The sequence below is a fragment of the Castanea sativa genome, chromosome 1 (assembly GCF_040712315.1).
Source record: "Castanea sativa cultivar Marrone di Chiusa Pesio chromosome 1, ASM4071231v1".
Lineage (NCBI taxonomy): Eukaryota > Viridiplantae > Streptophyta > Magnoliopsida > Fagales > Fagaceae > Castanea > Castanea sativa.
The window spans coordinates 53629073-53679869 of NC_134013.1; the positions used below are offsets into that span (position 1 = coordinate 53629073).

Here is a 50797-nt window from a genome sequence, read left to right on the forward strand (position 1 = left end):
CACTGATACTCAGCCAATGGGGGTTATTCATTGGTATTCAAATACCCAAACTAATGGGGGATATTCATTGGTACTCTGATACCTAGCCAATGTGGGTTATTCATTGGCACTCTGATGCCTAGTCATAGGGATATAGCATGACCATAGTCATAAGATTGTTAAAAATATGAATTACGTTTGAATATTTGACTATTTTGAGTCCTTAAAACTACATATGTGATTTTGGAAATGTTTGAGTATTTGAACTATTTTGAGTCACTAAAACTGCTTATATATTTTTGCAACCTATTGTAAGTTATAACTTTTGATATATGGAAAACTGACTATTTTCTAAACCATCTATGATATATTTGTATGATTAAAGTATGTGATCTATATGCAACTTATTATTTTGAGACAATGAAACTCCTTTATTTATTTTGAAAACACATAGTATATTATAACTTTTGAAAACACATATTACATCTTATACTTTACAGATCTATTATGTGATAGAACTTATTATGACTTTGGTTGAGTTGTCAACTCACCCCCTTTTTCCCATCCAGTTTTAGATTGTGAAGAATAGCAAGTTTTGGGAGTTTTGCTATTGTGTTGTGAGCATGAAAGAAGCTTAGCAAGTTTGGGATTAGATGGTCTTGTAATGGTCTTATATCTTTTGGTCAATTGGCATTATGTACATGAGGTTTGAATTTTGATCCTTTTGAATTATTGGAGATCTATTCATAAAGAAATTGTTGAGGTATTATTTATTTATTTAATATAATTTTTTAGGATAAAATTTAGTTGCTAAGAAGGCCTTGCACACTTATAGAGTGCTTACTTTATAAGCGTGTGACGGTTGTTATGTGTCTATCTTTATAGTTGGGTTTGGGGTGTGACAGTAATCATTCAAACAGTCACTCTAAACAATGAGCTGGTATCTTATGCGTCAGGCGCATGGGACTAGTCTCTCATTGCCCATAAGAGGCAGGTCTCATGCAACAAATCTCTCTCAATCTCTGTCTATATCTCTTTCTTTCAATTTATTATAAAAATATATTTGTACTATATATTTTTTTACTTTGTAAATTAAAGTCTTAAATTTATGAAATTATTTTAATTTAAAGCTTCTGTAACTTGTTCATTCCTGTAATTTAAGAAGTAACAGAATTGATTAAAGCGGAAAATCATTATTTAAACTTTGCATTTCACCTAGAGATTGTTTATAAATAAATTTGGTAACCATTAAACAACTAGTTCTTTTTTATAATGGACTACTCACTCTCAACCTAAAATCCATCAAGTAGTCTTATCATGTAATTAACGTAATTTCAATAAATATATAAGAGCATTGTCTTATGGCAATAAGCAGCCAAAAACAAAAGTTGGATGCCTCAATTAGAAACCCTTTTATTATGTACTAACCTTTGCCAATAATCTCAGTGGGAGATGCACTAAACCTCGTAACCCTCACTAAGGATCCCATTGAATCAGCCACCAGAAAATGAATGTGCGGCTGACGTGGATGCACCTATATCTCCACAAAAAAAGTTAAGGATGGCGATCATGTGAATGGTTGCATTGGCAGTTTAATCTAATAATCACCTTCATCTCACTGGATCTCACTTTGATTTGGCAAGTTGCATAATTGAGTTATTAAGGGCTCGTTTGGCTTAGGGTTCACTCAGTTTTCATAACTCAAACTCAAAACTCATAACTCATAACCTAAACTCCACTATCACTCAAAAAATCCAACACTTTTGTTTGGTCAAAAAACTCAATCATGTATCTCAGTTTTTAACTTCACTTTTTGCCAAAATGATGGACCCACCCACTGATACTACACAGAAGAATACGGTTACTAACTGCGTCCCTTTTCTTTTCTGCTCTTCAAACCCAACAACACCAAAACCCAGCTCCATCACCACCAACGGCAAACCCAGAAATCCACAACCACAACCACCACCACCATCACCAATAGCCCTCAACACAACCACAACCTCCACCAAAAAATCCGAATGAATCAAAAATCCAAACCCACCAATAGTCCTCTCAACCAAAACCACAACCTCCACCATAGCCCAAGCCTCAAACCACCACAACCACAACAAAAAACCCAAACCCAAATCCTTAGATCGAAGATCCAAACTCAGCCATCTTTGTCAACACCGCATGAAGGGGGAAAAAAAAAGCAGCTAAGAGAAGAAACAAGAGTGAAGAAGAAAGAAAGAAAAGAAAAGAGAGAAGAAACTAAGAGCAAAAACCCAACTTGAAGAAGAAAAGAAACAAAAGAGAAAAAAGGAAAGAAAAAGAAAGAAGTAAAAGAAAAGAAGAAGAAGAAAGCATCAGGTCTTATCACGTTGGGAGATAGAAAGCATCAGGTCTAGAATCCCCTGTTGCCGGCGAAGCTTCCGATCTCAAGGTTTGCGTGTCTCACTATCCGGCCTGGGCTTAGTCCAACATTGTTTCTCGAATCCCGTATCGCCGGCAAAGCTTCTAATCTCTGGTCTTGCTCTCTCTTTCTGATGCCACAAAAAAGAGAAGGAGAGCTCTAGGTCAGTGAGAAGAAAAGGCTCTGGGTAAAAGAAAAAAAGAAAAGAAAAAGGAGAATAGACAAAGAGAAGAACGGGTTGCTTGATGGGACAAGTCATACAGGTGGGTACCATTCTTTGCTTAATTTACAAAAATGCCACTGAAACTCAATTCTCAAAAATTGAAAACACCCATTTATTATTAATTTCACGTTCGCACCTCTTTTTCTCTCTCTTCTCCGTGTACAACGAACTCAGTAACTTCTCCTCTCCTCATCTTCTTTTTCCTTAGATGCACACAAACATACCCATGCACAAACACATCCACACAGAAAAATCAACGCACAGATACACAAACACGTCCACACACAAACAAACCCACACGGACAAACCAACAAAGAGACAGATCGCTGCTTGATCGGTGCTTGACTGGAACGATCGATGCTTGAGGGTCTTGTTTGATCGGTGCTCATGGGTCTTGCTTGATTGGTGCTTGACCGAGTTTGATCGGAGCTCGTGGGTTTTGCTGGTCTTGTTTGATCGGTGCTCGTGGGTCTTGCTTGATCAGAGCTCGTGGGTCTTGCTTGATCGGTGCTTGACCGAGTTTGGAAAGCTTACCCACCAAGATTTTTCAGCCTACCCAATGCTCGTGGGTCTAAAATCTTACCCACCATCTTCTCATTAAAAAAAAAAAAAAAAAAGCTTACCCACCAAGAGTTTTCTCTCTTTAGTTTCTTGTTTCAGCATTAGCAAAAGAAGAAGAGAGACGAAGACGTTGAAGAAGAAAAAATGGAGAAGAAGAAAGAAGGAGAAGGAAAATAAAAAAAGAAAGAAAGTGAAAATGAAAAAGAAAGAGATAGAGATCAGATATACTCTGGCGTGTGTGTTAAAGTTGGTGGGCCATGGGTAGTTGTGAATAATAAAAAATTGTGAGAAAAATATCATTTAAAGAAAAGAAGGTGTAAAATAGACAAACTGATGTGGATGTTTTGTAAAAATAAGTGTGTAAAATAGAAAAAGTAGGTTTTTTTTATGCAAAATAGAAGGAAAATTTGCATCCACTGATGTGGATGCTCTAAATGACTTGCTTTTATAAAATTGAACACAACTAGTTTTAGCCTAGGCTGCACAACCATTTTCTTTATCTATTCATAATAAAAAAGAAGAAGAAGAAGAAAATGTGAACACCTTGAACTAAAAGAGACTAGGGGGACAAAAGGCAGAAATCATATAAAAAGGTCCAAAATTTATACTACATTTCAAATTAGATTACAAATTTATAAATTTTGTGAATTAAATGGTAGAGACAAATTTATAAATTTATGAAAATGTTTCAAATTGATACCCATGTCTATCTCTGTTATTTTGAAAGTAATGGAATATAGAAAAACAAGAAATCACTGATTATGCTTTGTGTTTAACCTAGAACTTCTTCATAAATAAATTTGGTATACATTGAGCAAAAATGGTAGAGACAAAAAGTTTTGTTTAGAGTGCAAAAATGATTGCCAGAAAATCAAAACTTGTTACTTATGTAAAACAAAAACAAAAACAAAAATTATCCATGGTTTCCTTTTTTTTGTTCCTTTTGTTTTTTGTTTCGCTCTATTACAGTATTACTACTCAGAATAAGGAAAATGAATAATAGAGATAGATATAAGCTTCAAATTAAAATGGTTTCATACATTTTGGACTTTCGTTGACAAAGTTAAAAACCCAAGATCTAATATGAAGCAAAGTATAATAATCCTTTCCATATAATTTCTCCAAAAAGAAAAAAAAAATCATGCAAAGAAGGTGGCCATACATAATGAACCATCCTCCAGTCAATTTATGGTGTTCTGAAGCCCACTTTGTCATAGGATGAAAAACATATATTGATCAAGAGTCTTATAACTTAACTAGTACATTATGGTATTTCTAATAAAAACATTCAAGTTAAAATCCCCGTTACCTTATTGTTATAAATACTGAATTATATATTAAAAAAAAAAGAGCGCATATTGTAATCACAATATTGATGAGTCTCATAGTCTTTTATGAAAAATGCTTTTTAATCCTACCCTCTTTACTTTTCATGGTATTTTTTTTAGTTGAATTTCAGGTTAAAGTAATTACAGAAAAAACATTTTCACAACAAAGTCTAAATAACAAATTGCTACTATTTTTCATCTACTATCTAGTAGACTTGGTAAAAGGGCCCCAACTTAATTATTTCCTGAATTAGAGTTCGACATCCGCTGCTCATAATTGACATACTTTTTTCTAATATTTTTTTTTATCTAACATTAACAGTTTGCCACATAAACTTTATTATTAAATTATTGCGATAATACTGTGCCCATAAATTTATTCTTTCACGTTAACATTGTTAGCCCAAAAATAAGGCAGCTGATGCTGGAATTTAAAGTTTAATCTGGATCGGGGAATTGTGCAAGACCTTGTCAATATTTTCTCCAACCCATGTTTCATACTCTTGCTTTTTCCAGGAAATGCTTCGAATTGGTGCAATGTGTAAGTTTCCATCAATGAACATTGTCAAATGGGAAGGGATAAGTTGGTGACACCCACTTAGATTAGGCCCTCGTGGATGGATTATGACACGGATCGCTTGAAAGGTTCCTCGCCTTGTCATGACTCATGACAACTAGCTATATTTAAAATTAAAAAAACACAGACAAAACGTTCCTAGTAAAATTAGTACCCGAAAGCAATGTTATTTGTCTTAAAAAAAAGAAAAGAAAGAAGTTCAAAGAAATATTGTGATTTGTGAGCTTTACCATCGTGAGAAACAGTAGCGGAGTCAGAATTTGAGGTCGGGGGGCAAGATTAAAAACATAAGATTAAAAGCAAAATTTATCAAAGATATCTTAAGTTCAAATACCACTATTCTCATTGTAAATTATGAATTATACCAAACAATAGTTTATAAATAGGACCCACACTGAGCATTTTGTTTTTTGTTTTTTTTTTTTGGTTCATAAAAATATTAAGACTTTATGTAATGAAAATAAAAAATAAAAACACTGCTAGTTTAATAAAACTTGGATATAATGCTAATAACATCTTCAACCGACTAAGCTCTCAACTGATGGAATCTTGGCCATAGATGACTTTGGCTAAAACCAAGGGAATTACCTTTGAATATGAAGCTAATACATAAGATTTAGAGGGTTAGAGCATATCTTGCAGGCTAACAAGATATCCTCTAACTTCACTTTACATTCAATGCTTTGAATAACTAGGGATGCCAACTTGAGAGCACCCCTGTTACACGGCTTTGAAACAGATTGTTTGTCAACTTCTAAAACTATGCAGCAATAGCAAAGTCTCAGGAACTAATGGATTAGTCAACAAGAGTCCCTCATATAATTGAATTCTAATTATTAATTATTGCTAAAGATCAAAGTTCCGTGAGTCATAATATTTTATCAAAAAAGAAAACACTCTTATGAGTCCGTTATTATCTGCTAGTTCTTCTCAACTTGTCTCTTACAAAAGGAGGGCAAACTTATCCAAAAATATGTTAAGGGGGGGCAAGCTAGACGTTAGACTCTTACATTAAAGGAGTTTTTGGGGAGGTCAGGGGGGGGGGGGGGGGGGGGGGCACTTGCCCCCCCTCGTCCCCCCTGGCTCCGCCCCTGGTGAGAAATAATTAAGATTATTTCAAGAGTGATGCATTATACAAAAAGTTGAAGTTCAACTAAACTAGAATGACAGAATATATAAACGATGTGAAACTTTTTTTTTTTTTTTGAGAAGAGGTAAACATATTAATAAGCTCCCATTTTTTGATCTATAGTGACTAGGTGCGAACGTTTTAATAGATTTTTGTAATTTATTTATTTTATGGATAGAAAACGATAGAAAACGAAGAATCACTTTCCTAATTGTTTTTTTTTTGAGAAGAACTTTCCTAATTGTTAAGTCTTACATGGTCTGACAATTGCAATTAGTGGGTGACGAGGCACCAGGGCAATGCTGCAAAAATACGGGACATAGAATCACCAATTTGGATTGTATATTTATTGTTTGAATCAGCATTCAGCAGCCCCCAGATTCACGATCCAAATCTAACGCAACCTCGAATTAGTCATTATATATGTATTTTATAAAACAACAAGCATTTCCATTGATTTTATTGAAACAACAAGCATCATCATCACGTTTGTCCGATGACTTGATTATACACGTTTGTCCCTCCAACATGTTTTATTAATATGTCTTTAAGCAAATACTAGATGAATATGACAACTGTTTATATGATGACTTGATTGCACACGTTTATGGCTTGAAAGTGTTGATGATAATTTGAAATTAATATTGATGATCAATGTAAATAACATCAAAGTTAATGGATGATGTAAAAATATTGGTCTATGAAATATTTTTAGAAACTTTTTATAGGTATATTAAAAATCAATTGTTTTTTTTTTTACAAATTTTTTTTATTTCACAAGAAAGTGGTATAAAAAATTTTCTCAAATAGGTTATTAATAAATGCCTTAAAGACACTCATTAATAGGACTAATGTAAAAATTTAAAAATTTTGTGTTTTAAATTATGCATAAAAAATGAATTTATAAATCAAATAAAAAATAATATTTGATTGACATAAAATTTAGATGTGTATAATTATTAGATGGTGTAATATTATTTAAGAGTTGAGATTTGATACAATAGCAAGCTATTTATTGCATCATGCAATCCTCTCACATCATTTTTAATTTTTAAAATTTTTTAACCTTTTTAATTTTTTTTGTCCAATAGTTTTATTTTTGTTTTTTTTATCCAATAGTTAATATCGAAAGTTAAGTTTTTATCTTTTAATTTGAAATGTTGAAAATGTACTACATGATGTAATAGGGCTATTACACTTGACCTCAATTTATAGTTTAAACTTGAAAGTTATACAATGTTCATATGCAACTATAACCCAAAGCAAGACGCGCGAAAGAGGAAAAGAAAAAACCTCAACTGTACGGTTGTTTCACAGGCATCAGGGTGCCGTAAGCCTTCACAATCCAATTATTAATAGAATAACATATTAATAAAGTAGGACTACTAATATAGCAATATAGCATAACATTTTACGCAAATATATGAAAATTTTTAAGAATACATGAAATGACGAGGTGGTATATCCTGCACCCGGCATATATGTCGGGTGTCTCACATAGTGGTGTGTGGGGCCCGCCCCTGTGTCTCACACCCGGCATATATGCCGGGTGCAAGATATAATTTTCGTGAAATGACACCATTGGTGTTCTTGAAAAAGACACAATTGATAAAAAAAAGAAAGATAAACAGTCCATTACAATATGACGTAGAATATAATTATAGCAAAATTTGTACTAATTTATACAGCACATTTCTCAAAAAATTACTCAAAATTTATTAAAATTTAGAAATATTAAATGTTTTTTTCCTCAAATTGAAGTGGATATAACAACATCATTGTCAATATCAAAATGGTCTTCAAGTGTTATCATTTAAACAGTCACTCTCAACAATGAGCTGGTATTTTATGCGTATGAGACCAGCCTCTCATAAGTAAGTCCCACACTGCCATAAGAGGCAGGGCTCATGCAACAAATCTCTCTCAATCTCTGTCTAAATCTCTTTCTTTCAATTTATTATTTATTATAAAAATATATTTGTACTATGTATTTTGTAGCAAGGACCACAACCACCAGCTAGTACAAATATAATTTTAAAAAAATTAAATATTCTGAGCCCTCAAAATACGCTTACACGTGGGATAGCGGTTCCTTTCCTTGTTACGTATAAATTCAAACAGAGCTGATGCTTGCTAACAATCAATCCCTCTCGTCTCGTCACTTTTCTTTTTCTTGTCTCTTCTTTTCTTTCATGTTTTCTTCCATATAAAAGAAAGAAAGGAAAAAATAATTTAGAACCTCAGAATCTCCGTGAAAAACTGAGTGGGCTATATTACTTCCCTTCCAAAATCCAAAGCGATTAAAAAGCCGTTTTCAAAAAATCGTTATCCAAACCCGTTTTCCTCGTGAATCCTATTCCCAAGCGGTTAAGTCTGGTTACATTTTTTTTTTTTCTATAACGAAGTTTCTGGTGACAGTGTTGGAATTGGTAGGCTCCTATTTAATAGTTGAAGTAGTTGTTAGTTTGTACAACAATTATATATATGAATGCAACAATATTCTTCGCCGTCGACGTTCTCCTTCTGATTTAGAATCGGAGAGATAGAAACAAAGTAAATCAATAATAATGGCTGTGAGGAAAGGGGAGGAGCGACATGTAGTTGAGGACATGAATGGGCGTGAAAATGAAGAAGAATACGAATTTGAGGAGGTGAGGGAGCGGATTAAATCGTCAGTTGCAAGCCGATTCAATCTGATATCGAACGAGTTAGGTCTCGCCTCCACTATCCGCAAGTTCAGTCGCGATTCTCTCTTACTCGGCATCAAAGACCTCTCCACTGGCCGCGTCATCCACCCCGATAACCGGTATGTATGTATGTATCTTATATCGTATCATATCATATACATGGATTGATCGTATAAATTGAAATCACTATAGCTAGTTTTTGTCGTTTAGAGCATGGTTATGTCTGTATTTCGGAGCAAAATTTGTCGTTTTGATGCTCTACCGGTGTGGACGTGGCAGTAAATAAGTGGACCAAAATATTTTTGTAGGGTTAATTAGCTTGTTTTATTATTAATGTTAATAATTTGGATTTGAATTTAGATTGGTCTCGTAATGATGGTGAAAAATATTGGATGACGATAAGCTTTATTTTGATGAACGGATGGCGATAAGTTGAAAAGGCTAGATAAGCTTCAATTAATTTATCGGCTAATATATGATGGCGATGCTGTGCCACATCAAATCAAAGACACTAACAAGGTCAAAGTGATAGGATAAGAATCCAATTACACACTGCTTTCCAAGTTATACAATTTTTTTTTTTTTTTTTTTGCGGTTAATTTTAATGTTCATAAAAATAGAATATAGATAGGGCTGAAAATACAGACTTAGGACAAATCTTGTTAATATTTACTTATTTAGTAAATGATTTCAACTTAAGTTTGAGCTTAATAAGTTTAAGTTTGGTTATTTACGCCCTGTTTATTTTGGGAATACCTTTTTTTTTTTTTTTATTATAGAAAATGAGTCATTTTTCAAAAAGTGTTTTCTATAAAATTATCTCATTTTCCAACAAGTGTTTTCTATAAAATTATCTCATTTTCCTATGTTTGATAGTAATTTTAAATAAATTGAAAAACAATCTTTTAACTTCCCTTATTAGCTTACGGTGAAATATAATTTTTTTTTTTAATTAGTGGAAAACAATTTCTACAAGTAAGCTATACTTTTTATGTTTTTCCTTTGACTCATTTTTTCTAATGCTACCAAACATTAAAAAACACAAAAAATTATCTTTAGACAATGTTTTTCATCGAAACAAACAAAGCGTTAAACGAGTCAAATTTAAATATAATAACATAGTTAATAAAGTTCAATTTTAGTGTGTATAATACTAAATATATATATATATATATATATATATATAACTTTATCAATTCAAAGTTAGTGAATCTACTTTTTTAAGGTTTATAATTTTAACTATAATTTAGTTATTAAGTATTAACATATATTTATGAGGGGATAAAGAATTTTATTGTTAATCTATTTTAACTATACCAAATATCTTATTTGAGAATAAAAGACTTTAATAGTCCTCATAAAAATAAAAATAAAAAGATTTTAACAGTTGAATCAACTAGAATCCATTGGTGAGATTTAGATTTGAATTTAAATTCCTTATTTTACATTAAAAAAAACTTTATTAATTAAACTAGTTAAAATTAACAGCATTAAAATCTTTTTAGCAAAACAAGGAAGCCTCCGAATCTATTGAGCCAACGTATACTACTGACACAAAGGCACAAGATATAAGAATAATATTTGAGGAAAAATATATATCACCACGCACTCTTGGTATTTTGGTGTGGTGGTCACTCCACAAGTATAAATGTTTGTGGAGCGTGGGGGCCAAGGGTCGAAGTTCAAGTTTTCGAGAGGAAATTTCACACACATATATACTTAGATTAGATTTGAGTAGAATTTCTATCTTGTATCAAAAAAGGAAAAATATATAAATTAAATAAAATGAACCTATTTGATGTAATTATTTATAGTATTAAAAGAAGATAAAAACATTACATCATGACTCAAAGCTGACTCAATGAAAATAGAATTTTCCTAATTATTTATAGTATCAAATCAGGAAGCAATATATATATATACGGTCTCTCCCTCATTTAGAAGGAATTTATACTAAAATATAAAAATGAATGCTAAAATAGTACTGTTCATTTAATTTTTTCTTATTTGGATGAAACAAATATAAGACAAAGAATGGATCAGACTTCTATAAGTATTACGTCTCAAGCTTATTTTAAAAGAAATAGTCTAACCTCTAACTAGTTGAAAGACTGGTCAAAAAATAAAATAAAAACCTAGTTTAAACGCTTGAATAGATATATATTCTTACTCCCTCTTACCACAACAGAAATATTCTGATCTTTAAGATAAGTTAGACGCTGATCTTTATCACTATTATCTTTTTTCCCTAAGAAATTTTCAAATTCTTAACTCTTATTTAGAGAGTTTTTTTTTTTTTTTTTGGGTTATGTTATTCTAATTAAATATATCTGGGTCAATTGGCCATTATAAATCCCATCTGGCCACTGGTCCACTGTACCCACAGTTTTTTTTTTTTTTTTTTTTTCCAAGTAAATTGAGACAATACACCATTGTGGAGAAACGGGGTAAAATATAGACTTTAATTCTTACCCCTAAATTTCCTGTATAGCGTTTATCAAAGTCTTAAATTGCAACATTTCCTTCATGTTTCTCTAGGGCCATGATAACAAAAAATTTCACACTCAAGCTAGTCAAAGTAAATATGTTTTCTCTAGTAATGTCACTATCAATAATGCTAAGTTCATCAAAAAAAAAAGAAGAATTTATGCTTACAAAGTTACAAGGAAAAGGGATGGCTTCTTTAATGGTAACCTTTTAAATTTTGGCATTTTTAAAAAGAGATTAAATCCTATAAGGATGTATAAAACTCAATTTTTACATCTTCCAATCTCAACATGTATATCATCATATCATACATTAAAGAATAAATACAACCACACTCAATTAATTCTAATACTCATATGAAAATCTAACCCAACATGAAGTTTATTGAGATACTATTAGGTGTGATAAGATGTATTGAGTTTTAAATAAAAAATTGATGTGGCAATCTCGTATTGGATGGTATAAAATATGAGTCCCCTACCAAAATCTTTTTAAAAAGGGGTTATTTCCCCTCGTGCTTAATTAATAGTTGAACTCATAGTAGCTGAGTGTTGCAGGGTATAAACTAATTGACTACTACATATTTGTTTAGAGATAGAAAGAAATAAGAATGAAATTAATTTGGAAGGCAAATGTATGTGTGCATGCAGGTGGTATCGTGCATGGACGAAGTTCATATTAATGTGGGCGTTGTACTCCTCCTTCTTCACACCCTTGGAATTCGGCTTCTTCCGGGGATTGCCTGGCAAACTCTATGTGGTGGACATTATTGGCCAGATTGTTTTCCTTATTGACATTCTTTTGCATTTCTTTTTGGCATACAGAGACAGCCAGACGTACCGAATGATCTATAAGCGTACTCCCATTGCACTCAGGTTAGTTTTCATTCAATTTCTACGTATGCATGAGGCCAAGATTGGACCTAAGTATATAACATATGTTATACTTTTACAATATTCATCTGGGGTATGATAAAATTCTAGTCCATGCAAACAATTTAATGACTCATTACCATCTACTGGAATCCAAAGAATTTTAGTACTAAGTAAATGCTTTATTATAGATTTATCATTTTTAGCTGATTTATTTGTATAGTTGGTTCACTTAATGGGAGATTTTTTTTATTTTTTATTTTACAATTGGTCCTAAGACACACCTTCTACTTCGTTCTTACAAGGGAATGAACTGTGATTTGTGTTATGCGGAACAAAACTAACAACGGATTTGGGCCTGTGGACCTGCAATAAACTAAACACACCAACTAATATCATAACAATTTGAATTAGATCTCACTCGCCACTTAATGGGAATGCTTTTGATCTAATTTGTTGTATGGTGGTTTGCTGAATGTGAAGTTTGCTATGACTAGGGTCTTTTCCATGCAAAAAGAGAATCTTTTGGTACAATCGAAGCAAAACTGATGTGAATTGTTCAATTAATTTAGAGGAAATCCAAAGATGTCTTAGACGGAACTATATGCTGGTCATGTTTAAAATTACTGATACGGTATACATTTTGTTTGGTTTTTCAAATTCTCGATTGCAGGTACTTGAAATCTAATTTTATCATTGATCTTCTTGCTTGTATGCCTTGGGATTTTATCTACAAGGTATCACTTCTTTTAAGTATACATCGCTTAACAGTAGTTTTTCTTGCTTTTAATATCTTGAAGGAATACAATAGATCGTTTTGTTTTCTATTTTCTCAAGTTACCTTTTATTTTATTTCACTTTCTCATCTTCTACTTTAAATTGTATTTAGGATTTGTATTTTGGAAGGACCACTGGAGAATTTAGAGTATTCTCAAAATCCTTTAAGCATGTAGATCGTAATATTTGTGAGCATTTGTATGTGATGTGTCCATTCTGTTAATGACGATAGCACTTAGATGAGAATTTCCATTTATATCTTTTTTGTTGGTCTAAATACATCTTATTTATGTTGGATTTCAACTAATGAACTCATTTGTAAATTTGACAATCTCTTCCTTTTGTGTGTAATGCATCTTGTTTTCTTATATGCATTACATTAGCTGTCCATTTAAGAAACAAGGCACGAATCTAGTTAGATGCAATGTTTTCTTGCACAAAGGGGTTTGGGATCTTGGAACCATGGTTTGCTGGGATTTGAGCTTTTTGTGACTTCCCCATCAAATCATTTTAGTGAGACATTTTTTTTTTATACTCCCATTGATAGTCTCTGAGATAAGAATCAGAGACACCTGTGAAATACGTAATGGAGAGTAGGATCTGTTATTTAATAAAGTTTGAAGCATATAGTCATATACTAAGTTATCTGGAAGTTCTAAAAGTTTCCTGGTAATATGATTTTTAAGTTGTTGCTCTCTATCACCATTTTTAGAAATATGTTCTGAACAGGGTTGTGGAAGAAAAGAAGGAGTGAGGTACCTTCTATGGATCAGATTAAGTCGGGTCCGCAAAGTCTCTAAGTTTTTTCAAAGTATGGAGAAGGATATACGTATTAATTACATGTTCACCAGGATTGTGAAACTTCTTGCTGTTGAACTCTATTGCACACATACAGCGGCATGCATCTTTTACTATTTGGCTACAACTCTTCCTGCCTCTCAAGAGGGTTACACATGGATTGGAAGTTTAAAGTTGGGTGACTATAGTTATTCACAGTTTAGAGAGATTGATATTTGGAAGCGCTACATAACATCTTTATATTTTGCCATTGTAACCATGGCTACTGTTGGTAAGTTCCTCTCCCCCTTCTAAATAACTTTGATATCACTAGATATAACCAAAAGTATTATGGTTTTGTGATTGTTCATTATTGTGATGTACCAACAATTATCTTATGTATCCGGCATATGCATTATCTCTCTCACATGTAGGTCCACACAATTATTGGATTTACATGCTATGAGAGGGATGATACATATGCTGGATGCATGAGATGCCTTCATGTGATACATGGTTTAATTAAGGATCATATGCATGAGATATCTTAATGTTTTTTCTCTAAATTTTTCACTTACCTAAAATTTTTTCTGCATTTTGTTTTTCACTTAGCTCCGTACCCTTTTTTTATAATTAAATATTTCCATTAAAGGAACAAATTTATTTTGGCCATACATATGTAACAAAAAATTTGTTTCACGAAGTTGGTTTAAGACATATTGAGTGCATGTGTAACTTACCAATCAAATATTAAAAAAAAAATAAAAAAAAATTTGTCTCATGTTAAGTGTGTCATACCACTCTTACAGTCCTCCCATGCTTTGAATGAAAGTTGCTGTAGGTTGGAAGCTAGTAAAATGATCTTTGACTCTATGAAATACAATTGTAAAGTATCATGAAAACCAACCTGAAAAACCAACCTGCTCTCAATGCTCTAGGCATGTCACGCAGACACACTGATTTTGTTCCTAATTTTCTTTACACCACAGACACACACACATATATGTTCTTAAATTTCTCTTTTTTAATACATTGTCAAGTTACTTTTTTACTGGCTATAATTTGTACAATTTGATGATTTAAGCACATTTGGTAATCCTCAGATTGATGTTCTGCAATGGAATTGAATAATAGTTTATACTTGCCTCCATTGACAATTGAGACAAATCTGGAATGTAGCTTTCTGTGTACTTAAATTAATGCCTTTGTCTATTGCAGGTTATGGAGATATACATGCAGTCAATATGAGGGAAATGATATTCATCATGATATATGTCTCTTTTGACATGGTTCTTGGTGCTTATTTGGTTGGTAACATGACAGCATTGATTGTAAAAGGCTCAAAGACAGAGAAGTTCAGGGACAAAATGACAGATTTCATCAAATTTATGAACAGAAATAAACTTGGGAGGGACATCCGTAATCAAATTAAAGGTCACTTGCGCTTGAAGCATGAGAGTAGCTACACTGAGGCTGCTGTCCTTCAGGACATCCCCATGTCTATTCGGGCTAAGGTAAAGTAGAAAAAAGAGGCCTTTTGAGCCTCCATTTACCAATTTTGACGATAAAAACCAGAGGACGCATCTAGTGATTCCATCTGCTGATCAGCTTAATGAAATTACATGCTTTCCTGTCAGAATTTTTCAGAATTCTTATTGTTTATTGTTCTTTTTTTGGTTTATGGTTTCAGTCTTCTATGTTTATCCAGGACACTATTTTGATGGATTTTTCTATGTAATGCATTAGTTAACTGAGTTTTTTGACTTGCAGCTGCATCTTTCATGTGACCATCATATTATTAATAATTGCATACTATCTTGCACTGGTACTTTCAAGAAAGCTGTATTACTATACTCCCCAATATGCATCTGATGCTTCTCATATGTACACAAGATTTGAAAAATAAATCTTCTAATTTTGGAAAACTTCAGATACTTCTTGGACTTTCATTCAAGCATATTGTACATGCCTTGAGCTAAGTCAAAAAATAAGAATAATATCTTAGAATTTATTTATTAAACTTGTCTCTAATAGTAACAGTTGCATCAACTGTATACATGTATATATGCATGCATGTTTGAGTGTATATATGTGTTTGTGATCAGTGAGTGTGTTTATAAACCAATTTATATAATTGGAGAGAGAGAGAGAGAGAGAGAGAGTGAGATAATTACTTCTAATCCTTGTTGGACTTGGATCCATAATATTGAAAATAGCAGAGCAAACTAAAGACTATAAGGGACCACAAATAAACATATTAAATTAATAGAAAGACCATGATAGGACCCATCAACTTGTATTACAGCCCATGTCCAGAAAATCTAGACATTGCTAAATACCCCTGACTTAGATCTCAAGAAAACTAAAATTAAAGGAATCACCAGCTTTGTAATGCAAAAAAAGATAATAGTAAGATTTGGTAGTATCTATAGTAGTCTTCGGAGGTCTCAAACTAAGTTGATGTCAATATAAAACTTAAAATTTCAATATTTCTTTCATGTTCATGCTTTCTTTTCCTTGAGTCTCTTATCTTCCACATCAGTTGGTTAATTGAATTAGCTATGTCAAAAAATTTCGAACTATTCATGATGAGTTATATCTTCTTTTTCAGATTTCCCAAACTTTATACTTGCCATACATTGAAAAGGTTCCTCTTTTTAAGGGATGCTCTTCAGAATTCATCAACCAGATTGTAAGTTATTTTATTTCCATTATATTATTGATAACAAAATTTTGTAAGTGATGCATGACGCAAACTTGATTTTAGTTTACAAAGTTCAATTTACTTGTGGACTTCATTTGCTATTGATAACGGGCTTTTATTTTCCGTTAATAATGTGAATCAACTTTAGAGGCTATGAAATCATTAAATATGCTGCTTCAGGGTCTTCTCTAGTTTGGGAATACTCAAACTCTGTTGTGTTATTTTGCATGGACATGGAAATTGTACATGGATGCTATGAAGCAGGACCTGGACACAGTTTGTACTTGAATTGTGTGTGTGCCAAGTCATAAATTCTCAGTAGCCCCCAAAATTTTGATATGCAGGGACACTGATGTCAATGTAGTGGTCAAGCATAGATATGGTCTTAGAAAGGCTACTTCAAATTGAGTTGACTTGTAACATTAATGGCAGTGAATGTTTAAGATCCTAAACAGTTGGTGTGTAACATTACATAAATTGTAAGAGACAATTTCCTTTGTCGCACTGAACTTGGCTTCCATGAATATATGAAGTTAGACTTTTTTTATTGATCTTGCAGGTTATTAGACTCCATGAGGAGTTTTTTCTCCCAGGAGAAGTGATAATGGAACAGGGAAATGTGGTAGATCAACTGTATTTCGTTTGTCATGGTGTGCTGGTAAGATTCCATGTTCTATAGCCATTGCTGTTGATCATTTAGTTTATTTAACATTCTGGTTTTATTTCTTCTTCCTTTTGATCCGCTTAAGTTTCTTAGATAAATCATCTATTCTTTGGTTTCTGCATATTCAAACTATGCATTTATGTTTGAGCATTAACGCATTGTTCAGTCTATTGATCATCTTACATTTATTTATCTTTATAGTGTCACCACAGTGCACAAAGCTGTCAGCTGACTCAGCTCAGACCATACTTAGAATATTACAAACGTACATTAATACCTTTTGATTAAGTCGGATGTAAATATAAAAAGATATTAAAAAATATTCCCCATTATATTGTGATTTTCGATTATGTTGTGTGCTGAGAAGATCAGGATATGGATTCTGTTGTTCTCAAAATGCGTATGTTTACAATTTTAAGAAAACTATGCTTCTGCAGGAGGAGGTAGGTACATGCGAAGATGGATCAGAAGAGACGGTTTCACTTCTACAACCTGACAGCTCATTTGGAGAAATTTCTATTCTCTGCAACATCCCTCAACCCTATACTGTTAGGGTTTGTGAACTATGCAGGCTTCTGCGGCTTGATAAACAATCTTTTACAAATGTACTAGATATATATTTTTACGATGGCCGTAAAATCTTGAACAACCTTCTAGAGGTAATTATTTCTGTTACTGTCTGTGCTTTTACTTTAGTTCCTGAAATTTCTATCAGTGGCAGTAGAGTTTAGAATTGAATATAATATAGCAATACTTTTGAAGATATTCTTTAAAATTCTTGAACAGTTTTTTGTTCTTTATATAGTTGACATTAATTTTCTACTATGTGCCCATAAGATGGTTAAAACTTTATAAAAAAAAATGTACAGGGAAAAGAGTCCAATCGAGTTAAGCAATTGGAGTCAGATATCACATTTCATATCGGAAAACAAGAAGCTGAGCTTGCTTTGAAGGTGAATAGTGTGGCTGATATTGGAGATTTGTACCAATTAAAGAGTTTTATCCGTGCTGGAGCTGATCCCAACAAGACAGATTATGATGGAAGGTCACCCTTGGTATAGAACTGCTTATTCATGTTTTAAAATTGTCTAATAATTGGTCTTTCACTCCTTTCCCCCCCTTAATCTCTAAGTTTTTTATTTCATCAATTATACTGGCACATTTGATGGAATCTATCTCCTACTTTAAATCTAATGATCTAGGCAAGCTTTGTCCTTTTTGAGTATTCCCTGAACTTTGTTTTTACATTTTTTCCCTGGATACAAGACAAACAACAATTGAAATGCCATCTTTGACATTCATAAAATGATTAACGAGGAATCTCAAGAGGCATCAAAACTATATCTTGCCCTATATTTCTCCTGGAAGCAGAGAAAAATCTTTCACAGAGTTTGTTTCTCTGTCTAGATTTAATTAGACTAATGATCTCAATTGACAATTGCTGAGACAGATGCAAGATATTCTTCAGAACTTCTTTTAGTTTTCAAGGGATATTTTCAAGTTTTTCATTATGTCATTGGCAATAATAGAATCAGAGAATCAGTTGCAATGATGATGTTTTCTTCTCCCTTAGCAACTTTTAGTCTCCCAAAAAGTGTAGCTTTTAGTTTATAAGCAATTCTGCTTCATATCCAGCAGCTAAACACTTGTATAATCTGCCCTTTCTACCTCTTATCTCCCTTCTGGAGCCACCTCTTCCATTCCCTCTGGTGGACTCTCTGATTTACAAGCTTTATGGGCTCTCTGGATGAAGTCAGTCGCAATGCTCCAGTTGCGTAGATCCTCTACTTCAACTTATCAGGAAATAGGACCAAGGAAAACTCCAATTATTATCTTGATTGGGAATGGGAAAAAAAAAATCCCAATACCTTTTATCTTTTGAGTTTGCATGACCTGCTTACCTCCAGTAAACTTCATTCCAATGTCATCATTTAATCCATGCAAATCCAATCTCATCCCCCCTCCCCCTATTGTTGTCAACAATCTAACCAACTTCTTGTTCTTGGTTTCAAAGCAAAGTATCTCTAGCTATAGTCAGCAATTGGAAAACACTATAAGCCAGATTGGTTTAGGGTCTGTTTAGATACTACTTATTGCTGAAAATTGAAAACCCTGTAGCAAAATAATTTTTAAATGTGTGAATAGTGCCGTGGGACCCAATTTTAATGAAAATTTTGGTGAAAAAAGAGGTTTGTGGGTCCCGTGAACAATGCATGGGACCCATTGGAAAACACACAAACACAAACATAGACGCTAGATGCTATATCCAAACTATTACTTAGTGGAGATGTGTTTAGAAAACATAACTTCTCCAACTGTTGAAAATTCCTTAGCCCAAAAGCAAATCTTGAGTTTGTGGCATTTCTCTAGAGTTAGCATTTATGTGTTGTTAAATCTTGAAAGCTGATATTTCTGTGCCTCCGTATGAGTTCTGATTAACTGTATTTTAATGTAGGACCCATGATGGAACTATTGTTTTTGTTTGTACAAGTTGCAATAATGCCCACTCATGGTAGAAGCCTTAACCTTATCATCAATTCTTGACATCCCAGAGTTTCCATATTATAGCAACCTTTCTTGAGGATTGTGTAAGCATGAAGAATAAATTAGCTATAAGGCATGTCCTAGAGTTTTCATATTAAGTGAAGCTATTTCACTTTTTAATTGAAGAACAATGTTATCCTTCTGCAATACTTAATTGCAACAGCTCTCCGTGATTTGATGATTCAGGTTGCAGCCTCATAAGTAAGCTCATCTACCTTAAATTGTGTCTTATCTGATTTTGTAATTTGAAAAAAAGTTGTAATATCAAGTATTTGGTCACCCACCTGATAACTTACGTAGTTAGGTTCCCTCATAAGTTAAGAAATGGTGAGTGCACCATCCGCTTCTCTTTTTCTATTAGGGAGCATGCTGATGATAGTTATGTATGTGAATATGCACACGTACACACACATATTAGTATGTGTTTGTGTGGGGGGGAGGGGGGGGGAGGAGATAATGTATGCATGTGTGCAACGGGAGAACTGCACTGAAATCTTATTGCTGTGAGCATAAACCAGGTGGTTTATGTCTAGGATAGATAAGTTGAATCATGTTGGTGGCAGGTGCAACTTTTGTTGAAAATTTTTGCTATATACTTTGTTTTTAGTAGTTTACTCCTTCTATTTAATAAATATATATTATAAAAGATCGGGGAAGAAGAAAGCAATGTCTATGTCTGAGAGGAGCCTTTGTTTTCAACAGCATCTTGCAGCATCAAAAGGACATGAAGATATCACACTTTTTCTTATTCAGGAAGGAGTAAAAATCAATATTAGAGGTAAATTCCTGTATGATGAAGTGTCATATTTGTGTGCTTTACGCAAATCTATTACCAATTTGATGGTATCATATGTGGAATTTGTTTGTTTTGCATAGATAATTTTGGGAATACGCCTTTAGTTGAAGCCATCAAGAATGGGCATGATCGAATTGCTTCCTTACTTTATAAAGAAGGGGCAATTTTAATGATTGAAAATCCTGGTAGTTTTCTGTGTACGGCTGTTGCAAAGGGGGATTCAGACTTTCTTAAAAGGATTTTATCCTATGGAATTGATCCAAACTCCAGAGACTATGATCACCGAACTCCACTTCATGTGGCTGCCTCCGAAGGATTATATTTGATGGCACAATTGCTTTTAGAAGCCGGGGCTAGTGTTTTCTCAAAGGACAGGTAAAACTCAAATAATAATCTTGCTTTATGATTTTTTTTTTCCTTAGGAACACATCCACTTTTATGAGTTCAATATTTGACCCTACTTGCTGTTCTTATAGAAGCCTAGCTAGAAATGGATGAACCTTTGGGGAGGTAACAGCTTTGGGATACTCTAATTGAGAATTTAATGTGATCCTAACCCTAATGGATCAGGTCATTTGACTGTGATTGTTTTCATAATGTAAGAAGAAGTTCCATTGATCCTTTTTCCCTCCATTTTTTTCCCCAAAAAAAACAAATTTTTTATCTTCCGTTATGAGATAATTGTAAAATTTTTGCATGTGCCAATCATTATATTTTTCTTGGAACTTCACATGATTAATCAATGAATCATCCAATGAAATGCTTCAAGTATTCAAATGTATTCATGAGATCAAGACTGCAAATGTCATGTTTTTATTTTGTCTAAACTGTTTGTTGCTGTACCATCTGCACCTTTTACCTGTAGTCTTCACATTGAAAAGTGGACTTCATTAAGATAAATCAGAAAAAAAAAGTGGACTTCATTGATAGAAAACTTGGCTTTTTTTTTTTTCTTGAGGAAGTAGAGGTGCTAGATGATTACTTGTTTAGGTTGCTTTCTCAATATTGTATGATGTGGCATCTTGAAGCCCATCCTCATTATCTGATCGAACGTAACCTATTGGTAACTATATATAGTCCTGAACTTTGATTAATAGTACTCAATAGATCACTCATGTTGCAGTTTGCGTCATTTCCTAGTTTTTGTGCCATTGTTTCTCTTTCCTTCCTGTATTAAGAAAAAAGTGTAAGAACTATTTTTATCCATATTAATGAGTTTATTTTGTTGTTCTGAAAACTATCATTTTCTGTCCGTTTGACCTCTGCAGATGGGGAAGCACCCCACTTGATGAAGGTCGAATTTGTGGGAACAAGAATTTGGTCAAGCTATTGGAACATGCGAAGTCAGCTCAGTTATCTGAATCCTTAAATAGCTCTCAAGAAATCACAGGTAGTGGGAAAATCTATGATTTGCTTTTATTATTCCCAAAGTTTGGAACCAACTAATTATAATATCCAGAAAGCAGGTCAACTACTTGGTTTCTTCATAGAATAGAAAGAAGATAAAAGCTTGAGAAAAACTCCAAAGCATTAGAATTTACTAAACTTGATTCTGATCTCTGATCTTGCTTTACAAATTACAGTGTTAAGTGAAGCAGTCTTTTGAGTTGGAAAGTATCGGGTTTGCTTTGGACAAAAGGGGGCATTATGCATATTTAGAATACCTGCATAGGACCTGCACTTGGGCTCTGCAATGGTCTCTTGCAGACTATGTTGAACATTATTCTTTCTTATGTTTGATCTGAACTTGCAAGTGGAATATTCTTCTTTCTTTATAGACCAGAATAATTTATTAAAACCTAGAGGATTAGTTTTTTTTAACCCCTGCATCCCATGGGATTAGAACCCAAGACCTCTCAGGTCTCACCCATTACTTTGTAGTTTGTACTTAGATGAGGGAAAGGTGGGAGTTGGAAAACGGGTTACATGTCTTCTGGCCAAAGTTATCAATTTCATTCCATTTTGTGAAATATTTTGTAACTATATTTGATCTTGCTCACAAGCTAGTCTCTTTTGGCCAATATATGTGTTTTGGCCCTGTAAGAATTTATTTAACGATTTCCAAATTTGGTTGAAGGATATTTATTCTTTCAAAGTAAGCCTTACCAAATATGAAAACCTAAACTTTTTAGTGCTTGAACTTTAGAGAATTAAAGGATAATTTTTTTTTTTAGGATTTAAGTTCACAGGAATTTTTCAATGCTTACCCTAAAGAATTAAAATGATTATTTCGATGTGAAATCATCAGATAAATATTAGTTTTACGTGTGCATTAATATCTTATTTCCCAAAAAATTGGAATGAAATTGGATTTTATTTAATCTAATTGCTTGTCTCCTTGGAAGACAGATGTTATTTAGGAATTTTATAGTATCTAATTGATATAGTTTACTAAACAAATATATATTTGGAGAGTTAATATGGATGTGCTATTTTTTTTTTCTATATTTAGTAGTATGATTATTTAAATAAATAAGTTTTTGTTAATTAACATGTAGATTTAAATCTGAATGTGTGTGTGCATAGTGATAACCTCAAAATTGCATGCCAGAATATGTTGGTAGCTAATTTTTTTGTTCCAACATACAACTACAAGCCTGAATATTTAGTAGATTGGAATTGATAACTTTGCTTCCAACAAGAATAAGGGTATCATTATGGCTAACATCTATTGTAATGATTTGCTGAATTACATAATAACCTCCTTGTTTTATGATGTGATGTAATGCTATGTTATACTTCTTTTGGTTCTAGTTTAAATCTTTTTTGGGTTTTAGATTGTTCAACAGGTTTCTATTTAGTGAAACTCACAGTGACCCAAGATTCTCTCCTTTGTTTACATTTTTAATGATTCATTAAACTTTACCTTGTATATCTAATTTATAAACCATATTTTAGGCAGTGAAAAGTTGAACTTCTCCAACACAATTACCATCATTAACGAGTAATTCTTAGATTCTCTCGAAGCAAGGAGAATGGTCCTCCCTCCTCTTACATTTATGGTAAGGTCCACTCATGAAATTATAGTGGGATCCATCATAAATGTAAGAGAAGGGAGCATCATTTTTCATCCTCCTGGAGTACCTAAGAATTTTCCATCATGAACATTGTCTATTAACACTTTCCATATCATATAATATGGTCATAAAAAATCCTGTATAAAACAAATCAAATCTCCATAGTTATAGTCTGGGGGAAACAATGGGGATTAAAATTAAATTACTGAACTTCTGTTTCCATTTTGCAGATAAATTGCACCGAAAAAAATGTACTGTGTTCCCTTTCCACCCGTGGGATCCCAAAGAAAATAGAAGGCATGGAATCATGTTGTGGGTCCCACATACCATTAAAGAACTTATCCAAACTGCAGCAGAGCAGCTACAAACTCCAAGTGTATCTTGTATATTATCGGAAGATGCCGGTAAAATTCTTGATGTAGACATGATTGGTGATGGGCAGAAGCTGTATTTAGTTAGTGAAACACAGTAACATTTTTGGGTTTTTTAAACAATATAATTATATATAGTTTTTGTATTGTCTTTTATGCAATCTTATCTTCTACATAGTCAGCTTTTTTCACGTCTGCATTATACAAGTAGCAAAAATATCAGCATCATATGTATTTGTTTTACAATGGGGTACTTCAAAAGTGATTTTACATTGTTTTTAAATAAGTTGAAATTCACTAATTATTAGCAGGTTTCGATATAGACTCCTTTCCTTAGTATCTTAACATACTTGAATTAAAATGTTGCCTAAGCAGCCAAAGTTTTAACCTGTTAACAGCCTCTAGTGAATTCTTTATGCTAACAAGCAAAGAGGGGAAGTTTAAGAGCCCAGTGACATTGATGAGCTGATAAATATGCAGTTGCCCTTATGCTTAATCTGCTCTTTCCTAATTGAGTTGAGATAGGTCAATAGCAACTTATATGCTTTTAGTTAGGGAACTCAGGGAAAATCACAAAGTACAATTCAAAAAGATCAAGTAAACCCTGATAAGGTTTTAATCCAGTTTTTGGTGACATATGCCTTTCAAGTCCAAGAAGAATTGAGCTTCCCTACTTTTGAGAGTTCACCTTGAGCTCTATCCTATTCCTATGAGGTTTGAATTTGAAGGATACACTATATTTACACAGCTGCTTGCAGCTGCATGAGGAGCCTGAGTCAGAGGTTTATGTCAATGTAGGCAGAACAATGTCTTTTTTTCTTTTCTTTTTTTTCCTTAGGAGAGAGGAGGGGGAAGGCCGGGGGGAATAGTATTTGGTGTGACAAATCTTTTATGATTCGTTTGGATTGAGGGGTAGGGACGGGGTAGTGTAGAGTTGGCTGGAAATTAGCCTAGTTTTCAGCCAACTATACTCTACTCCTCCTTGCTGTCCCTCCTTACCCTCTATATCCAAATAGGCTATTAAAGTTTCTTAGAGATGTGGCTTTTTCAAATTGTAGACAAAATTTTCCTTTAGGTTAGAATGTCACAGAAACTCCACTTATATAGTTCAAAATCTTCCCCTCCATAACGTTGTGTCATTTCATCTCCAAAAAGTCAATATTGGATCTTTATTCTGCACCTTTGACTTGTAGTAGTATCATGAGTTCTTGAGCGTATCCATCCAGATTGAGTCATAAGGTCAGGACAACTTCAGTGTTAGAATAACATAGTTAAACTCCCCTAAGGCCGTAACAAGAATTTCAAGGGCTGTTAACTTCTGATCAAGAGCTAACCACCAGCCAAGGAAGATCAAGAATCAGCCAATTTTTTTGGCATGTTGACTTCCTTATACACAAAGCCATCAATTAAAAAGTAAATTATTGAGCTAGGTTTTAAGAATAAAACGATTCCTTTCAGCATAGGAGTATTTGACAATTGCATTTTGTATTGCAAGACTCAGTCATTGTGCTCTTATTGGCAGCAAGTGGGACTGTGGGGAAATAAAGGAATGCCAAAGAACCCTGCTTTCTTTTATATGATAGTGCAGATAGTATCTACGGTACAAATAAATTTAATGATTATTCCATCCATCTTTCAATAACATGTGTGCTTTCACATTTGGACTGTCTCCAAATAATTGAAAAGTTGGAAATTGTCTCAAATTTCTAATTGGATTTGATTACCCATTTAGATTTAGATTTTTTTTGTAAGTTTTGTGCGTGTGTGTTGTTGGGGGGGGGGGGGAGGAGGAGGGTGGTAAGGAAAGCTGAACTGATCCCTCTTTTGGGGTTTTCTTTGTGTGAAGGAAACTCTATTCCTTGTCAAAGAAATTATGTATTCCTCGTCAAATAAGTAATTAATATTTATTGTTCACAAGGCATAGGATTTGGCTTATACATAGTACAATAAAGGTTTGGGTAGTAGACTCTTAGAAAAAGAATATCTCTTGCCGGAGAAAAAGATTCTTAGAAGAAGAGTGCGGCTCAATAGATGATGCAATTGATGTAATCACCTAAGGCCCCAAATAAAAAAAAGCTCCCACTTGTAAAAAAAAAAAATATATATATATATATATAATATTTATCTATATATTTTAATTAAAAAAAATTTAAACACTTTTATTGATCAATAAAATACATTAAAAATGCCTCAGTATCCTAAAATGCAAAAACTTTAACCATAGAATGATAGGAGTACAGGCTAGACTGCACTGGCTGCACAGGTGAATAGCAGCAAGGGCTGCACCGTGCCTGCATTGCAGCCCACAGTTTCAACTTAAAGGACAACTTGGTTTCTCACTTTTTTTATTTATTTTTTATTTTACCTGAATACGTTTCTCACTTTATCTATTATTATAAATTATTATATCAATTTTGTATCTCAAAAAGCAATAAAAGTAGATTTTAAATAAAAAAAATTCAATATATATTATTTGATTAATATTTAAATATAAAAATACCCCACTTAAAATTTTCACCAAAGAAGCCTACTGTGTGTGTTAGTTCTTTTGGGGTTGAAAGGATACGCATGATGATAGCTGTGTAACATAGGTTCAACGTTGTAATATTTATTGGGTTGAAACTTGAAAGGATACGCATGATGAGCACTATTGCACAAGTGGTATTACTGTATTAGATATTCCTCTACGCGCAACATGAAACTTTCCAAAAGTTGAAATTATTTCTTATATTATTCTTCTTTTTATAATAAAAAAAAAGATTCTTATTTATAAAAAATTGTGCTGCCTTTAAAAATACAGTAAGACATTTTAAGAATATCATAATAGGTACAAAATGCTTAAATTTTGAGATTAGAAAATTATCCTTTGTTTTTGTTTTTGGTTTTTTGCTTTATTTTTCCCCAATTAATTCACTAATTTTGGTTATAGGAAATTGTTTTATAAGGAAAGGTTTTTTATTCATAGTTTGACCCCTTCAAATTTAAAATCCTGGATCAATCTCTTTACAACATATGGACTAATCAGAAACCTAGAAATTTGGCTGGATTAATTGACTTAATTTCCAACATTAGTCTTTAGTCCATATGTGGATCTCATCCTCCCCAAATTTAACTAATGGAACCCTGATTTAAACTGATAAATCAAAGCATCAATCTGCTAACAAGTTGAGAACTTACAATTGAAAAAGTTACTGCAAACCAGTGAGTCAAAATAGCTCGCTAGGCTGCTTTGACAGTAGTACGCACAGTAACCACATATAAAAGGAAATGACTGCAATATTTAACCTTAACAATCAAGAGTCTCAACCCTGCAGAAATGGCCATGAACTAGCAATGAATTCAGACTTGGTGAACAAAACCCAACAGGAAATGAACGAGGAAAAGCTTGTTGGATAGCTTTACAACTTAGATACATAGCTTAAAACTCAGCATCTGCACATAGCAATGATCAAACTTAAAGCCAAAACTTTTCTACACGAAACTCAGAATTAGACCCGACTGATAAGAACAAAAATCTAATCAAACTTGCAGGCTACCTAAAATTACACACGCTAGGAAATTAACTGCTTACAGTAACTCAGTTGCAACCCAGCTGATCAATACTGAATGATCTGAGGATTGGTTTTACATGTGTAACTCGTTTAAGCTCCACGTATGTGTTGAAGCTGCTGAAAATGCTTCTGGGAAGCTGTGTTACTTCTGGTAGCAAAATCATTTTCCTCCTCTTTTGACTTGTTGTCTTCCCAAGAATAAGGGTCTGCTTCTGTTACAGAAGTAGAAAAGAGGTGAAAAAGGGTACCCATAACACAGCCCAAAAGTGGTAGAGATGAGAATATAATTGCAGCCCTTCTGATATTCATAGCTTATATGTTATGTGGCTGCTACAGTTAGACACCAATGAGATTAACAGTAAGCTCTCTTGAAATGTGGTGGATTGGTGATGTTAGGATGATGAATTTATAGCAAAGAAGTGCAAACTGTGTCTGTTTATTCTACTGGGCGTGGTGATCAAGCCAAGAAGTCAAGTTCATATGAAATTTCAAGCCTACCAAAACTGACCTCTACTCAAGTAATGCAGTTGAAGTCTTAAAGAAGAGTAGTTTTAACTGTTGTGAACCCCCAGCAATAATAAACTTCCATGGATGATGACGTGGAAATTATCCATAGGTTAACTTACTTTGCATGCTTAACTTATTTCTCAACTTAGTGACATGTCGTGATTACTATAAAATCACTTTTATTACATTTTTATATTGTACTAATCTCTTAACTCAATAATCATGAAAAAAAAAATTATAAAAAATTGTGTCACAAAAGTTATTAATTTAGTTAATTCATGCAGTAAAACTTATAAATATAAAATGAGGAAAAAAAAAAAAAACTTTTTGTCAAAATTTGTGATTCGAATCCTATCACATGCCGCGCCTAAAGTTTTGATTGGTGAAATTAAGCAAAGTTGCCCAAAATGCAAGGTTCTCTCATGTGCAAGGCCTTTGTATGCAAACGTTGATAACAGCAAATGATATGACTAGACCTAGGAGCTCGTTTCCCTTCTGATCACTTCTACTTTTACCGCTCATCTATCTTGAATCCTCGTGTGTTTGATTGCAAACCCCGGGGAAAACTCTATGAACATAGGTAGAGAACTTTGTTTTGTTGGAGACTCCCTATATTTCTACTTTAGATTTTGATTCTCACACATGCATTATTTTACATTTTTTTTTTCACATACACTTTTATGTGTTAAAATGTAAATATTTTTTAAACGTGAACATTCTCACATCAATTGTAGTTATATGTGTGAAATGATAGATGTGAACGAGTGTGAAACAATATTTTTCCTTCTACTTTTAGTTTTAGTTTTGTTGCTTTTGATATATTGGAGGATGTTAGTCTTTGTCTACCTGTTGCTTCTTTAAGTTTTATATATTTTTGTTAGGACAATATTTAGGTACAATATTTTAGGTGTTGTTTCTTAAGTTATCCTCTTAAAATTTAGGCACGTGGCTATTTAACTAAAAAATACACTTCCATCTCATGAGAAAAAATCCACATGGCAGAATTTTAAAAGGAGAACTTAAGGAGCAGCACCTAAGTACAGTACTTAAGTCTTTCCCTTTTTGTTAATTATTTAGAACCCTAAACACTCAGATTGATTAACCTAATATACTAATTAAGTTGTTACTTAGATTTATTAATCAGATCTAGGTTAAACAATGACAATCATATCACAATAACAGAAAAGAAAAGAAAACAAGCGATATGACGACTCAGGAAAACCAATGAAACCGTCCAGATTCAAGGTAAAAACTCGGGAAGGATTTAATCTAAACAATCCACAAGGCAACAAATTCACTAGATAGAGGGGAAGTGTTTACAATAGATTTTTCCCTAAGGGTTCATTTGATTGGAGGGGTGGAAACGTGAGAGGATAGAAAATACTGGGAGAATAAAAAATATTTAATTTTCTCTCATGTGTGTTTGGTTAGAGGGATAGAAAAGTGGAAAGATAAAAAAAAATTTTGTATAAATTTACTCTCATGCCCTTATTAGATTTTTAAAAAAAAAATTGCACACTATAATTTTATTAAAAAATTGTATATAGAAGGACACTTCATCAAAGAAAAAAAATAAAATAAAAAGATGACCACAAGAACCCAAAAAAAATAAGGAAAAAAATGATGAAAAAAAAAACAATAAGAATTGAAATGAAGAAGTAACTGATGAAAAAAACAAAAACAAAAACAAAAACCATATAAGAAATAATGGGAGAAAAAGTCAAATCAAATGAAGAAATAGTGAGAAAAAAAAAGACAAATCAAATGAAGAAAATGACAAAAGCCAACACACTTTTTAAAAATTAGAGGAGGACATTTTTTCTAAAACAACCGGTGCTCTTTGTTCTCATTTTCTCTCATCTTTTCTCTCCATTTTGGAGAGATTAATTTCCGGTGGGTTTGGAAAGAAAACACCTGAGCCTCACCATCACTTTTCCCTCCCCTCCTCTCAACCAAATACCCTCAAAAAAGTCTTCCCTCCTCATTTTCTCTCATTTTCCCTAAAATCCACTCTACCAAACACGCCCTAAATTTAATACTATCTCTTGTAGTACTTACTCACGTAACCACACGCAGCTCCAAATTCACAGACTTTTCTATTTGAATTTATTGCACAAACACTCCAATTTGTGACTTTGAGATCCCACTCAAAGGTTTAGATCATTAGCAGTAATTGATCTTGTATGTAGCAACTTATCTCCACCGATTCATGCAATATCAATCTAACCTCCGGTAGATACTTGTTAAGTTAAAAGGTTATAGAACCTCTCAGATCTCATAGTAGTAACTCACAAGTTGTTGAGAACGTGTACCAGGGTTTTGCTTTTATATCTAGTAGTGTTGGACTCAAACGCTAAACATTTCTCTGGTTTTTGAGCTTTATTTAAAATTTGCAGAAAACACATCTCGATCGGTCGAGCAAGGCAAATTCTGAATTCTTCTTTTAGCAACTTGACTATTCTTCAATCTTGACTTAAATCAACTTGAGCAATGTCTAAAACTATTCCAAGACATAAATATCTTATGCTAGATATGTTTTGTACTCGGTTTGCCAACATACATAAAATTAGAACCTAAACATTTATTTCCTATTTTTTTAAAACATCTTGTTTTATCTTTTATCTTGCTGTGCAAGTGCTACACCTTACCAAGCACAGCTTTTATGATTTGCACACAGGTGTTCATGATTGATGAGTAACAGTGATGAGATGGTTATTTATGTCTTTATCCTAGAATTTTCTAATCCTAACGATCAAAAGAATGTGACATTAAGATCAAGATCGTTTGTTCAAAGACTATAAATAACTAACACAATTAAGCACTAAATATCACAAACTAGTAAAGTGCAAAAAGTAGCTCTTAAAAGCTAAGCAAGGTACACAGTCATGAAATGTAAATTTCATTGGCCAACCTTAATTACACACTTAGTGGTGTGCAATACAAAACTCTTTTTTTTTTTTAAAAAAAAACTTAAAAACATCCTGAACAACCATAGAATGAAATGCAAAAAAAAAAAAAATAGCAAGCCTAAACAAAACATTTTGGTCAAGGAATTGAGAGATTAAGCACAAGGACTATGTCAAATAGACTCAGTTATGATGAGTCTTTTGCATCCACATTTTCTTAGATGCAAACTTGAAGTTGGAGTTTCCAGACACATGGGATTGTTGATCAACTCCAGAATTGGCATAGAGGCTAAGAACCTTTACCAATTCATGAATAAGTGTCATGGAATCTTGAGCTTTTGGCACTGACACTTTTGATTTAGTTGCATGCTAGCAAGCATGCAACTTGAAGCAGTTTGGGTGAGTATGCCTTGCTCCACCACAGAAGTGACAAAGCCATTGAGGTTTGTTTTGTCTCTTACCTACAGGATGAGTAGGCTGCTTGGGTTTTGTGTCACTTAAATCTACACTTATTCTCCTAGTGGCAAAAACTTCTTCTTTTTGAACCCTTACCTCGGTTTAAGGTATTGATACAAGATGGACAAACTTAATAGGAGTCACAATGTGGGAAGATCTACCCTCAACTTATCCTAACGCAGTCTTATCAGATGAAGATTTTTGAACACTCAACATGTTATCAAGCTTAGAACTAGAAGACCTATGAAGTTGTTCTCTAGCAACATGTAATTCTGTTTCTAAGCTCTTTACCTTTTCAATCAAAGACAAGTTCTCAATTTTAACAGCATTAATCAAGTCATTTGCATCAAACAATTTGATTTTTCTTTTCATGTTCAAGAGTGTTTATCTTTTTCAAGCCTTGGTTAACATTTATAGCATCTTTTGATGCAATCTTGCATAGCTTGTTGTAAGCCTTTTGCAAATCAACATTCTCAAAGAGTTCCTTATCAAAAGAGTTCCCATCAACAATCTTAGATTCACCATGTCACGCCCCGAACCCAAAAGGTTCCAAAGCATGAGAAAAGAACCATTGGGAGACATATTGTATGAGATTTTTTATTTCTTTTCCACAGGATAAGAATATATAACCATAATGAAATCTCCACATTACAAGTCAGAGTTCTATAACCCATTTACGAACAACAACTAAAAATTATGTGTCTCCACATAATACATGAATATATTACAAAACTCCAATTGGATTATAAACTCACAATCTTATCAAGAATAAGGAACCTTAACATCGATTCTAGGCCTACCACTCCTAAAGCTAACAAACCTCAAGTACCCAACCCTTAATATAATTAATTACGGCCTCGTTGAACATAGCAAGATTGAGTCACCAACCATTTACAGCATAGGTCTCCAAATTTAATATAGCACTCCGATCATCACCAATGGAGTAACTCCATACCCAAGGTATAGCTAATTGATTTGAAAAATTGTTGGAAGGTGGGATGAGCTAAATTCCGGTAAGTAGCATAGTTAATGGGGGTGGGGCAAATGCAAGTCTCATAATAATGGCATTTTACAAAACGTGTTATAATTTGGGAATTTCTATTTGGATCATGCAAATCTATTTTTCTTAATAAAATAAAAAGAATGATTAAAAGAATAAGCTTTCTCAAAATATTTCAGCATGAAACTACATACTATATACTGTGAGCTATCAAAACACCATTAAAAAACCTAAATGTCCAACCTAAGGCCACATGACAAGCCGTCATAAAGACGTTAGGTATGCCACAAAGACATTAATTATGTCACAAAGACATTAGTTATGCCATAAAGACATCAAATATGCCACGAAGACATCAATTATGCCACAAAGACATCAATCCGCCACAAAGATGAGGTGCCAAGATACCTATGTCATAAAGACTGCAGCATATGGCTGGGTAATCACATCTGTCATGGCATAAGGGTAAAAACAACATATAGCTCACAGTTAAATGAAATTGAAACTCATAGTTTGTTTCCAAGTAGTTTCATAAAACCTTTTAAAATCCAAGCATTTCACAAAATTGTGTGGTTGAGGGGAGTGGGGTAGGCGGGAGTCACGTGGGTGTCTCAAAAAATAAAATCTACCGTTTTACTTTTTTTTTTTAAGGGTTGGGACGTTGCACACCAACTATAGTAGTAACAGTGAAAGCTATGAACCATAGCTTTACCCTTTGACCTCAAGTATATGGGACATTTAAACTTTACATGTCCATACCCTTGACAACCAAAATATTGTTGGACCTAAAGAGTTGCTAGAAGATTGACCAACCTTATCTTTGCTAGAATTAGGTCTTTCAGGTGAACCAATTTTAAATTGGTCATTCTTCTTCAAATTCTTAGAGTCAGCAAAGTTTTGGTTTCTTGCTCTTCTATTGTTCTTCTTTATAAAGTTTCTAAAGTGTTTAGCAAGATAAACAATCTCTATAGATGTCATCTCATCTTCAAACACACCTTCATCAACATCATCTACAAATTTCAAGGCCATAGATTTGGACTTGTTGGTCTTGGGTAGTTTAGACTCATAAGATTGAAGTGATCCTACAAGTTCATCTACTAGGATTGTGTCCACATCCTTGCTCTCAATTATGGCAATGACTTTGGGCCTAAAGTTTTCAGTCAAGGATCTTAAGATTTTCCTAACTACCTTAGGTTCCTCATAAACTTCACTCAAATTAAATGCAGAGTTTAATATGTCATTTAGTTTGGAATAAAACTCATCAAAAGTTTCATCTTTTCCCATTAACCTAGAAGTCAACTATTGCAGTGTATTAATCTTTACACCTTTTGTACCTTCATGCACAGTTTGTAGGATATTCCAAGTAATGTGTGTTATCTCTACATTAGAAATCCTTTTGAATTCTTCTATTGAAATAACATTGAATATCACATTCATAGCCTTACTATTAAAGTTAGCTGCTTCTTTTTGGGTATTAGTCCACTAAGCCACAAGAGTGGTAGGTCTTTCCCAACCAATTTCCACAGACATCCAAAATCTCTCATCCAAAGATTTCAGGAAGGTTTTTATTCTCACCTTCTAGCAGGCATAGTTATTCCCATCGAAGTGAGGAGGGATCACTAGTGAGTGACCACGTTCCATGACAGTAAGGGTCAAGGATCAACTCTAAGTAAAACTATCTAAACAAGAGCTAACTTGCTCTGATACCACTTGTTTGTTATTTAGACCACTGAACACTCAGATTGTTTAACCTAATATATTAACCAAGTTGTTACTTAAGTTTATTAATCAGACCTAGGTTAAACAATGAAAATCATATCATAATAAAGAAGACAAGCAATATGATAACCTAGAAAAACCAATGAAACTGTCCAATTTCAAGGTAAAAAAACTAGGGACAATTTAACCTAAACAATCCACAAGGTAACCAATTCACTAGATAGAATGGAAGTGTTTACAATAGAATTTCCCCTAAATCTAATGCTACTTTTTGTAGTACTTACTCACGCAACCACACGCAGCTCTAAATCAATAGACTCTTTTTTTTTTGAATTTGTTGCACACAAACACTCCAGTTTGTAATTTTGAGATCTCACTCAAAGGTTTAGATTATCAACAGTAGTTGATCTTGCATGCAGTAACTTATCTTCACCAATTTATGCAATATCAATCTAATCTCCGGTAAATGCTTGTTGAGTTAAAAGGTTATAGAATCTCTCAGATCTCACAAGAGTAATTCACAAGTCTTTGAAAACGTGTATTAGAGTTTTGCTTTTATACCTAGCAGTGTTGGACTCAAACCTTAAATGTTTCGCAAGCTTTCGGGCTTTATATAAAATCTGCAGAAAAAGCACCTCAATTGGTCGAAGGTGTCTCTCAATCAGTCAAGCAAGGCAGATTCTGAATTCTTCTCTTTGCAACTTGACTGTTCTTGAATCTTGACTTGAATCAACTTGAGCAATGTCTAAAATTGTTCTAGGACATCAATATCTTATACTAGACATGTTTTGTACTCGGTTTGCCAACATACATAAAATTAAGACCTAAACATTTAATTTTAAATATTTAGAACTTAACAATTTTCTTAATTACGAAAAAGGAATGATGATTAGACCAGGGTCGAGTGGGATAAAATTGGTTTGGATTATAATTTATAATATTTGACTTTATACATTTTTATTCATTTTAAATTTATTCCCAACCCGTTAGGAGTCAGATCAATCCCACATGGCCTATTTTTATTAGTATTTTTTATTATTATTTTATTTTGTGGACTAGCATAATCATTTTAATTTGTGGAATTTACACAAATTTCCAAGGTTGATAGGCCAAATGTTCAACTTTTTTTTTTATTCCTTTATATATGAAAAAGTATCTTATAAGAAGATATGTTCACACAAGGGTATGTGATCCAACTAACCAAGTTCATGTGATTTACTAATAATTCTAGTTTCAACAGGAAAATGCAAACAGTCCCACTAGCCTTGACCGTAGACCCTTGATAGGCCAAATGTTCAACTTTTTTTTATTCCTTTATATATGAAAAAGTATCTTATAAGAAGATATGTTCACTCAAGGGTATGTGATCCAACTAACCAAGTTCGTGTGATTTACTTATAATTCTAGTTTCAATAGGAAAATGCAAACAACCCCACTACCCTTGACCATAGACCCTTGATGGAGTTGGTTGAGCCATAACCAGTAAAAAAGAGATGTTTGCAGACTAGGGAGGAGGTCATGAAGGAGAACTACACGACGGATGCTGGATGCCAGCTCCGCCAGGGCCAATGAGTTGTTTAAGTTGGAACTATCATGGACTTGGGAACCCACAGACAGTTTACGAGTTGGTTACCTTAGTTGGTAAAAAAGATCCCAAAGTGGTGTTCCTCATGGACACCAAGTCAGATAGTGAAGTTATTGAGAGAGTTCATAGAAAAATACAGTTTGCTCACAAGTTTGTTATTCCACGGCCTAACCAAGGTGGCGGTTTAGCCTTACGTTGGAAAGAAGAAATTCAGATGGATGTTCAGACCTCATCAGACAATCATATTGATACGGTAGTTGACCTAGGGATGGATGACGCCTGGCGGATAATGGGTTTTTATGGCAACCCTAATTCTGCCAGCCTGGAAGATTCCTAGTCTCTACTTCGTGACTTAAGCTTTTGTTTCTCTACCATGGGTTTGTATTGGGGATTTTAATGAAATTTTGAGAGCGGAGGAAAAACAAAGGTGGCTTGATAGACCAGAGCACCAAATGCAGGGGTTCCGGGATGCTTTAGATTTTTGTGGCCTTCAAGACATTGGTTATAATGGTTTCCCTTTCACATGGTGCAACCGTAGGCCAGGAGATTAGAACATTTGGGTGAGATTAGATAGAGGTGTAGCTACAATGGATTGGTTGCTTAAGTTTCCCACTACCCGTGTGCATCATTTAGAGGCTTTCCACTCGGACCATAGACCACTACTATTGGCTTCTGACTCTGAGTCTAGGAGATTTTATCGAAAGGGTTGCCCTTTCAAATTGGAAGCAATGTGGCTTAAGGATAAATCTTGTGAAATGGTGATTAAAACTTCTTGGGAAACTCCTTTGGGTTCTTCTCCGGTAGCTAATTTATCAAAGAAAATTGACATTTGCAAAATAAATCTCTGCGAGTGGAACCGGAACACTTTTGGGCATGTCCAAGCAAATCTTGAAAAGAAGCTAAATGAGCTGCATAGGGCCGAAGAAATGGGGCTATATAGTACCAATCCCGATTGTATTGGATAGCTTCAGGATGAAATTCAAGGACTTAAAACTAAAGAAGAAGTGATGTGGAAACAAAGGTCTCGTAATAATTGGTTGAAGGATGGAGATAGCAACACGAAGTACTTTCATAGTAGGGCTACCCAATGGAATAAACACAACTACATCTTGGGTTTGGAAGATGACAATGGAGTATGGGTGGAAGAGGATGGCCAAATGGGTAGTTTATTTGTGAACTATTTCTCCAATCTGTTCACAACCTCTAACCCAATTGGTATTGATGCTATTTTGGAGGGGATTATACCGAAGGTCACGAAGGAGATAAATTTGAGCCTCACCTGAAACTTATCAGTAGAGGAAGTCCATTCAGCCATGCAACAAATGGCACCACTATCAGCCCCTGGCCCCGATGGCATGTCACCTGTATTCTACATTCTGGCACATTGTAGGAGAGGATGTCACCAATGCAACCCTTGCCATCCTGAATGAAGGTATTATTCCTAAATCCATAAACTCTACTTTCATCTCTTTGATACCTAAAGTAAAAAACCCCAAAAAAGTATCTGAGTTTAGGCTTATTAGCCTTTGCAATGTTTTTTACAAAATTATTGCTAAGGTGTTGGTGAACCGATTGAAGTCAGTACTTCCTCATGTTGTCCTTGAATCCTAAAGTGCTTTCCTTTCTGGTAGATTAAATACTGATAATGTACTTGTAGCTTTTGAAACCCTACATTATTTAAAAAGGAAAACACAAGGAAAATCAAGTTACATGGCTCTTAAACTAGACATGAGCAAGGCCTATGATAGAGTCGAATGAAGTTTTTTAGAAAAAATGATGCTTCATTTGGGGTTCTCGGATAGCTTTGTGTCTATTATCATGTCGTGCATTAAATCGGTTTCCTATGTAGTGCTTTTCAATGGGAAACCCGTGGGGCACATTAAACCCACAAGGGGGCTTCGTCAAGGCGACCCCTTGTCCCCTTACATGTTCCTGTTGTGTGCAATTGGCCTTCAAAGGCTCCTCCATAAAGCTGAATCCGATGGTGCAATAAGGGGGGTATCTATTTGTTGCAATAGGCCATGTGTTTCTCACATTTTCTTTGCAGATGATAGTGTTCTCTTCTGCCGTGCAAAGCAAGCTGAATGCCAAGTCATTTTAAACATTTTGGCTAGCTATGAAAGAGGAAGTGGGCAGAAAATAAACAAGGATAAAACTAACCTCTTCTTTAGCACCAACACTCCCCTAGATGTGCAAGAACGTATCCAACAGCTCCTTGGTGTGCCTTCCATAAGAAATTTTGAAAAGTATTTAGGCCTTTCGGCCCTTGTGGGTAGAGGGAAAAAACAAAGCTTTTCTTACATCAAGGAACGGGTGTGGAAAAAGTTTCAAGGGTGGAAAGAAAAGATTCTATCTCAAGCCGGTAAAAAGGTGTTGATTAAGTCGATGATACAAGCCATCCCAACCTATGCAATGAGTTATTTTAAGCTCCCAAAAGGGCTGATCCATGATTCGAAAAATTTGGTGGGAATATGGCAATGAAGGAAGGAAAATTCATTGGGTAAACTGGGAATGTTTGTGTGAGGCCAAAGAAAATGGTGGTATGGGGTTCAAAGAGATTGAAAAATTTAATGAGGCTTTGTTGGCAAAGCAAGTATGGCGCATGATGCACAACCTGGAATCCCTTTGCTATAAGGTGTTTAAGACGAGATTTTTCCCTAATTGCTCTATACAAGAAGCTAAGGAAAGCACGGTGAGGTTGTACACTTGGAAGAGCATCCTTAGTGCAAGAGATGTGGTGAAAAAGGGCATGGTTTGGCGAGTTGGGAATGGCCAATCTGTTTGTATAAGGGAAGACAAGTGGCTGCCTGATCAAGTCTGTAAAACAGTGTTGATTCCTCCTCCTTCTCTCCCACCTGATGCTAAAGTTTGCACTCTTATTGATCCTGAGTCAGCCACTTGAAGGGTGGATCAAGTCCAGCAATTGTTCATGCCACTTGTTGCAAAGTTGATTCTCAGCATCCCCCTTAGTGCTAGACTCCCCCCGAATCATCTAATATGGTCCCATACGCCAACGGGTGTCTTTACTACCCAAAGTGCTTATAAAATGTTGTCCAATTTAGCTATGGCCAATAATGCTAGTAGCTCTAATCCAAACCCCCATAAGCAATTTTGGAGAGGCCTTTGGAAGGTACAAGTCCCAAACAAGGTGGAGGTATTGTTGACAATCTTTGTGGGCAAAGCTTTGCAACAAAGCCTTTGGAGAGCTTGCAACAAAGCTTTGCCCACAATGGACAATCTTACCAGGCGGCACATTGTTGATGTGAATATATGCCCAGTTTGCAAGTCAGAGGCTGAAGACCCTTTGCATGTGGTGCTGGACTGCCCTGAGGTGAAACAGGTGTGGAGGGAGCATGGTTGGTTCAGCCAAGTCATCTCCTCCCCACCAACTGATTTTACTGACCTCCTATCTAGATTTTTGCAGGTAAGAGAGGATAACAGAGCTAAACTATTCATCTGCATGGCATGAAATGTTTGGCAGCGGCGGAACCAACTAAGGATTGGTCTCTCATCTCCACTGCTGAATCTGGTTGGTCCTCAAGCTGCCAAGTTTCTGCAGGACTTCCTTGATGCACAAGAAGATCAACCCACTACCAACCTCACAACTATTGCCACGCAGTCCTAGTGCCCATCGAGCTCCCAACCTTTCAAAGCAAACTTCGATGGCGCTGTCTTCAACAACTCCCACTCAGCTGGTGTAGGTGTGATCATCCGTGACAGTAATGGAGAAGTGATAGCAGCCATGTCAGAGCGCATCCCTCTCCCTAACTCAGTCTTGGAGGTCGAAGCAATGGCATGCAGAAGAGCGGTGAAATTTGCACTTGAAGTCGGTATTCAAGAAGTCACTATTGAAGGTGATTCGTTGTCAGTGATCAAAGCCATAAACAATGGTAGAGCAAGCGAGGCCCCATACGGCAATCTAATTGATGACATTATAGTGTTTGCCTCTAGTTTTTCCAAAGCTGAATTCAAGCATGTTAAAAGGTCTTGTAATAGGGTAGGAGACGCGCTAGCTAAAAAAGCCAAATATGGAGATGTTTTTCAGGCATGGATGGAAGACTTGCCACTTGACATTGCCTCCTTGGCTGTCTTTAATGTTCACTAAATGCTTTGTATTTTGGTTTTCTGTTTTTCAATAAATGCCTAGACTTTGAGTCTGGTTTCTCAACAAAAAAAAAAAAAACTAATAATTCTAGTTTACTAAAATCCTATCAAAATTGTTTTTCTAGTTTACTAAAAAAAAAATACTAATAGTTCCCTTAAGAACTTAAATAATAATAATAATAAAACAGAAAGAAATAAGGAGTATGAGTTAGAGCATCTCCAATAGGTTCTCTAAAACTAATTTTGGAGAACAAACAAACCAAAAACTCACTCCAATAGCTTCTCTAAAAGCAAAACTTTTCTATATATATATTTTTTTTAAGTTGCTATAGTAGTTCTCTTGATCTAGAGAACACTGTAGCAACTGCAAATGAATTTTTCTACTTAAACAAATCATGCAACTCAATAAAAAAAACAATTCTTTCTCTTTCCTCTCACCACGGCTACAAACACAACAATCCTTTCTCTCAAAGATCTCTAAACTCAAGCATAATCAAAATACAAACTCAAAAACACAATCTTAAAATTAATCTAATCATAACAATAAATGAAAAAAAAAAAAAAAACACAAGCCATCTGACCCATCTGGGCTGCGTTGGGGAGGAAGACGAGTGGCGGTGGAGCGGAAGGTGCGGCTTGGCATAGCGAATGCCGATTCTCCGCTAGCCTATATCCTTTGATCAAAGGTGGAGCAAGCACGATCTCTTGCTTGTTCTTTCTCTCTCTTCCTCTTTCTCTGTTTCTTATCACACAGAGAGTTAGAGAGCTAGAGAATTTTCGAAATCAAGTAGAAAAAGAAAAAAAGTAGAGAGAGAGAGAGAGAGAGAGAGAGGTTTTGGAATCAAGTAGAAAAAGAAAAAAGAAGTAGAAAAAAAAAGGGGAGGATGGAGATAGGAGTGGGTATACGTGTGTGGTGGAGAAAAAACAAGAGAAAAAAAAAAGTATGGATGAAAGAGAGGAAAAATAATATAAAGAATAAGAAATGAAAATGGAGAAATGCTACCATAATATTTTCACAATAAATTTTAAGTAACATATTGTTATTAGATAATATTGGTGAGTAAAAAAATAATTTGAGTAATGGATTCAAATTAGAATTAGTAACAACTTTCCACATAAGATTTCGTTATGATTCTTGTGAAAGTATTGCAAAAAATATTGTGTACATAACACTTCTAGTTGAAAAATATAATTGTTGAGAATGAATAGAGGAAGAATAAAAAAAAAGATTAAAAAGAATAAAAAATAAATGAAGAAATAATATTTAAATGAGATGGAAAAATGATAGAGAATCTGTTAGAAGGTGTTTTTGAAAAAAGTAGTTAAATAAAATATAAATGTTATTGTTCACTGTCTAGACAATAAAAAACATTTACACAAACTCCTGGAGATGCTCTTAGAGCATCCACATCAGTAGATGCAAAGTCTTACAAAATGCAAAAAAAACCCTTTATTTTATAGATTTTGACCCAAAAAAAAAACTCATATCAATGGGTGTAAAATTGTGCATAAATGCACAAGTGCTACAGTGACCATGCATATATATACACGGTCATCGTAGCACTTGCATTTAATATTTTAGTAATTTTTTCTCTCTCCTTGTCTCTAATTGCTCTCACTCTCACCTCACTCTCCGTTTTTCTCATTTGATCAACTCATCAACAGATCCATCAGTATCTGTTCCCATTGAAAGACCACCATCAGATATGTCACTTGATCTCTCATCATAATCTGCATCTCCAAGTCGTATGATCTTAGTGTCTCCGGCAACCTTTGATTGCCTGACAAGTTTATTCTGGTATTTAAAGTCATCCATTGAATTCTGGGAATCATCTTCAGAATGCTTATCATTTAGTTCTAAATAAAAGTCCGGATCAAAAGCTGATTTCACAGCAAGTCCTTTCCCACCCAATGGCTTTTGGCTTCGCAGAGTAGTCCCATGTTGGGTGTGGAGTGATCGAGTGATCAAGTGATGATGATGAAGATGGTTGGGTCTGTTCGCCGATTGAGGTAGTGATGATGGTGGTTGGGTTTGTGAGAGAGAGCGAGAGAGAGGTAGTGAGTGAGAAAATAATAAAAAATTGTAAATGAATGAATATTTTATTGAATAAATGTGTAAAATAGATAGACTGATGTTGATATTTTGTAAAAATAAGTGTGTAAAATAGAAAAAGAAAAAATTTTTTTTTTTTTGGGTGTAAAATAGATATACATTAAATTTGGCAAGTCCATGCTCTCTACTTCCTAGCCTATGATTTGATAACATATTAACTACTTAACTTCAAATACCTTTTGTCCTTTGGGAACATATACGGTTATGGCCAGGCCTATTACACAAAAAGATAAAGGATAAATTCATGCACACTTAAACAAATAGACAAATGAATGTAATTTTATATTATTATTGATGGGAATAGCTCTTCCAATCATGTTTGTCCTTGGCATAGGTCAAGAATAACGACCTTCCACCAACTTGTCAATGTGTCAGACTGTCAGTTCACACAGCATAAGGAAAATTGTCGATCTTCTTCTCTGAGAGTATCCATTGACTTGTCGTTTGACAGCCCAAATGTAGTTTCAGGCTGTTTCAGGAATTTTTTTTAATGTATTTTTCAAGAAGTATAAATTATATAATTTAATAAAAAGAAAAATTTATATATAGACAACAACAACAATAATAATAATAAAAAACACGTAAAAACATAGAGTATTACAATATAAAACTTGTAGAGTTCAATTGTGGTTGTTGTTAGTGTTGTTGAAGAGAGATGAACAGTGACGGCTAGAGAGAGTAAGTGAGTTTCTTATTTCCTCTTAACCTTTAGGTTTAATTTAGTTTTAGTTTAAATTATTTAATGACTTGTGAATCCGCAAGGCACTCAGGTAGGGAGGATTTAAAAAAAAAAATATTTGTTGAATTAAAAATGTAATCGTGTTGGTATTGGAGTAGTGATAGTTTTAGTTTGAGATGAGATTAATCTTGTACTGGGCTCTTTGACCAAAATGGGCAAATGCCATTTTCGCGCAAAAAAAAAAAAAAAAAAGTAACATTAAGCCCAATTTCCCAAACTAATTAGGGAAATGCCCTTCTTTTGAAACTCAATTTTCTCAAAATTGAGTTAAGCCTTATAGCGACGTTTAAAGAAGTTTATAGCGACTTTTTAAGGAGCCTATAGCGGCATTTTGGAACTCGAGTTCATGAAGCTCGAGTTACAAAACACCGCTATAAGTCCTTAAAACGTCGTTATAGGCTCCTTAAAACGTCGCTATAGGGCTCCAGAATTTTTTTTTTTTTTTAAACTCGATTTTGAGAAAATCGAGTTTCAAAAGAAGGGCATTTCCCTAATTAATTTGGGAAAGGGGGCATTTGCCCATTTTTTTTGTGCGAAATTGACCTTTGCCCATTTTCGCCTGGGCTTTTCTATTGGCATTTGGTTTGGGCCTTGTTAGTGGTTTTATTATTATTATTTTTCTTTCCAAATTTTCATTCAATTTTTTTTAATGGGGCTTTTTCATGGTTTTATAAACCAAACAACCAAAATAGGGACTAGTTATTGGTTTTTTGGTCGGACCAAGATCCGACTGATGGTCAAACTGGTGATGTCATAAATAATATAATTAATAAAATTTTGAATTATATATATAAATAAAATATAATAAGTTTATTACTAATAATATGATAGCAAAATATAAAAACATTATATTTAGTGACACTTTTTGTGTAAATTTAATCAAATTTTTTTAGAATGGACAATCACATGTTTAATTATAATCATAAAAATAAAAAGTTTATTATATATATATATATATAATGAATTAATAAATGTTATATAAAAATTAAGTAACTTTTTAAGTTTATTCACTTAATTAACTAAAACTTCTATTATTTTCCAATCAAAATTATCAGAAAAATAAAAAAGACAAGTAATTGTACAATGAAAAAAGCTAAATTTTCGTGACTTTGACCAATTAGTTGTATAATATATATTATAATATGTTTAGGGAAAAGTAGTCGTACAATGATAGTGTAAGTGCATAATTGCACCTGGACCGAAAGACAACTGTGGGCTTAGGCCCAATGAGCCTTAAACAATAAAAATTTGTAGAGTGTGGGTATGAAATCTAGTTTAGAGATACTGGAAACTTGATAACAGGCTAAGGTGTGACGATACTTGCAAATAGTAGATGATTATTGCAAAGGAACCTCCTCGGACATAAGCCGAGGACCACTTTTATATTATTTCTCTTTCTTTCTTAAAGGTTACAATTCTTAATTTCTTTCTTGGTCACTCATCGATCCCCACTTCTTTGGCCTTCACTCCCCTTAAATACTTCTTCTCTTGGTGCTTTATCCACGTGTTGCTTAAATCTTCCTCCTCTCGATGCTTCTTCTCTTAGTGCTTTAAATAGTAACCAGAAGTTTCAGTTCTACTGTTCAGAGGTCACTTCCCCATTAATGTGGCCAGGGAGGTAGGTGCAGGGTCTTTAATGTGGAGGTGGCAACCTTTGTCTAAGATATTTCTCTAACACCGGTGCATCTAGAGGGTTCAGGGATCCCCCCCTTTTAACCAACAGTCTTTCCGGAACTCTGCCTTGATCTTTATAGTGAATCTCCGAGTTCTATTGGGTCTATTCGAGGAGAAATTCATTCTCGGATGTATCCTCGGATTCTCGGCGTATGGGCCGATTTGCAGTACTGACAGGCTTTTAATTAAGAACAGATTGGCGCTCCTTGTTAGAGCCCAAAGGCCCAAATGCCTGCTCGGGTCCTTTTACTTCCCACAATAGCCCCTAAAAACTCTATTTTTCAGCATCCGAGGAGAAAAATAGGGTTTTAATCCAACAAGAACTTTCCCCACACGTTTTGTAAATAACCACGCGTGTGGAGATCGTTTCGTGTTCCAGAAGATGCCACTTGGCGCTTTCAATTTCAAAAACGCGCGCATTTATGACCGTAAGTTACACCTTGTTCCCCATGTTCAACGGTGAGATGAGCATCCAACAGCCCTTGTTGCTCCCTGAAAATTTGGCGGGATGGATGCAATTTCGAGGCCGCTTCCCGCACATCATAACGCTTTGGAAACATGCGCCTTCATTTATTTCTCCAGAGCATAATCACATCAAAACATCAATAGTTGCCTTTTCTCTGCAGAAATCCGTGGAAACTCGCACAACTTCAAACTCGTAAGTTCCTAAATTTTTCTTTAATCCATTCTCCTCGGATTCTATCCTCGGCTTCCACCTTAATCACTCTCCTTCTTAAAACTCGCTCTTTCGTTTCTTTCTGATGGGTAAATTTAAGTGTTTAGTTGACACCGCCGCTGGGATGGAAGGTTTTAGGGCCAAATACCACATTCCCAGCGACGTAGGTTTAAGATACTGTCCGGCGGAAGTCGTGGCTGGGTCTAGGAAAACGGGAGAGGTTATCATCCCTATGATTGCCTTCATAGAAGGTGGGATGACCCTCCCTATGAGAAGCGTGACCAGGGAATACCTTCGCAACCACCGGTTGTGTCCTGACCAGTGCGCTCCCAACGTCTTTAGAGTCTTAGGAAGCGTCGACGCTCTAAACGAGCAGATGGGTTTAAACCTTACTTGGCATGACGTCGTTTTTATGTACAAATGCCACAAGCTTACTAGGGTTGGCTATTATATCAAATCCCGCTATAGTGTAGTTAGGTTGATTTCCAGTCTGCCCAAGTCCAATAAAGGCATGAAGGACGACTACCTCATCGCCTCAGGCAACTGGCACGACAGCCCCCACTGCCTAGTCGAATGGGGAGATCTAGGTGTGACTCCTTAGGATCTAACTTCCCACCCCGTAACTCCATCTAAACATCTTAAAATGTTCATTTACATTTACAATCCGTTTGACTTTGATTTATCACATGTCTTACAAATCTGACCATGTTTGTCTGTTTTGGTGTCTTTCCTTGCAAATAAACAACACGTGCACCCGCGCTTGAGCCACTGCAACGTTGCGGATTTGAACCGAGTGCTACGCTCAGAAGTTTTCATGAGTGAATACTTGCAGCTTAGAGCGGCTCACTTGATACTAGGGTACGACCCTATATCCTCGGACTTCCAGGAGATCGAGAACGCAATTGTTGCGGGTGACCGGAGGCGTAGGAGAATCCACGTAGCCAGACCGCACTTTTTAGCCTACCATGACATTCCCGATGACCCCTACACCATACTGTACACGCAATCCATCGCGGCAATCCCTCTCGCCACGCACTCTCAGGCAACCGTTGTCCCAGAGGAGCAAGTGTCTTCGTCGAACACGTTGGACGAAGAGATAAACCAGTTTCAGCTTAAGGACGTCCAAAGACCTCGTGAAAACCCGTTTGTCATCCTTTCTGACGAGGAAGTGGAGCCCGCCGAGACCTCTGGGATCGCCGGCCTAGTGATAGCACGTCCAGACGACAGCTCCATTGAAGAAGATATGGACGTGCTTAAGGGCCTCTTGACCGTGAGAGGCGAGAGAGTCGCCAAGAAGGGAGCGAGGGGATCTCAAGCTCCCCCATCCTTGCCACCACCCCCTCCTCCAGCCGACCCCAAGCCTCCCGCTGAAGAGCCGAAGAAGAAAAGAAAGGTGGAGGCCGAGGGGGCTGGTGGCGACAAGCAGAAAAAGCTGAAATAGCAGCCACCACAGGCTCAGAAGCAGAAGCTGGACAAGGGCAAAAGGCGCGCCCGTTCAGTTGAAAGTAGGGAGATCAGAGACATGGTCGAGGTGCGCCGAGCATCGGCTATGTAGTCTCCCGAACTGAGACTGGATGGAGCACCAATTCCCCTTCAATCTAACATCAGGGCATTCCAACAAGGCCATGCCCTCCACCTGGCAGATGCGTTGGAGCGTCCTCTTCTGCTGCCCAAGGATATGGAAGCCTTGGAAAAGATGAGCCAGCCTCAGCTGTTCCTTTCTTTGAAAAGGGACTTAGCTTTGGTAAGTTTCACTTCGTACTTATACTCTAGGGGTTTTTTTTTTTGTAAATACTTTACTGCGTTTAACCCCCTGACATTTATCACAGGCCATCCAAGAAGTTTTCGCTGTCGAGAAGTTCGTGGAGGATTCTCGGAAGCGAGCTGGAATGGAGCAGGAGATACGGCAAGAGACAGAAAAGTCCCTAGGCCAGGCCCTAGCGGAAAATGGGAACCTCATCTCTCAGCTGGCCGATCTAAAAAGAGAGAAGGATGGTGCCGAAGCCAGCTTGAAAACGAAGAAGAACCAAGTGAAGGGGCAACGTAAGCTTCTTCACCAAAAGGATGATGAGCTTTCCCAAGCCCAAAGGGAACGCTCTGACTTGGAGAAGGAGCTTGCGCGGATGAGGGAGAAGGCTCGCACCTTCGGACACTCACTGGAGGCTGCAAAGCAGGCCAGTTATCAGGAGGGTGTGGCTGCAACACAGGACTAGCTGACAGAAGCCTTTGCGGCCCTGTGCCGAGAATACTGTCAGCAGGTCTGGGGGGAGGCTTTGAACGTAGCAGGGGTTCCTCTAGCTTCCGAGCTGAGGAAGCCCGAGGACGTTTGGCTTCCCCTTGACATACAGGAGATAGAAGAGACTCCTGTTGTTGCCTCTCCTGCTCTTCCTCCCTTGATGCCAGAACTCATCCCTGATCCTACAGAACTTGAAGGTTCCAATAAAGAGAAGGATGGGTGTGGAGGTGCCGAGAAGGAACAAAGCCAGAGTGTGGCGCCCGTCATTCCTTCAACAACTACAACCGATAAAGGGAAACAAGTCTTGTCTGCCTTTGAGTTGGAGTTGAAAAGCACCGAGGCTGGCAGCACTTCCCATCAAGACCCCCCTCCAAGAGCTTAGGGCTTAGCTTAGGACTTTTTCTGTACTTGCAATTTTTTTATATAACGATGTATTCCATGATAATTAATGAAGAACAACTTTATTTGACTTTCATCTGAGTTGTGTTTATTTTACCTTGTCCTTTTTATGCTTGCCATGAAAGTTCTTACTAGTACATAGCTAAAGAAAGAACGGAATAAATAAGTCTAACTTCAACAGTTGAACGATTACAACCTTTAAACGGCCATCCGCATACTTGCTTTGCAAAGTAAAACATTCAAGAACCTGACAAAAACTAACTTAGTTTAAATGGTATATGGTACCTTACTTTGGAAACCCACATGATGGTCAAACTTTGTAACCTGAGACATTAATTTTAGTAAAGTGTAAGGTCCGAGGACCATACATTACAAAAATTTTGCTTAACACCTAAAGATGTACAATTTAAGATTCAATTTAACAGATAGTAAGATATCAATTTTCACAAAGTTTGTGGTCCGAGGACCATACTTAACTAAGTTTCTGTTTGACACTTAGGAATAGTAACTTCAAATGTTAATTTCCCCAAAGTAGAAGGTCCGAGGACCCGGCATAACTAAGGTTCTGTTTAACAAATGATAAGATATCAATTTCCACAAGGTTTGTGGTCCGAGGACCATACTTAACCAAGTTTTTGTTTGACACTTAGGAATAGTAACTTCAAATGTTAATTTCCCCAAAGTAGAAGGTCTGAGGACCCAGCATAACTAAGGTTCTGTTTAACAAATGATAAGATATCAATTTCCACAAGGTTTGTGGTCCGAGGACCATACTTAACCAAGTTTCTGTTTGACACTTAGGAATAGTAACTTCAAATGTTAATTTTCCCAAAGTAGAAGGTCCGAGGACCCGGCATAACTAAGGTTCTGTTTAACAAATGATAAGATATCAATTTCCACAAGGTTTGTGGTCCGAGGACCATACTTAACCAAGTTTCTGTTTGACACTTAGGAATAGTAACTTCAAATGTTAATTTTTCCAAAGTAGAAGGTCCGAGGACCCGGCATAACTAAGGTTCTGTTTAACAAATGATAAGATATCAATTTCCACAAGGTTTGTGGTCCGAGGACCATACTTAACCAAGTTTCTGTTTGACACTTAGGAATAATAACTTCAAATGTTAATTTTTCCAAAGTAGAAGGTCTGAGGACCCGGCATAACTAAGGTTCTGTTTAACAAATGATAAGATATCAATTTCCACAAGGTTAGTGGTCCGAGGACCATACTTAACCAAGTTTCTGTTTGACACTTAGGAATAGTAACTTCAAATGTTAATTTCTCCAAAGTAGAAGGTACGAGGACCCAGCATAACTAAGGTTCTGTAAGCCCCTAATGTATTCATAACTTTGAACTGCTAATCAACAAAAGCACCTTTTATTAATAGTAATACCTTCGAACGTTATTTACATTCCATGGACGTGGTACAATTCTTTCATCTAGGTCAGCTAGTCAATACAACCCTATGCCTGCTACTGAAACAATGCGATAGGGCCCTTTCCAGTTTGGTCCTAGCTTACCCCAAGCTGGGTTCTTAGCAGTGCCCACAACTTTTCTTAGTACAAAATCCCTAGGTGCGAGTGGCCTTAACTTCACGCAGGCGTCATACCCCCGCTTAAGCTTCTGTTGATAATAAGCCATTTGGACCATAGCTGCCTCGCGCCGTTCCTCAACTAAATCCAGGTCTTTCTCCAGGAGGCCATTGTTATTCTCTGGGCTAAAAGAACTCGTCTTCAGGGTGGGAAAACCAGATTCTAGAGGTATCATTGCCTCGGCTCCATAAGTCATAGAGAATGGAGTTTCTCCAGTGGACCTGCGCGGCGTAGTTCAATAGGTCCATAAAACATGTGGTAGTTCTTCTATCCATCTGCCTTTCGCATCGTCCAACCTTTTCTTGAGCCCACTGACTATGACCTTGTTAACGGCCTCGGCTTGCCCATTTCCCTGAGGATAAGCTGGAGTGGAGTATCTATTTATGATGCCCATATCACCACAATATTTCCTAAAAGCCTTGCTGTTGAATTGAACGCCATTATCCGAAATAAGTGTGTGTGGTACACCAAATCTGGTAACGATGTTTTTCCAAACAAACTTCTTGGAATCAACGTCTCTAATATTTGCTAAGGGCTCAGCCTCGACCCATTTAGTGAACTAGTCGGTCCCCACGAGCAGCCATTTTTTGTTTCCTGCAGCCCTCGGAAATGGCCCCACTATGTCCAATCCCCATTGCGCGAAAGGCCAAGGACTGGAGAGAGGATTGAGAACCCCTCCAGGTTGATGAATATTAGGGGCGAACCTCTAGCATTGATCGCATTTTCTGGCATAGTCCTGAGCCTCCCTCTGCATATCGGGCCACTAATATCCCTAGGTCAGGGCTCTTAGGGCTAAGGACCTTCCCCCCAGTGTGGCTCCCACAAATCCCTTCGTGCAGTTCTTCTAAAAGCGTCTCCGTTGATTCAGGGTGCACACATAATAAGTACGGTCCTTAGAAGGATCGTTTATACAGTTTCTGATCCTCGGACAACCAGAAACGCGGTGTCTTTCGACGAATCTTATCTGCTTCAGACTTGCCCTTAGGAAGGATGTCGTTTTTCAGAAAAGATATCACCGGGTCAATCCAACTAGGTCCAGGCCTTATCAGATGGATACGGGCTGAATTGACAGTGGCAAGAGTTGGCTCTAGCAAATCCTCTACAAGGATAATTCGGGGTAAACACTGAGTCGAGGACGTTGCTAATGTGGCCAAAGAATCTGCATGAGTGTTTCCACTTCTAAAAACATGAGATAAGACGAAAGAATCAAATTTAGCTTGCTGACATTTGACCTGGGCCAAGTACTCTTGCATTCTTGGATCCCTGGCCTCCATGGTCCCCGTGACCTGGCCGACCACTAATTGAGAATCCGAGAACATATGAACTTTCTTTCCGCCCATCCTGTGTACCATGCTCATGCCCACCAAGACTGCTTCGTACTCGGCCTCATTATTAGTAGCCGAGAACGCCAATCTCAGAGATTTTTCGAAGACAATTCCCTCAGGGGATATCAGGACAAGTCCAACACCAAACCCTCTCTAATTAGCTGCCCCATCCACATACACCCTCCAAGTCGGAGGCGCTACGCCTGTGATCACACCAACTGATTTTTCATCCATGTGTGATTCCTTCAGAGTTTCTTCCAGCAATGGTTCGGCAAACTCTGCCACCAAATCAGCAAGGACCTGGCCTTTCACCGAGGTGCGAGGCATGT

General features: G+C 35.6%; 2 protein-coding genes across 3 annotated transcripts; both read left to right on the plus strand.

Moving 5' to 3' along the window:
- Nucleotides 1-8349: 8349 nt before the first annotated feature.
- On the plus strand, nt 8350-24049 carry LOC142622699 (potassium channel SKOR). Of its 2 annotated transcripts, none has more exons than XM_075796226.1 (13): nt 8350-8998; nt 12017-12241; nt 12912-12975; nt 13745-14084; nt 15011-15306; nt 16404-16484; nt 17056-17154; nt 17598-17819; nt 18030-18215; nt 20407-20482; nt 20581-20875; nt 21769-21890; nt 23748-24049. In XM_075796226.1, exons 1-13 carry the CDS (start codon nt 8760-8762, stop codon nt 23987-23989), a joined length of 2487 nt encoding a protein of 828 aa, XP_075652341.1. In that variant the 5' UTR covers nt 8350-8759; the 3' UTR covers nt 23990-24049. The 2 variants fall into 2 exon arrangements, with proteins under 2 accessions (XP_075652341.1, XP_075652342.1); XM_075796227.1 differs by having other exon boundaries at nt 8874-9006.
- Nucleotides 24050-38154: 14105 nt separating this feature from the next.
- Nucleotides 38155-38514, plus strand: LOC142629748 (putative mitochondrial protein AtMg00310). The gene has a single exon (XM_075803788.1). It carries the CDS (start codon nt 38155-38157, stop codon nt 38512-38514), a length of 360 nt encoding a protein of 119 aa, XP_075659903.1.
- Nucleotides 38515-50797: the final 12283 nt, after the last annotated feature.

Bases quoted from the DNA above. Each gene is read 5' to 3' on its own strand.
- LOC142629748 (XM_075803788.1), top strand. From the start codon at position 38,155: ATGGGGTTCAAAGAGATTGAAAAATTTAATGAGGCTTTGTTGGCAAAG.
- LOC142622699 (XM_075796226.1), top strand. From the start codon at position 8,760: ATGGCTGTGAGGAAAGGGGAGGAGCGACATGTAGTTGAGGACATGAAT. The intron at 12,242-12,911 runs GTTAGTTTTCAT...TCTCGATTGCAG, and splicing joins CGTACTCCCATTGCACTCAG to GTACTTGAAATCTAATTTTA. The intron at 12,976-13,744 runs GTATCACTTCTT...TGTTCTGAACAG, and splicing joins CTTGGGATTTTATCTACAAG to GGTTGTGGAAGAAAAGAAGG.